The sequence below is a fragment of the Odocoileus virginianus genome, chromosome 3 (assembly GCF_023699985.2).
Source record: "Odocoileus virginianus isolate 20LAN1187 ecotype Illinois chromosome 3, Ovbor_1.2, whole genome shotgun sequence".
NCBI lineage: Eukaryota > Metazoa > Chordata > Mammalia > Artiodactyla > Cervidae > Odocoileus > Odocoileus virginianus.
Window position 1 is genome coordinate 34934452 of NC_069676.1, and position 69523 is coordinate 35003974.

General features: G+C 51.0%; 3 protein-coding genes across 3 annotated transcripts; 2 read left to right on the plus strand and 1 right to left on the minus strand.

Annotated features, from left to right (window-relative positions):
- Window positions 1-345: 345 nt before the first annotated feature.
- On the minus strand, window positions 346-9421 carry SNCB (synuclein beta). The gene is made up of 6 exons (XM_020910322.2): window positions 9129-9421; window positions 8365-8494; window positions 5548-5589; window positions 5215-5333; window positions 1326-1415; window positions 346-993 (listed from the first exon to the last, which is right to left on the minus strand). Exons 2-6 carry the CDS (start codon window positions 8483-8485, stop codon window positions 961-963), a joined length of 405 nt encoding a protein of 134 aa, XP_020765981.2. The 5' UTR covers window positions 8486-8494; window positions 9129-9421; the 3' UTR covers window positions 346-960.
- Window positions 8844-24512, plus strand: EIF4E1B (eukaryotic translation initiation factor 4E family member 1B). Its single transcript, XM_070465146.1, has 7 exons — window positions 8844-8965; window positions 21136-21272; window positions 21589-21684; window positions 22293-22356; window positions 23056-23169; window positions 23315-23454; window positions 23810-24512. The coding sequence occupies exons 2-7, from the start codon at window positions 21205-21207 to the stop codon at window positions 23922-23924; spliced, it is 597 nt and encodes a 198-aa protein (XP_070321247.1). The 5' UTR covers window positions 8844-8965; window positions 21136-21204; the 3' UTR covers window positions 23925-24512.
- Window positions 24513-25720: 1208 nt separating this feature from the next.
- Window positions 25721-34741, plus strand: TSPAN17 (tetraspanin 17). Its single transcript, XM_070465147.1, has 9 exons — window positions 25721-26001; window positions 29223-29273; window positions 29364-29510; window positions 30519-30689; window positions 32752-32877; window positions 33445-33492; window positions 33973-34089; window positions 34178-34239; window positions 34687-34741. Exons 1-9 carry the CDS (start codon window positions 25915-25917, stop codon window positions 34721-34723), a joined length of 846 nt encoding a protein of 281 aa, XP_070321248.1. The 5' UTR covers window positions 25721-25914; the 3' UTR covers window positions 34724-34741.
- The last annotated feature ends 34782 nt before the right edge of the window (window positions 34742-69523 follow it).

Here is a 69523-nt window from a genome sequence, read left to right on the forward strand (position 1 = left end):
GACTTGAGGTGTGAACCTGTGCGCCCTGCGCCTCGGCTGCACTGGGCTTCCTTCCGCCCAGCGCGCCCAGTAGGTACTTTATTGTCCAGTAGGTGGAGCCCGAGGCCGCCTCCCTGCCAGCAGCATGTCCCAGCCTGGGGGCGAGGGGTGGGGGGTACCGCGTCCATCCAGGTCGTTCATGGGGGAGGGTAGGAGCTGAGGCCCGAGGTGGTCAGTCTTACACCTGGGCAGAATGTGTCGGGCCCCAAAGAGTGGAGTGAGGCAGGCTGTAACCTGGAAGTCTGTCGGCCGCCCCCATCCAGCGCCCAGCCCAGCCCTGCCCTACCCTGCCGGTGCGGCGCCTGCTACAGACAGATTGGCTTTATTCATGGACACGCGGGGAGGGGGGCGACCGGACCCGCCCTCCCGGAACACGCTCACACGAGGGTGGGGTACCTCCATGCTACAATCACGACACACGACGCCCGCGCTCGGACCGGGTTGGCTAGGGGAGGGGTCATGGCACAGCCTGGCTCCTGGTTTTGGTTTAAAAGAAAAAAAAGGTTCTTGGGGTCGATGTGGGAGTGCGCTGGAGGGCTTTGGCGGGGGGTGCCCGGAGGCCCTTCAGAGAGCCTCTATCGGGGGGTAGAAGGGAGCCGTCGCTTTCCTGTTCGTTTAAAAACACATAGAACATGCTAAAACCGCGCAGACACCAGACGGGATGGGGCGCGGAAGGGGCAACATACGTGCTGCGAGGCTCCCAGCCTTGGCCGCAGCCCAGCCCTGTCCACGCCCCAGGGTTGGACGCGGGCGGGAAGGACAGACAGATAGACTCAAACACGGGCTCCGAGGGGGCGCCTCGGAGCGAAGGAAGATCTCGTGTTTTGAGGGGAAGGGGTAGAAGGACAGCCCTGGCTCTGGGGGGGCGGGGCAGGGGACCGGGAAGGGATTGTGCTGCTGGTGGGGGGCCGTCCTGGGCCCTTACGCCTCTGGCTCATACTCCTGATACTCCTCCTGCATCAGAGGGATGGGGGGTAGAGTGGAGAAGAGCAAAAGAGGAAGGGGTTGGAGACCAAGTGGCCAGGCCGCGCCCCGAGACCCTTCGCCCACCAGGAGGAATACTGAACGCCCCTCCCTCTGGGCAGGGGAGAGACCTAGAATTTGGGGACGGCTGGGATGTTCCTGGGCAGGAGTGCCTGAGATCCAGCGACAGGCTCCATCTGTCCTCCCTCCCTGCTGCCATCTCTGGGGTCTGGGGTCTGGGAGCTTGAAAACTCAATGGCCCAAACTTATCCTGCCAGGAACCTCCCACTCCAGCTGGGGATGCCCAAAGCCCCACCCCTCACCTGGGGCTGTTCCTCATAACTCTCCCCTTCAGGCTCCACCAGGGGCTCGATCAGCGGCTCCTCAGCAGCTTCCTGGGCCACTTCCTCTGGCTGCACGAAGAGAAGAGACAGGGCCTGTGAGGCCAGCTGGGCATGCCCCCCAGATTCCTACCCTGAGAAGTTTTTGGCTGATCGGGGAAAGGCTGGGCTTTGTTGGCAGTGCAACCAGAATTTTTAATTGTTTATTTGGAGTGCCTTGGAAATGGGATGGAGCAGTGAAATCCCTCCAATCATGGCTTGAAGCTGGGGGTGTCCAGGGGTTGTGGGTACACATACCCCTCTCCCAGCAGCTGGCAGCCTCCTGTGCTTCTCTTGATGGGACTGGGTGGGATGGGGAGATAGCACACGTAATCATCCATTTGTCCCTCTTTGTGTCAGCTCTGTAGGTCGGGGGGTTGCTTAAGAGGACCCCAAGATAACCCTGGAGGCTCCTCTGGGCTGGAGGGAGATGGAGGCTCAGGGACGGAGCTGAGCAGGGGCTCTGAGCCATTCCCCTGCCACTTTCCACCCATCCCTCCCCCAGGGCCCTGTGTGGCCTGGTTTCTTCAGCTGTTGCTATTTTAAGATAAGCTGGAAGCAACAGCTCATGGTGTTGCTTGGATGTGTGAGCTAAGACTCTCCCCTCCCCACAGCATCTGCTGCCCAGACCTGTGCAGGCCAGCATACATGCAAATAGGGGGCTGCCAGACACATGGCCAGTCCCCTGTGAGCGAGCACATATGTGTGCACAAACACGAGACTGAGCTGACTGCACATATGGGCGCACACAGTAACCTGAGGTTCATGCTCTGTAGGCAAGGGGCCCCACCATGTCCCCCACTTGCACATGTAACCACTGTCCCTCCCTACTGGGCAGAGGCAAGAATCTTGGGACCCATGAGGGCTGGCACCTCGGCGCTCTTGTTACTCCAGCTCCATCCAGGCAGCCTCAACTCCTTCACATTACCTGTCTAGGTGGGCCCTGTGACCACATGAGTTTACACTCCTGGCTGAGCTCACTTCCCCTAGTTACAGGGGAGTCCATCACTGCCCGGGAAGCGGGGAAATGTTAGCTTGCCCAAAGTCACCCAGCTATGACCAGAACCCAGGAAAGAAACAGAATGCGAAGAATCTCAGCTCTGCAAATTGTTTGGAAAAAAATATCCAACAGCAGGAGAATGGATGTGTGCACTGTGGTCCTGTCACACAGAGGGTACTGCACGTCTAGGATGGGGAAACCCAGTGTACACCAAGGCGTGGTTGACTCCCCTTCTTACTGATGAGTGGAACCCGGGTACAAAAGAACATGTGCTTTAGGATAACGTTTACATGAAGCTGAAGGACACTCAGATAATCTGTGGTGATAGAAGCAGTTAACTGTGGAGGGGGACAGGACAAAGGTGAGGAGAGTCAGGTGCTTGGGATGTAAATGAGACCCTGGAATAAGCGCCCCCTTAAATTTTGTGCCCCAGGCACTTCACTTCCCTCACCCTAGTCTTAGCCCTGGGAGTAGGGGTGGGAGGGAGTGTAAAGGGGGCTTCTAACGAGCTATGTCTTGTGTTTTGATCTGGGTGCTTGGTTACCTGGGGAGAGTTGATTTGTGAAAATTCCATGGATCCGCATGTTTTCTGCATGAATGTTTTCAGCATAATGTACTTCAGTAAGAAGTTCACTTAAAAACCACTCCAGCCTTGCTATTCACTACCTTTTGGCATCAGGTAAGTTGTTTCACCTCTGATCTCAGCTGCCTCAGATGGGAAGTGGGATGGTATCTTTGCTTTGTAGGCATATGGGGAGGCTTCCACAATACTATCTATATGTTGGCAGGCTGAGAGGTAGAGACAGAAACTCACACGCTTAGCTTGCATGAGTTCTCCACGGGCCCAGTGGCCCCAAAGGCCTGGCTTTGGATTGTAAGTCTATGATCTTGAGTTCTCTTGAGAGAAGAGGTTTGAAATGTCAACAAGTGCTGGTAAGAGGAAGGCAGCCTGAGAAAAATGGTTGTGTGCAAAGGCCCCCTCACCAAGCCTCAAGCTGACAGCTCTGCCTTCTCTGCGCCCTAGCTCTCAGTACTGGGCCTGGTCCCATGTTGGCATCAAGGGACTACAATGACATGAACCTGAGCTTAGCACCTCCCAACTACCTTCTCAGGGGGGCAGGCAGGATTTGGGATCTTGAGTAAGTCACTTCACCTCTCTGAGTCTCAGTTCTTTTACCTCTAAGATGTGCTAATTGTGATGCCTTTTTTATAGGGACATTGTGAAGATTCATTGAGTGACTCCATGTACAATCTTTAGAACAGCACCTGCCCACACAAGAGATCAATGAATAGGAGTGATCACTAGAAACAAGGATAAGAAATGGGAAGTCACACAGCTGGTAAAATGCAGAGACAGGACTTGAACCAGAACTTCTGAGCTGAGGGGAGGAACTAGCTGAGCAGAATGTCTAGAGTGGAGGGTGCTGTGTGGTCTCCTCCCCCCGTCCAGTGGATGGATCCGCTCATGCCGAGATCACATGGAAGGAGGCCCCGCCCCCATGGAGGCAGATTTGGCATTTGTACGGGGAAAACATGGGGCACCGCACTGGAGGCATGTCTGTGCAGATGGTGTATAAATCCACAGAGTGCAGCGTCCTAGCACACCTATGACACAAGCCCCTGGGGGCACACACAGTCTGATCATGTGATCATGGGGCCATCATCTCTTACTGAGCATTCACTCTATGCCAATCCAGGCTCTTTACATCAGTGGTTCTCAAGGTGTGATCCCTGGACCTGCAGCATCAACATCACCCAGATACCTTTTAGAAATGCACATTCTAGCCCTACCTCAGACCTACTGAATCAGAAATTCTAGGAATAGGACCAACAGTCTGTATTTCAACCTGGCCTCCTGGTGATCTGATGCACACTTAGGTTTTTGAACACCTCTAAGCTACATTGTCTCTAATCTACACAAAAGTCCTCTTGTGTTCATCTCCTGTCTTAGAGGCAAAGAATCAGGCTCGGAGACTTGACGGGACCTGCCCAGGGCCAGAGAGTCAAGAAGCAATGGAGCTGAGATTCAGATCCATCTCTGTGGGGCTCCAGAGCTCACAGCTCTTACCCTGAAGCATGTCCTAAGGAAGGTATCTGACTTCGTGCACACATGGGTTGCTGCCACCACTTGCCTGGGGTAACATGTCTACACAAATGTGTGAGACACAGTTCACCCCTCCCCATGGCCCACTTCTGCTCATGCCTGCCTCAGGGCCTTTGCATGTGCTGTTCCTCCTGCCTGAAATAGACTTCCCACATGGTGTGCCTCATCACTTGGGTGTCAGTTCTAATGTTACCTTTTCAAAGAAGCCCTCCCAACTGAAGTAGCCCCTCACTCCTTGACTCTCTATCCCATCGCTCTTGTTTTCTTCATAGCACATATTCCTGTCTGAAATCATCTTGTGTACTGGTTAGCTGTTTACTGTATCTTCTCCCACTACAGAGTCAGCTCCGTGAATGTAGGAACCTATTCACTGTGGTAACCCCTAGAACAATCCCTCCCTGGCATGAATACTTGCTGACTGAAAAGACATGAGCAAACAATCAGTGACATATGTGGATGAGGCCAAAAGCAGTCCAGATCACACTCACGAGCAGGATACACGTATCCAATCCAGATCTGGGTCACAGTCACGGGGAGTGCCATGCCCGCACACAGCTACATGCAGACTCATGCCGAGCTGTGTCTAGCTGGGCCCTGAAGAATGTTAGGCAAGGTGGCTTGTGCCCCAGGCTGGCTGGGGGAGCAGGGAGCCTGGCGGCAGATTTATGGGTGTACCTGGTGTGTGTGTGTGTGTGTGTGTGTGTGTGTGTGTTGGAATGATAGCTCACCTTCAGATCAGCGGGGAACTCCTCCTTCTTCACCAGACCTGTGGCTGCTGCAATGTTCCCAGCCCCAGAGAACACGGCTCCTCCCAGGTGTGATGCCTGCTCCTTGGTTTTCTCAGCCACTGCGTCAGGGAGATGGTTGGGGGCAAAGGTCAAGCAGACATAGATGCCCTCCTCCTCTGTAGTGTCCCAGGGCCTGATTTCCCACAGAGTACTACACCCCCCAGAAAGCTTTGGGAGTACCCTCTTCCACCGCCCTCTCCCCCCACTCTCTGGATGTCAGCCAGACCCCAGGCCAGGGTGAGGGAACAAGGCTGGGCAGGGTTGGGCTAGTACCTGAGGCCACTCCTTGTACCACCCCCTCTCGGGTTTTGCTTCCTGTGGAGACAAAACGGAGCACACTTAAGGGCCGAGGGAACAGCTGCCAGCAAGCACAGTGGTTAGAGAGCGGGCAGAGGGACCCAGGCAGCATGGGCATCCTGGTCTTTCCCTGCCTTCTTGGGCCCCCAGATCCCACAAGTGCCCCCTTCCATGCCTGCGTCATCTGGACATCTAGATCTCCCCATTGTCTGTCCTAGCCCCGCTGATCCCCTCCCCCAACCCCCGTGCCCTGGCCCACCCACCCTCCGCTGGATGTTGCCCACGATCCAGAAAGCACTCTGCCTGCCGGTTCATTTAATCCTCTGCCCTGGATGGGAGCAGGTGGGGGTGAGGGTGGACCTGGGGGTGGGGCGAAAAGATTCTGTCTTTGGAAAGGTGCCTCTGGTGCACAACTGCCCACATCCTGCCCCAGTACAGTCACATCCCCACATCCCCACATCCCCTGCTCCATTTCTTAAGACTTTCTTTAAAATACGGTGCAAATCTCTTCTTCTGGCCAAAGTAGGAAGTGTCTTAGATGCAGGATGGGTCTAAGGATGACGTGAACATGATGACTGACAGCCACGGCATTGGCTGGGTCTTCCCAGGAGGGTAGCAACTGGGAAAGGCAAGAGAGCCTGTCCTGATGTGGGGGTGGGAACCCTTGGGAGAGTGGGATGTCTCCAATCCTGAGGATCTTGCAACCCAGACAATAGCTAATAGAGCCAGAAACAGGAGTGTGGGCCAGCTGAGGCTGGCAGGAGGAGGATGCAGGTGGATGGGCTTCTCAGGGCTAAGGCCAGCCACATCCAGAGACCAGTGGATGGGGAAGGGGGGTTGTGCAAGCACTTCTATTTATTCCTCGCACAAACTCTTGTTGGCACCTTCTCTGATTCAAGGCCCAGGCTGATGGCTCACTGTCAGATGAGGGACAGAGAAGAGGAAAGTTGGTGCCCTGGACTTCGAAGTAGTGGGGAGAGGAAGTTTGGGCCTCCTGGGGGTGCAGGATGGGGGAGGGGGCTTTTCCCAGGTCTTGACAAATGGGGAGCAGTGGATACACAGAAACGGGACTGAGGAGGGTGTTCTAGGGACAGGGAACCATGTAGGCGAGTCCTAGAGAGGTGTGATTTTAGGGTCTGCACGGAGCACGTTGACATGGTCTGTGTGCTCAGAGTGATGGAGACTAGGATGGAACCACGAGGCAGGTTAAATGCTAGGCTATAGGGAGCTGAAGCTTTGACGAGTAGGAGCCGGGGACCATCAGGAGTTCTTGCTCAGGGGAAGGAGCAGGAGGTGCCAACCTGGGGGAAAAGGAGGTGGTTGTTGAGTCTGTTAGCAGGGAGACAGTGTCAGGGATGTCAGGGGTCCACAGGAGTGAAAGGGCTGAGGGAGGAGGAGGCCAGAGCTAGGGTCCAGAAGGTGTGGGCTCAAGCCTTCTCCCAGTCTCCATCACCTCTGCCCTGGCTCTAACCACCCTCATCTCGTGGCTGTGTTACCTCCCAGCGGGCCTCCCTGTAATTTGTTCTGTCCCCAGAGTGCTAGGGGACTTCTCTATACTGAAGCCAGATCATGTCGGTCCCTGGCTCACAGTCTGCCAGGGCAGTCATACTAATGCTTTGCCTGCAAGGGCCCCTCATGAACTGGCTGTTTCTGATCTTATTTCTTACCGTTGCTTCCTGCCCTCTGCTCTCAAACCCAGTATCTTTCACCTCATCCCAGGGCTCTTTGCACCTGTCTTTTCTGCACCTCCCTTCCTAACCCTCCTTATTCTCTGGGCTCAGCTCAAATGCTACCCTCTTTGATTACCAAAGTGGCTCCCATCCCCAGCCACTGGATGTCAAAGCCCGACACTAGAATACTTGACCTCACCATCAGCAGAGCCGGCACCTACCAGCACAGAGTAGGTGATCAATAAGTATTTTTCAAATTACCACCATTCCAAATCTGCCACAGCCCTGGGCAGGTTAGCCAACCCTCTGCAGCTTGCATAGAAGATAATTCTATCACACCAAAGTAAGCCCTGAATCGGCAGACTGAATGCAGAGTTTCTTGCCTCCCTTTATGCAAATGACCCTGAAGGCTCCCTCTCTTTTTTTTTTTTCCCACTTAGAGTGAGATATTTTAACCACTTGGCCTTTCTGATGACAGCTGGCAGTTGCAAGGACGGTAGACCCGGAGGAGAGGTGCCAATGGTGGAATCACTGGGAGGAGAGATTCAGAGGTGGAGAGCAGTGCTGGGAGTGAGCCCCAACAATACAGGAAGGAGAGTGGTAAGGGGAGGGGGGCACTTTGGAATCCATAAAACTTGGCTCAAACTTCAGCTTCAAGTCTTATCAGCTGTGACCTTGAGCAAGATAATTAAAGCTCTGGGAAGCTGGGGGTTTCCCTGGTCTGTGGATGGGCAGGGAGCATTAAATGAAGTAATAGATGTTGCAGATGTATTTCACACTGTACTTGGCAGACAGTAAGTGTTCAGCACCAGGTAACTATTAATAATGGGAAGAAGCAGCTGAAGAAGGCTATCTCCTTTGACTCCTGCCTTGCTTCTCTGGACTTTCAGCTGAACTCCACCCTCATCAGCTCTTCCTCCATTCCCCCCTACCGTCGGTGTCATCACTGACCCAGGTTTCCATCAGCTGGCTCTGTCCTCAGTGACCCCTGCTAACGAGGCCCCATCTGCTGACTCATATTCTCCGGCCCAGACCCCCCACTTCCTCGCTCCAAGGACCTCGGCTCTGTCCCCTCGGAGGACACCCAAACCTCGAAGCCCCGGGAGCCCCGCCCCTCGCCCACCGACGTAGAGAACACCCTCCTTGGTCTTCTCCGCGGCCTCGGTGACTCCCTGCTTGGTTTTCTCCGCGGCGGCCACGACGCCCTCCTTGGCCATGGACAGGCCCTTCATGAACACGTCCATCCTGGCGGCCTGGGGAGGACGAACACACGGGCACCGGTGCGCTCGCCCGCATCCTCACCCCAGCCCTTGTGCAGAGACCGCAGGTGTCCCATCCCCTCCCCCTGAGACCGAAGGCACCCTTCGGGCCAGAACCTCCTCCCACCTTACTCCCTTCCCCAGCGCCAGGCCACAGGGCCGCGGCGAGTCCTAGCGTCCTTGAAACCCGTGGACGCAGGAGGGGCCCCCGCCTCGGTTATCCGGGGCCCTGCAACCTGCAGCCCCGCGGAAGCGGAGTGCTGGGCACGGCGCGAAGCCCGGGGGGCCTGCCTGCACACACGCGACAGACACACGGCCATGCAAACAAACATATTCCTTGGACACGCTCACGTGCACACACAGGACCCTCCGACATTCTGACGCGCACGGACACGCTGACACACCACGGGGCACACGGGCGCGGGCGCACGTCCACACGGCCATCCAGGCAGTTGCAGACACCAAGTAAGAGAGATCCATATCCCGGATCGCACACGGACACGCACCCCTCGGCGTCCTGTTTACGTTCTCCAGCCCCTTCCCCATCCCACCCCGTCCTCTCTCCACTCCATTCCCAGACCTTCCCCCTTTTCCTCAGCCCGGGGCGCCTGGAGCGCGGCCGCCTCACCTAGATGCGGGGCCCGGGTTGGGGATGGAGTGGCGGCTGCGGCAGAGGCTGCGGCAGGCGGACGCACGGGCTTGGCTGGGCTGGGCCGGGGTGGGCTCGGGCGGATCGGGCCGTGGCCAGGCGTTCAGGCTGGTCTGCAGCAGACGAGGCGCGAGCCCTGAGCCAAGGTGAAGTAGAGCCCGGGCCTGGAGTGCTTCGCCAGCCGCCGCTCGCTCCTAGCGCCCTGCTGTCTCGCGCGCTCCTGCTCCGGCTGGGGCGCTGCGGCAGCTCTGAGCTCAGCGCCCCCCCTGGCGGCCGCGCCACCCCCTCGGCCTGACTGACAGGAGGCGGGGAGGGTGACATCTCCGCGGAGCCCGCTAGCCTCACGGGGCGGGCCTGGAACACGCCGCTGGGGACCCCGGAGCGTCATCGGACTTAAGTCCTGTCCCCCAGGAACCTAGTCTGGTGGGAGACACAATGCGGCGTGCTGAGAGTACGGGAGAAATACTGCAGTTGGTTTTAGTGTTCAGATGGCTTTGGAGGTCTTTTTTAGCTGTGGGACCTTGGGATACTCAGCTCTCCTTTCTGAATGTCAGTTTCCTCTTCTGTAAAATATGGATGGTTCATTCAGCGAACGTTTACTGAGCTCTTAGGTACCAGGCAGATTTGAGACTGGAGACCGCACAAAAAGAAAACTAGACCCCTCCTTCTTGGGGAGTTTGCAGTGGTGAATTTGTGCGTGTGCAGAGACGGGACACAGGACAGAAAATAAACATCAATAATTAAACCAAAGGTTATTTCAGCTTGTGATAAAAGTCATGGAGATGTTAAAATGGAGATGGACAAGGGTTATTAGAGTAGGGGTGCTTGAGATCTGGTGGTCAGGGAAGGCCTCTGTGAGGAGGTGAATGGGAGCAGAGATCCCAGAGAAGCACCAAGGCCAGGATGCTTGAGGGCAAGATCCATAGACAGGGAACTGTATGTGCAAAGGCCCGAGGCAGGACTGTGCTTCGGAACAGATAAAACACAATGTAGCGGAAGAAACAATAGGGAAGGAGAAGTAGGTGCACATGATCCTTTTTTCTGTGGTTATGGTCTGGATTGTCAAAATGGCCCTAGAGTGCCAGTCACACATAGGTCCTTAGTTGGTGTATGACAGAATTATGCCCAGGAAGCTGTGGGATACCAGAGGAAGGGATCTCTGACAGCTCAACGGAGTCAGGTAGGGCTGCACAGAGGAGGTGACATCTGAGCTGGGCCTTGTGGAATTTCATCTGGAAGACAAGGGAGGAAGGACATTTTGGGTTGTGGACATAGTGTCCACAAAGGCACTATGGTTGGAAATGTAAGGTGTGTAAGTGTCAGATGATGAGGTGAGAGGGCAGCCAGGAGCCAGACTATGCAGGGCCTGGAAAAAATTGTTCACAGATTGCTGGTAGAGCTGCAAACTGGCACATGCTTTTTGGAAGACAATTTGGCAATGTTTACCAAAGACATAAATGCATGCTCCTTTAGAGCCAACAGTTAGTTCCCCTTCCAGGAATTCATCCTTTGGATCTCTACTTTCATGAGCACACAAAGACATGTGTGCAAGGATTTTCACTGCAGCATAGTTTATTGTAGCAACAAACTGAAAATAATCTAAATGTCTATCTGTAGAGGACTGGCTAGTTAATTATGGTTCATCCACCCAGTGCAATGCTATCATTAGAAAGGATGGGTTAGACCCATGTGCATTGATATAGGAGTATAAGACATGGTGTGAGGTGAGAGAAGCCAAGGTACCAAACTCTAATGTGTGGAGCTAACTAATTTTTTAAAAAATTATTTTATTGAAATATAGTTGATTTACAATGTGTTAATTTCTACTGAAGAGCAAAGTGATCAGTTATAAATATATATATTCTTTTTTATATTCTTTTCCATTATGGTTTATCACAGGATATTGAATATAATTCCCTGTTCTATACAGTAGGACATTATTGCTTACCCATTTAATATATATAATAGTTTGCATCTGCTAATCCCAAACTCCCAATCCATCCCTCCCTCACTCCCTGCCCCCTTGGAAACCACAAATCTGTTCTCTATGACTGTGACTTTATTTATTGACTTCTCTAATAGCTCAGTTGGTAAAGAATCCACCTGCAATGCAGGAGACCCTGGTTTGATTCCTGGGTCAGGAAGATCCGCTGGAGAAAGGATAGGCTACCCATTCCAGTATTCTTGGGCTTCCCTTGTGGCTCAGCTGGTAAAGAATCCACCTGCCAATGCAGGAGATGTAAGAGATATGGGTTTGATCCCTGGGTTGGGAAGATCCCTGGAGAAGGGAAAGGCTACCCACTCCGGTATTCTGGCCTGGAGAGTTCCATGGACTGTAAAGTCCATGGGGTTGCAAAGAGTCAGACATGACTGAGCAACTTTCACTTTCACTTTCATAGATAAGTTCATTTGTGTTATATTTTAAGGATATCATATAATATTTGTCTATCTCTTTTTTACTTACTTCACTTAGTATGATAATCTCCTGGTCCATCTATATCTCTGCAAACAACATTATTTCATTGTTTTTTTTTTTTTTTTACGGCTGAGTAATATTCCATTGTATATATGTACCACAACATCTTTGTCCATTCATCTGTCACTGGACATTTAGATTGTTTCCATGCCTTGGCTATTGTAAATAATGCTTCTATGAACATTAGGGTGGATGTATCATTTTGAATTATAGTTTTCTCTCAATATATGCCTAGGAGTGGGTTTGTAGGATCATATGGCAACTCTATTTTTACTTTTTTTGTGAATCCTCCATATTGTTTTCTATATTGGCTTAATCAATTTACAGTCCCATTAACAGTATAGGAGGGTTCCCTTTTCTTATGGAGCTAGTCAATTTTGACACAAAGAAAGCATTTGCAGTCACAGAGTTATATACAGACATCTTAAATATAAATACAGACATCTGGATATACAAAGAACACACCTGTAAGAACTTCCAAAACACTGTTAACAGTAGTTGCCCCTGGTAAATGGGACTGAGAGAACTCAAGGAAAGAAGCTTGTACATTTCATCACTTTCATTCTTGTGCTGTTTGATTATTTTACCTTGAAGAGTGTTTTACTTGTGTAATTTTAAAAGCTAGCATGGGGGACAACTGTTGTTATTGCTGGCCTCTCAGCATTGAAACTGCCTCCCTCCTGTCTGTGGGATTCCCCTCCTCCCCATCTAGGAGCTGACAATGCTTTCCCAGCTTTCCTTGCTTCCAGGACATGCTTCCAGACATCCCAGCTCCAGACCTGGAACCTGAACCTAGTGCCAGGAAGAAGCAGCAAAAGAGGAGAGTCTGTTTAGTTAAAGACAAGCGGTGTTGGCAGTTCTTGCCAGGGACCAGGGGCAGCTGTGACACTGCTTCTGGGAGCACCTAGCACCAACAGGGCAAGCTGTACTGTCTGTGCTCAGCTGTAGCATCTGGGGAGTCTTCCTGGGACTGCTTGATGATGTGATTTGGGCATCATTCCAGGCTGCTTGGTCTCCAAGGGGACTCTGGCCTTCCAGGAAAGTTTCTGAGCTGCCCACTGGCTAATAAACTCCGTATCTGGTTAATAAGCCAAGAAGTGATGTTTGTGACTCTTGACTAAGATTCCCTGAATGTCAGATGAGGAAGGACCAAGCAGTAGGAAGGAGAGAGGAAGAAGAGAGAAAGAAGACCATACGAAGGGTGTCATCTTCCTATTGTAAGAATTGATAAGTCACTGAAGGATTTTAAGCCCAAGAGAAACCTAAATGAGATCTGCATTTTATGGGGGCCAAATGGAGGTGAGTTGGAGGGGGATACTGCTAGAAGCAGCAAGAGGCAGAAGGGATCTGAGGCAGAATCCATAGGAAGAATGATAAAGCCTAGAGGAGGGAAGCCTCAGTGAGTCTGGAACAGGACTGGAGGGGAGACCTGAGCATCATTTTGGATGTAACTTATTGGATGTTGGGAAGAGGAAGTGGAACGAATTCAGGAAGATCCCCAGGTTCCTGGCTTGGACAATGGGGTGAGTGATGCTGCTGCAGAAAAGGAAATAGGTATTGAGGGTTGGGGCAGCTTTGGAGGGTGAGCTTGTTTAGGGCACACCGAATGTGCCATGCCTGATAGATGAGCTGGACAAGGTGTGCAGCCAAGTGTTATCGGAGCCCGGAACTTAGGAAGCTCCTCCATGCTGGCTTCAGGTATTCATTTGGGCCATGGTGTACTGGGAAGTCTTTAATACATGGCTTTCCAAGCAGAGAAGCACCTTGTAACATTTGTCCATACCCGTGGTGTAAATTCTACCCCTATGGTTTGTTTCAAGCTGTCACTGTGATGTCTCTGAGCAGAGAGTTGGGAAGAGACATGCGGTAGCACTCCCTTATACAGCATTTCCATCATTCAGGTAAAATAGATATAAAATAATCTGCAAAGCATAGATAATAGTAAAATAATTAGGAAGCTATGTTTTAAGTGCTTATTATCTTTGTTTTAAATATATTTATATAACCATAAGTTTATTTAATTTTTAATAATGACTTTAATGTCTGGCTCACAAAATTCCTAAAACTTTGTTCTTACAAGCTGATCCAAGCCAGCCCAGGACACCATTGGATTTGGAGTTATTTGCATAGAGGTGGTGGCTGGAGTCATGGGGAGGATGCAACTGCCCAGAGGAACAGAGAGAGTGAAAAGAACGGAGGGTCGGAACAGAATGCTGAGTCACTGCAAACTTCCTGAGTGGCCAGGGGCAGAGGAGCCCAGGGAAAGGCTGAGAAGAAGCAGCACAGAGAGGAGGAGAAGCTGGAGAGTGCGGTGGCAGGGAAACCAAGGGGATTAGAGGACAAGTGGACAGATGTTAAAGAGAAGCCAAAACAACAAGTAACAAAGAATCCTCAGATGGGCAGCAAGTGGGCTGTGGGGAGTTTAACAGCAGCACCAGGAAAAGACTCATTGGAAAAGACCCTGATTCTGGGAAAGACTGAAGGCAGGAGGAGAAGGGGATGGCCAAGCATGAGATGGTTGGATGGCATCACCGACTCAGTGGACATGTGTTTGAGCAAACTCCAGGAGATAGTGAAGGACAGGGAAGCCTGGTGTGCTGCAGTCCATGGGGTCACAAAGAGTCAGACACGACTAAGTGACTGAACAACCACAGGAGGCATCGTGAGTCCAGGAGAGAGGAAGCATCCAGGGAAAACCTCCAGGAGAAAGTGACATTCAAGCTGGGTTTTGAAAAATGAGAAGGACCTTACAATGTGGTGGTGAACTTTCCCAGCAGGGGATCCAGCAGGTGGAAAAGTCCAGAGTGTAGAGGGAATAGAAAATGCATTAAATTCTGAATCAGGTAGGAAGTTGGCTGCTCATCAGAAGCTTAGCAAAGCAGCTATTTATTCTTTCACTTAAAGAAGTCATGTAGTAGGTAGTCCATAGTTGGTGTGATGACTTCACAATCATCAGAGACCCAGAATCCTAACTTCCTATTCAATTATTCTTAGTACCTGGATTCCACTTTCAAGGCCACTTCATGGCCTAAGATGGCTGCTGCAGCTCCATCCATCATGTCCATGCAGAAAGCAGAAGGAAGGGAAGTAGTGTAAAAAGAACACTGCCAGCTTTCTGTCTTTTTCTTAAGGAATTTTCCTGGAAGCCAACAGTTCCTGCCTACTTGTCATTGGCTACACCTAACTGCAGGGACATTAGAAAAGTTTGGTGATCTCTCTGGGCTTATGATTTCCTCGAATCAAGGTAAGAGAGGAAAGAATAGTTATTGAGTGAGCCACTAGCCCCTCTGCCCCACAAAGGGTTTTTGCCTCCAATTTAAAAAATTTTTTAAAAACCTCAAGCCTAGAGAAAAGTTCCAAACATAATGTGAAGTTGCTCAGTCGTGTCCAACTCTTTGTGACCCCATGGACTGTAGCCTGCCAGGCTCCTCTGTCCATGGGGTTTCCCAGGCAAGAATACTGGAATGGGTTGCCATTTCCTTCTCCAGGGGATCTTCCCGAACCAGGGATCGAACCCAGGTCTCCTGCACTGCAGGCAGATGCTTTACTGTCTGAGCCACCAGGGAACCCAAATATAATACAGTGAACAAAACCTTTAGAAAAGTCACAATATTAGCACAATGAATACCCAGATATCCTCACCTAGGTTCGCCAGCTGTTAACATTTGCTACATCTTTCCTTCTCTATCTGCATAGGAGCTGTCTCCAGAAGAAGGTGGCATGGTTACTGGGTCACTACTTTCCAGCACACTGGACTCTCTACCCCCACGTCACGTGGTTGGCCCTCCTTTAGGGCATAGGATGGCAGAGTCCAGGCCCCTGGGTCTCTTTCTGGCCAGACCCTAAACCTGTGAGTTCTCAGGACCCTTTCTTTGTTTTTGTTCTCTCTCCTGGAAAATAGGCCCCTCTATTCCTCTTTTCTCTCCCCTTCTCAAGAATGTACTAAGAAGCTTCTGGTGAGAGGGAAGCCTGGGAGAGTGTGGGGAAGGGGATGGCAGAAAAATCCCAACTGTAGCGCAGGGGTTCTCTGAAGAGAGTTCCAGGATCCTAGTTTCTGCTTGGGTTCTATAAGAATCCAGATGTGCCTTTATAACTCTGCATGTGGGGCCTAACCCTGTGACTGGACATTTACCAACATTCCTGCTGTCCAGGACTCAGGATGGGGAGGAAGGCCATAAGGCAGGGTGTGGGCCTGAGATCAGACGGGGAAGGTGGGTAATACTGATTGAACACCTGTGCCAGGCACTATATCCATTATATCACTAAGTCCTTAAGTCAATCCTTTAAAGCAGGCATTTACAGTCCCACTTTACAGATGAAAGAACCAATACCCAGAGAGGGAAAGTAAATGGTCCCTGGCATCTAGTCTTTTCAGTCGGTCTTTTCTGAGTGTCTACTGTGTGCAAGGTACTGTTCTAGGTACTAGAGACTCAGCAGAAAACAAGAAGCATGAAGTTCTTGCTCTTCTAGAGCTTACCGTTCAAGAAGGAGAAGGCAGATAACAAATGAACTAATGACCAAATAAGATCCCTTAGACTGTGTTACTTTTGTCAAAATCAGTCTAATGTTAGTTCTCCCTTGTTGCTCTGACTTCTGAGTACTTGCCATGAGCCAGGCCCTGTCCTAGGAACTGCAGAACAGAGTCGTGAGTAAAAGAGGCCCTGGGGACCTTATGTTCTAGCACCAGAAGGCAGATGATGAGTAAAATAAATAAGTAAAATATAGGGTGTGTCAGGAGGTGGAAGTGCTTGGAGAGAAAGCAAAGAAGAGAAAGAGTATGGGAGTGATGCAGTGGGGGCTGAGCGCTGACCAGTTAAATGCAGTGGGCAGGGAAGGACTGGCTTGAGGTAGGAACTGAGAAAGCAGCCAGTGTAAAGTCCTAGGGCAGGTGTGGGTCTGGCATGTTTGAAGACCTGCAAGGCAGCCAGTGTGGCTGTAGGGGTGGAGAGTCATGAGGAACGGGTGCTGAGAGCTGGTGAGGCCTTACAGATCCTTGGACTGTGAGCACAGGAGTGATGTGATCTCACTTTCCTTTTTAAGGTTCGCTGTGTAGACAGTCGCTCAGTCATGTATGACTCTTTGCAACCCCATGGACATCTCCAGGCCAGAATACTGGAGTGGGTAGCCTATCCCTTCTCCAGTGGATCTTACCAACCCAGGACTCGAACTGGGGTCTCCTGCATTGCAGGTGGATTCTTTACCAACTGAACTATCAGAGAAACTGGGAGAAATATCAATAACCCCAGATATGCAGATGACACCACCCTTAATGGCAGAAAGCAAAGAAGAACTAAAGAGCTTCTTGATGAAAGTAAAAGAGGAGAGAGAAGAAGCTGACTTAAAATTCAGCATTCAGAAAACTAAGATCATGGCATCTGGTCCCATCACTTCATGGCAAATAGACGGGAAAACAATGAAACAGTGAGAGACTTTATTTTGGGGGCTCCAAAATCACTGCAGATGGTGACTGCAGCCATGAAAGTAAAAGATGCTTGCTCCTTGGAAGAAAAGCTATGACCAACCTAGACAGTATATTAAAAAGCAGAGACGTTGCTGACAAAGGTCCGTCTAGTCAAAGCTATGGTTTTTCCAGTAGTCATGTATGGATGTGACAGTTGGACTATAAAGAAAGCTGAGTGCCAAAGAATTGATCCTTTTGAACTGTAATGTTGGAGAAGACTCTTGAGAGTCCCTTGGACAGCAAAGAGATCCAACCAGTCAATCCTAAAGGAAATCAGTCTTGAATATTCACTGAAAGGACTGATGGTGAAACTGAAACTCCAATACTTTGGCCACCTGATGCGAAGAACTGACTCATTGGAAAAGAACCTGATGCTGGGAAAGATTGAAGGCAGGAGGAGAAGGGGATGACAGAGGATGAGACGGCTGGATGGCATCACTGACTCAATGGACACGAGTTTGAGTAAACTCCCGTGATGGACAGGGAGGCCTGGCATGCTGTAGTCCATGGTGTCACAGAGTCGGACACAACTGAGTGACTGAATTGAACTGAACTGTGTAGACGGTAGATTGTTCTTGGGCCACGGTGGAAGCTGGAGCCAGTGTATGCATACCATTGCCATAGGACATGGAAGATGACAGTCCGTTTGGACTAGGGTGTGGCAATGGAGATGGAGAGAAGTGGCTGGATCCTGGATATTTTGTAGGTAGAGCTGAATATGGAATGTGCTGATGGATTAGAAAGAGAAGAGTCAGGACCAGTCCAGGATTTTGGGCTGAGCAGGTGGAAGGATGGGGAAGATTATGGGAGAAGCAGGTCAGGGGACAGGGGAAAGCCAGGAATTCAGCTTTGAATGCAATAGGTGTGAGACAGGTGCATGTAAGATATCCAGGTGGAGCTGTGAGCAGGCAGTTGGATGCGCTCTTCAGGATTTCATGCCAGGCCACAGGTGTTCTGTACATGTGACATCCAATGCTCGTGACTGAATGGGATCATGAAATGGCAAGTGTTGACAGAGCAGAGCTGAGGTCCAAGGGCTCAGTCCTGGGAACTTCCAAGGCAAAGAGAAACTTTGTTCACATCTGTGTTCCTCAGTGCCTAAAACAGTGGACATGGACCCTGGGACTCTAATAGAATACAGTGATGGTGAAGCTGTGCCAGGTTTCAGGCTGGTGCCTTAAGAAACAGGCAGCTTCTGCCTCTCATCTCTTGGGACACTCATCCTGGGAACCCAGCCATTGTGCCATGAGGAAGCCAAGTGGTCACGTGGAGAGGCCACAAAGAGCTAACCCAGTTGACACCCCAGCTGAGGTTCCATCTGAGAGCCAGCAAAGACTGCCCCACTGTGAGTGAGCAGACAGCCCCAGTCCCAGCCTGTGAGCCACTCCAATTGACAGGGCTTTGGAGTAGAGATGGGCCATCCCTATTAAGTGCTACCCAAATTGCAGATCTGTGAGCAAAATAAGTGATTATTGTAGTTTTAAGTCACTGGGTTTGAGGTGGTTTATTATATAGCAACAGGAAGCCGGGACTCCATGCCCACCTCCAGAGCCTGTGTGTTTGTGTGTGTTAGTTGCTCAGTCGTGTCTGACTGTTTGTGACACATGGACTATAGCCTGCCAGGCTCCTCTATCCATGGAGTTCTCCAGACAAGAAAATGAGTGGGTTGCCATGCCCTCCTTCAGGGGATCTTCCCTACCCAGGGATCAAACCTGGATCTCCTGCACTGCAGGCAGATTCTTTACCATCTGAGCCACCAGGGAAGGCCTTCCTGAGCCTATCCACCACCAAAGACCACTGAGTCTTCCTTCTAAATACTTCTGAAATCCATCATATTCTCTCATCTTCCCAGCTGCCCCATTCATCACCTGGACAACCATGTTTGCATCCAGATAGATCTCCTTCCATTCACTCTTAATCGAACAGGGTCTGTTTCCTACACAGCAGCCAGAGAACTTGCTAGAAAGTCCATCTGATTACCTCCCCAGCTCCTGAAGTTGGCTCTCCTCTCTCCTAACATCAAGACTCACCATCCTTTCCCCTTTAGGCATCAGCTGCGGTGGTCTTTATTCTCTTCCTCCAGTACCTCATGTTCCCTTTGCCCTAGAGCCTCTGCACATGCCGCTTCCACTTCCAGAGATACCCTCTCCACCTGGCTCATTAACTCTCGCTCAAACATCACCTCTTCTGTGAACTGCCTCTGAATTGGTAGTTCTCAAAATGAGGTTCCTGATCAGCTCATCCAGGAACTTGTTAGAAATGCCAATTCTCAAGCCCAAGCCAGGTATTCGTTTGTTTGTGCTAAGTCACTTCAGTCCTGTCTGACTCTTTGCGACCCCATGGACTGTAGCCCATCAGGCTCCTCTGTCCATGGGATTCTCCAGGCAAGAATGCTGGGGTGAGTTGCCATGCCCTCCTCCAGGAGATCTTCCTGACCCAGGGATCGAACTCACATCTCTTACATATCCTGCGTTGGCAGGCGGGTTCTTTACCACTAGCACCACCTCAGAGGCAGAATGCAGCGGTCAGTATTTAGCAAGCCTTGCAGGTGATTCTGACCCATGCTCTTGAGAAGGGCTGCTCTAGAGTCCCCAGTTCAGGTCATGGACTTGGTCTCCTCCCACCTGTGAATCCGTTTCCTTCAGAGGCTTGCGTTTGCTGTGACACAGGTCTTTGTGAGATGACCTGGTGTCTGCTCCCCTGATAGACCAGAGCACAGGGCCACTCATCTTCTGCTCCTCACTGCCTCCCAGCACCCAGCCCCCCACAGGCCTGGCAGCACCACCTGGAGCTTAGAGATGCAGGTTGAACAGATATTAACTGTCACCCATGGCTCTCCTGTGTGTGGCAGAGGGGAAGATACTAGTCTCTTACAGAGCCGGGCCAAGGGGAGTGTGAGAAACCTTAAGAAACTTGGGGAGGTTTCAACCCCTGCAGAAAAGGCTGCTATTCAGAAGGCGGGGAAAGGATATCCAGCTTTCCCTCCCTCGCTTCCCCAGTCCCTCCTCCACCCTGGGGAGGCCCTCAGCTGACTGCTGTTGACCACTGAGCAGGCCTTGTTCTGTGGACTTGTTTTGTATCACTCAATACAGCAAGCTTCTGAGCTGTGTTTCATTAATACTCCAATTTTACAGAGAGGAATACTAAGACTCAGTGAGGTTCAGGTACTTGGCTGAGGTGGGGGCAGGGAGGACGTGACTCCGGCTGTGGACAGGTGCGCCCTGGGCAGGTGGAGAATGCTCAGGTGGACAGGAGGGAAGAAGCGTGAGTGCAGTGGGACACAGGGGCCATGCACATCTTCATTTGCTCTTCCAAAAGGCAGTGCTGACTGCAACAGGTTGGGAGAAGGAGGCCCCAGCATTGCCAAACCTAAAATTTCAAAGTGTGGATTTCTAATATGCAAACTTCTTGTTTCTAAATAATCACATAGAAAAGAAAACCCACAGAGGCTTCCAGAGACTAGATACATGCCTGTGTCAAATGATATTGGTGGCAAAAATTGAGGGGGTGAATGACAGCACCACCATGCGTGTATTGTCTCTGACCTGGCCCTGCCCTGCTCCCCTCCACCTTCTGCCATGTCTGGGTCAATCCCCTTTAAATTCAGGGTCTACCCTTGGTGGGATGTGGTTTCACTAGGGGCAGACCCCTAATACTGACCCCGGCCATCCTGTCTTTGCCCCCAAATGACCAGTGTCATGTGAGCCGATGCTAGGTCTGCCTGGTCACAGCTGTGTCCCCAGGCCCCAGGCTGCATGCAGAAGGTGCTCACTAAATGCTTGCTGCTGAAACTAATAGTGTAGGCCCCTCCTCCTCGGAACACCCCACCCCCACCCACGCTGGCTCCTCCCAGTCGCCTGCCCTGGGTGAGCGGGGCGGGGCGATGGTGGGTTTAAGGCCGGGCAGCGGGAGGCCCCCTCGGATGGCTGGGTGCCCGTGGAGCTCAGGCTGCAGAATGGCTGCTGCCCGCCCTGTAAGTCCACTCACCTGCCACCTTGGGCAGTGAGGGCTGGGGCTCACCGCCCAGCTTGACTCCTCTCCTTGGTCAGGCTGAGGAGGCCGAGGATGGAATCCAAAAGGAGGAGAAAGAGGAGGAGAAGGCAGCCGCGGGGCCGTGCATGGGAGAGGAGGCTCTGAGGAAGGCCCCGGAGGAGGGCAGGCTGGACTTCCACCCGCTGCTCAGCAGGTAGGGCAGGCCCTGCCCTTGGCTTTGACCTCACTTCCTCGTCTGGACAAGGCCAGAGCTGCCCTAAGACTTGGGCCCTGCTGGCGCTTTCAGCCTCAATCTAGCTGAGATTCCAAGTTCAAGGCCCTCACTGGTCCCCCAGTTTCTCAGGATCACTGTCCCCATCACCTTGTGGGGTCGGTGTTACAAACCCTACCTCCCTCTCGGCCCAGGAAGGAGCAGGACTTCGGGCCAACCTACTGCTGTGGAGGTGGGGTGGGGTGGGGCGCGCAGGTGGGTGCACTCTGCTTCCTCCTGCCCCCTCCCCCACCCCCAGGTGGGCTCTGTGGTTCTTCAAGAACGACCGCAGCCGAGCCTGGCAGAGCAACCTGCATCGGGTCACCAAGTTCAACACCGTGGAGGACTTCTGGGCGTGAGTGTCTGTCCCTCATGGAGGGGGCTGAGGTCAGGGGGCCTTAGCTGGGGATCTTTCCCAGACCCCACGCCTCCAGGGAGCTGCTGCCTATGCTGCTTTCCTAGCCCTTCCTGGGGTCTTGCAGCATTTCCTGGGGGCTGGGGCTTGGTGGGCTCTGCAGGGAAGTGACGGGGAGTTTGGGCTGGGTCACAGGCCCTGCCCCCAAGCCTTGCTGGGACTCAGGGAGAAAGCCTGGGAAGTGGGAGAAGTGAGGAGTGGACCGTGACTCTGCTGCTCTGTGCCTTGTGACCCTAGGCGAGTTCCTTCCCCCTCTGAGCTTGTCTCAGCTACTGAGTGAGTTGCAAGCTGTTTCAGTGTCTGTGGTGATCCCGTGAGGGGGTCTGCAAGGTGCTTCACAAACCCTAGGGGTGGGTAGAAGGTGGGATTTGAGGGTCTGGGTAGATGGGGATGGAATTTTTCAGCAGGGGGCCCCAGTATGGGCTAAGGCTTGGAGGCTGCAAGGTGGGTGGAAAGCAGTGGGGTAAGAAGTTGAGGGATCTGAGGCCAGTTGAAACCAGGCCCTAAAAAGCTTGGACTTTCAGCCTGGGGTGGGGGTCTCTCTCCAGGATATATAATAATATCCAGCTGGCCAGTAAGCTCTCTTCTGGCTGTGACTACGCCCTGTTCAAGGTAAGCTCGGCTTCCCCCACTCCCTGGGACACAGTGGGGCTGATTTCTTCCAAGCTTCCTCCCTCACAGGAGGTTTGACAGTGGGGTTAGTACCAAGGACAGCCTTCCTTGGAGCCAAGTATAACTTCCGGTTGGAGGCCTGCTGTACAAAAGCTGGGGCAGAGTGTCAGACCTGAGCCCCATCCTGAAGAACAGGGGAGGGGGGAGCAAGGGGGAGCAACGAAGGGGTCTAGGTTTCTGGCCTGGCTCTTTAACTTGGGAACACATCAGGAGTGCCTGAGGACTTAGTCAATGTCCAGGCTTGTCCTTGGAGGGGCTGGGTAGTGGGGCCCTGACGTCCATGTTTGCAGATTTCCCTAAGTGACTTGTACCCAGCGAGCCTGGGATGTCTGTCCCTGGCCACACTGGGGTTGCCCCAGATGCTTCCTTTAATCACCCCCATCTGATCTCTCATCTCAATGATCTTGGCTCAGCAAAGGAGACACACATCTATGCAGGGCTACGTGAGGCGACCTATATTGAGGCTTAGGGCCCATGGGAGCTCACAGGAGGGTCTGCAGGGCTGACCCTGCTTGTACTGAAGGGTGAAGACAGAAGATCTAGTCTGTGGAGGGGCTGGAGCAGGACCTGGGGAGGTGGCCAGGCACTCACTTCCCTTCGAACAAAGGGAGGTGGCTGATTCGCATACCTGCCTTCCAGGATGGCATTAAGCCCATGTGGGAAGACAGCAGGAATAAGCGGGGTGGCCGCTGGCTCGTCAGCCTCACCAGGCAGCGGCGTCACCCTGAGCTGGACCACCTGTGGCTGGAGACAGTGAGTGGGGGGCTGGGAGGGAGGCTGGGTGGGCAGGGTTCCCAAGGGAAGAGGCTGGGCTGGTGTGGTGGCAGTGGTCTCAAGGATGGTGGGGGCAGCTTCTGTGCCCACCAGGAGGCCTCATCCTTCTCCTTTTTGGGTCCAGCTGCTGTGTCTCATCGGGGAGAGCTTTGGGGAGCACAGCCGGGAAGTGTGTGGGGCCGTCATCAACATCCGTGCCAAGGGGGACAAGATTGCTGTGTGGACACGGGAGGCAGAGAACCAGGAGGGCGTGCTGCACATTGGGTGAGGGGTATCTCTGGCACAGCGTGGGGGCTGGGCCTCTTCTAGCGGAGAAGGTGGACGGGGAAGGGCTTGGCCTGCAAGGGAGACCTCCAGAATACTCCATGCTGTCTCTCCCTTCTTTCTTCCGCAACTTGTGCAAAGGGCGTGGAGTCTAAATTTCCAACTGTTTCTTGCAGACCTCTTTTCTTTTGCATTAGTCACATTTCGGGTTTCCACATGGGTAAGATGCACACAACAGGAGTTACTGTGGCTGGAACCAGGGTAGGGGCTCTGGGCATAGGACCCATGGTCCCAGGTTAACTGCAGGACCCGCTACTGACTGCCTGTCTCCTTTCCTCTCCCACTTACCTCCCAGGCGTGTCTACAAAGAGCGCCTGGGCCTCTCCACAAAGACCATCATTGGGTACCAGGCCCACGCAGACACAGCCACCAAGAGCAACTCCTTAGCCAAGAACAAATTTGTGGTCTGAGCCTCCCATTGCTGTGTGTATTTATTTCTCAGGAGGGCTGGGCTGGGCTGAGGGTAGATGCCATGTTTCTCCCCTATCCTGGGGCTCAGGCCTCTGGGTGAGAAGCCAACTTAAGGGCCTATGGCAGTGGAAAGGTGGAGAAAACCCTGGGCTTTTTTAACCCTGGGGGGCTGGGTTGTGTAGTGTGGTGAGGTGAGTCATTGGTAGAGGAGGTGGGACAGCAAGCAGGAAGAGAACAGGAGAGAATCCTAGGATTCAGGACTAACTCCATGCCCCCCACCTTGGGGAAAAAAGTTAGGTGTTCTGAAGGCCAGTCTCTTCCATTTGGGGGAGGGGGGTTCAAGGCCACTGACAGAGCTGGAGCTCAGGGACCGGGGTGGGGGCTCTGAGTGATCACTCTGCTTTAAAAACTTTTATGGGTTGCCTCTCATCAGATTTGTTAGCCTTGGAGTCTATGCTTTATCCCATACCTTCTCTCAGCCAGCTGTGTGTGGGTCCCTAGAGTAGGGGCTGGGGTTGATGAGGGCCTGGCCCAGGAGAGGTGATTAGGCCTTACTGTGGCTCTGCCAGAGGTGAATTAACCGGAAGGTGAAGTTTAAGCCCCTTTCTGTTCCTCTTATAAATAAATACTTTAAACAAGACTGGAATTTTTGAAAAATCTTTTTTTAAAGTAATTTCATTTATTTTGGCTGTGCTGGATCCTTGTTGCTGCGTGGGTTTTTCTCTAGTTGTAGAGAGCGGGGGCTACGCTCTGGTTGCGGGGCACAGGCTTCTCACTGTGGTGGCTTCCTTGTGGAGTATGGGCTCCAGGGCGCGCCAGCCTCAGGGTTGCAGCTCTGGGGCTCTAGAGCACAGGCTCAATAGTTGTGGTGCATGAACTTAGTTGCTCCGTGGTATGTAGGATCTTCCCAGATCAGGGCTCGAACCTGGGTCTCCTGCATTGGCAGGAGGATTCTTTATCACTGAGCCAGCAGGGAAGCCCAAAATTGTAATTATTTTTAAAGAGGACTCTAAAGTTCTCCCCCCTAAACTTTGGTTTGCTCCAGTCCTGCCTTGAGAGGGCTCATGTGAGACCCCTTAGGTAGCAAGGAGCCCGATCAAGGTAGACGCTGGTATGGGGAAGAGGGGTTAGACGGTGCGGGGCGGTGCTTCAACCACCAAAGGGGTTTGAACTGGGGGCTGCGATATATGCCCCCCGGCAAAACTGACGGGGCAGGGAGCAGCAGGCGCAGCCCTCACAAGACCAGGTGTCATCCCGTCTGAGTTTGAACCACTAGCGACAGAACTGAATTTCCGAGTGAGAAGCACTTCTGATTCGACTCCGCTGTAATAAAACGTCCTGCACGTGTGCTTAAAAAAAAACACCATCCATATAACTATTTTCTTTTCGCTCACCAACGCGGTCGTTACTACTCTTCAGGGATGGGCACTGACCTCAAGGCCGGGGATTGGGGTGGCGCTGATACTGATCCTTGTGGTGTCGGGGAAACTCGGGGTCTTTCGTGCCTGCGACTTGCGGAGCTTTCAGCAAGCATCTGAGGTGGGCCTGAAGGACGCCGCAGCAGTCAGCGTAAGCGGCGGAGTCAGGCCTAGAGGCGGGGCTCCGAAGGGGCTAAGTCGAGCTGTGGGGAGGGGCCTGAACTTGGGGTGGCGTGTCTGTGTGGGGGCGGGGCCCGGAGGGGAACGGGGGGGCGGGGCCAGACCCAGAGGCAGGGCTCCAAAGGGGACTGAGGGGGGCTAGGGGCGGAGCCTAGGGCGGGGCGGAATCAGGCATAGAGGAGGGGCTCTGAGTGGACCGAGCCGGGGCTGTTCTGGCGCCGGGGGCGGTCCCTGCGGGGGCGGGCGGGGCCCGACGGGCTCTCTGTGTGGCCGCGGCCATGAAGCCGCAGCCGCCGGGCTAGGCCCCGGGCGGCTCTAGCCCAGGGCGGCCCGCGGAGGGCTGGGCCCAGCCTCCGGGCCCGGTTGCCGGGCCGGCGTGCGGCCACTCACCATGCCCGGCAAGCACCAGCACTTCCAGGAACCCGAGGTCGGCTGCTGCGGGAAATACTTCCTGTTTGGCTTCAACATCGTCTTCTGGGTGAGAGCGGGGTGGGTTCTGGGCCCTGTGCTGGGGGTGGCGGAAGGAGGAGGCTCAGTCCCCTACTTGGGGGAGACACTCTTTGCCACAAGGCCTTGGGACCGTCCCCCAACTTCTTCCTCCCCTTCCCACCTCCCCGTCCACCCTCTGGAGCACCTGAGGGAATTAGAGGCCTGGATTGCAGGGGGAGGGTCCCAGCCACTGCGGTAGTAGGATGGGGAGGGGTAGTCTTCCGGGGTCTTTTCAGGGCTTAGCGGAGAAGTGGCAGGTGTTTTGGTGAAGACCCCGCGGCCCTGCTTGGTGCGGGTCGCCCCCCTCCCTCGCTTACCCTGAGGTGTAAGGGCTCCGCGGAGCCCCACCTCTGGTTTTGCCGGTAGGGAGGAAAGCCTCCGCGAAGGGCTGGATTCCCTCTCCAACCCTTTTACCGCTCCAGTACCTGGGCCTACCGCTTCGCATTAAGCTCCTACAAAGAGGCGGGGGGGGGGAGGGGCGGGAATAGGTCAAACTCCCATCCCCAAACTAAGAGGCTTGCAGGCAAGGAGGGCTAGTCGCCCTAGTTCTCGGCCGAGGACAGGGGGATATTCCCTAATGAAAGGCCGGGAGAGCTTTGGGGAACAGAATTCAACATTCCACAGCTGAGGAAATCGAGGTGTCAGGGCCAGGCTGTCTGGAGAAGGGAACTGCTGGTGCCCCTCCCAGGGCGGAATCCGTACCCCTGGGGCTGCCAAGTCATCTTTCCCTTCTCCCTCCCCCCATCCCATCTCTCCAGGGCTACTTGCTGACTCTTCAGTCTCTACTCCTGACGCCTTGGGTCAGAATGTCAGGCCTACTCAGTTTTGTTTAGCAGGAATCAGTGGCACTGCCCTCTGCCCACAAGCTGCTCAGGCAGTGTGGGTGTCCTTTGGCCCCTGCAGTGCCACAGCCTCGAGAGTGTGGGCCATGTGCTGGGGGCTCGTCTGGTGGGAAAGTCTGGGGCTCTGGTTGTCTCAGGCCTAGCTGTGAGACAGTGGGCAAGTCACTTCTCTCTAGGCCTCAGCTTCCCTGAGAGGGAGTGGGGGATGATGAAGCCTGCTTCTCAGGGCTGTTAGGCAGATGACATGGATTATAACCTACTGTATTCTCACAGTTACTTTAATTATAATCTACATTTTATAGGTGAAGGAACAGGCACAGAGAGGTTAAGTCACTTAACCCAGAGTCACACAGCCAGTAAGTGCAGGGCCAAGGGGACAGCTCAGTGGGCAGTAGGTGGAGGTGAGGCAGAGCACTGAGCAGAGGGGGCTGCCAAATGTCAGGGTGGGAGAGGCTTGAGAGACCCAGGCTTGTTCCAGGCTTCCCCAGGATGGGACTCCAAGTGTGAAAGGCCCCAGGGCTGGGGCAGAGTTTGAGTTTCACGTTGAGGGCAGTGGGGATGGATTTGTTTTAGCTTCTGTATTAGAGGCAGATCTGCCTGACTGCCACAGGCAAGGAGACCAGGGAGGCGGCCTAGGGCAAAGGAAGGGTGATGGCAGGTGGACAAGCTGAGGAAGGTTTCAGGGGAAGTTATCAGGCTGAATTGACAGGATTGGCCCAGAGCACCCTGTGGTGTCTGGCTTGATGTCTTCAGTTTGTCCCTTGCACCACCATCCATGATCTTACCTCAGGGCCTTTGTCAGTACTTCGGCCTGAAATTCAGTTCTTCTGCCTGGAATTCAGTACTTTCACCTAGAATTCAGTATTCCTGGAATTCTTTTCTCTTCAATGCCACTTTTCATCATTTAGGCCTCAGCTAAAATGTCACCGTGCTCCCTAACTGAAACATGCTCCCTCCCCACCCCCCACCACCCTATCACTTTCCATCACATCACCCTTTTTTTATTTTGTTTAAAGGCTCTGTTGGTATCTGAAACTACCTTGTTTGCTCACTGTGGGTTTCCCCCACTGGAGTGTAAACTCCATGAAGGCTGAGAGCTCATGTGCCCTTTTCACTGATGTGTTTTCAGTGCATGAAATGGAGCCTGGGACGCGGAGGCTTTTGCAACAGGCAGGTTGACTAAAGGCTCTAGAGCCAGCGAGAGGTTTGGGTGGAGATTGGGAGATTGCCAGTGTCATGATGAGGTGAAAGATGAGTTTGAGAAGAAGAAGGTAGGTGGGAGGTTGAGGTTGGAACCTGGTGGAGGAGGGGGTGGCCTTGTGCATGGCACCAGTGAAGCAGAGCCTTGTAGAAGAGAGGCTGAGAAGGGGCTGGAGGAGGAATGGCATTGCGTTAACCATGGGGAGGTTCGAAAAAGAGAAAGTACTAATCATTCACCTGTCTAAAGGCCATGGGCGGGTCAGATGGGATGAGGCAGGAGAAGTGAGGTTTGATTTCACATCCCAGATCTAGTGTGGGGGAGGGAAAGAAAAATATTTCTACAAAAAGAGTACAGCAGTGAGTGGAGCCTGGGGTCAGAAAGGGGTGGGTGCTAAAGGTGGCTGGCCAGGGGCGGAGTTGACTGAGGCTATGCGCTGAGGCAGGGAGGGAGCCTGTAGAGAAAGCAGGTGGGAGATGGAGGTCTGAAGAGGTAGGGTCATGGCCTCGGGCTTGGGCAGGAGGGGCGCTCTCCCTCTGAGACTAGATGTCCTGCTCGGGTTCAGGCAGCTGCCCTGAATATCCAGGGCTCGCCCTAGCACAGAGATGAGGTGGGATGGTGGGTGGTGTTTAGAAGGCCTAGCCCAGGGCCCCTCTGCTGATCTAGCTCTTCACTGGGATTCCTGGTCGTTCAGGGGTCTTTGGCTGTGAGCTGCTAAGATGTACTCTGGCAGATGGAGGTTGGAGGGGTGGGATGGGAGTAGGGTGGCAGTCACTGAATTGCAGGGAAGCAGGAGGACCAGACTTGGGAGGATACTGGAGAGGATGCCAGGAGCTGGGAACCCTACCATAGGCCTGAGGTGAAGGAAGAGGCTCAGGAACCAATCACTGCTGCTTGGTGGGACTGTTTGGCCCTCCTCTGCTCCAATTCTGAAGTTCCAAGAAGGGATCCCTTCTTAGGGCTGGGGAGGGTTCAGTGTTCCAAGCTGTGCCCTGTGGGAAGAAACACCGAGATGCAGTCTTAGAAAGATGGAAAAGACCCTGGATCCCATTTACAGCCCTTCCCCGTGGCTTCCTGAAGAGCCTGAGCACCAGTGGGGAGGGGGCTCTGCGAGGGATGAGAAAGAATGCTGGTGCCGCAGCCCTCAGCTCTTTGCTGCCATTCTTGCAGGTGCTGGGGGCCCTGTTCCTGGCCATCGGTCTCTGGGCCTGGAGTGAGAAGGTAAGGCAGTGGGATATGGTGCAGGGCTGCTATGGGCTGAGATGGTGGGAGGGCCAGTCCCCCCCACCTGCCTCTGCTCCCCCTGCACAGGGCGTTCTCTCCAACATCTCGGCACTGACAGATCTGGGAGGCCTTGACCCCGTGTGGCTGTTTGTGGTGGTTGGAGGCATCATGTCCGTGCTGGGCTTTGCCGGCTGCATTGGGGCCCTCCGGGAGAACACCTTCCTGCTCAAGTTTGTGAGTGCCCTCCCACCTAGATTCACTGGGGACTCCAACCTCTTCCCACCCACTTCTTACATATAGTTCATGCTTAATAATGGTAGTTTTATTATTGTGTAATTTTAACAGTGGTCACCAGATTTGTATTATTAATACATTTATAGGATCCTCTGTTGTAAGTGGGGCTTCCCTGGTCGTTCAGCTGTAAAGAAGCCCCGGGTTCAATCCCTGGGTTGGGAAGATCCCCTGGAGAAGGGCATGGCAACCCACTCCAGTATTTTTGCCTGGAGAATCCCATGGACAGAGGAGCCTGGCAGGCTGCAGTCCACGGGGTCGCAGAGTCGAACACGACTGAAGCGACTAAGCAGCAGCAGCAGCTGTTTTAAGTGACCAAAACCTAGTGGCCTGGGCCCTAAGCGAAAATGGCCGTTAAAGAACCCCAGGGATGTGTTAGCAGCCAGCGCCGTTGGATCCAGGGGCCACCACAGTGTCACTTGGCCTAGCCTCTCTGTTTCTCAGCTCTGTGCCTCTGGGTTGGCTCCAGACCCCTTGGGGTGGAAAGATGTCCAGGAATCGGGGCGGGGTGGGGGGGGGGTACTGCCTTCAGGCCGCCCTCCCAGGAACTCCGCTGGAGGCTGAGCGAGTCTCTCCTTTCCCAGAACTTTCTGCCGAAGTTCTTTAATTGCATCTCCTTAATCCTGATTGGCCACCTCTGGACCAATCCCTGTGGCCCCAGGGGAGGTAGTGCTTTGATTGGTGGGCTCTTGATGCGTGCCTAGTCCTCTATATGGAAGTGGCTCCTCCGGAACCAAAGAAACTGGAGTTGTGCGTGGCGGGTGGCTTCTCAAAGACATTAGAGTAGATAAGAACAGCGCTATCTTTCCATCATAAATCAATACTAATATGGTAGAAGGTGGAGACTCTGGGCTGCCTTGAGTCAGGATGAGGGAGGTTGAAACCCCACTCAGTAGCAACCCCAGGCCCTGTATCTCTGATATCCACTGTCGGTCTGCTCCCCCACGCCAGTTCTCCGTGTTCCTTGGCCTCATCTTCTTCCTGGAGCTGGCAACAGGGATCCTGGCCTTCGTCTTCAAGGACTGGATTCGAGACCAGCTCAACCTCTTCATCAACAACAATGTCAAGGCCTATCGGGACGACATTGACCTCCAGAACCTCATTGACTTTGCTCAGGAATATGTAAGTCTGGCATCCAGCCCCAGCTACATACAGGAGGCATCTACCAGGCAGATGAATGAAGGAGCAAGTTCCCTGTGTGCTGGGACCGTTCCCTTGCCTACCAGACCAGGCAAGCCCCAAGGAAGAGAGCCAGGTGTCCCCCTGTCTGAAAGGAAGCCAGCCCTTGGTGATCTCCATGTGCCTAACCCTGCATGGACATGGAGCAGAGGCCAGAGGCTGCAAACTAGCAGCTCCTAGGACAGGCTTAGTACACACTTAAAGGAGGAATTGTGGCATGAAAATACCAATTTCTTCTTCTACTAAGCTGGGCCCACAGTATCGGCCAGGGCTACATTGCCACTGCCCCTTTGCTGGTAGAGAGGCTCTCTGCCACCATCCCTGTCACTCTATTTTAGTATACCTGTTGGCCCTCTTCTCTCATTTATATTATTTGTTTGGCCTCGTAGTCAGGTTTGAGACCTGCCCCACCTCCCAGAAGCTCTGCCCTTAAGCTTGCAAACCCAATCCCTGAGAAGAAGCAGTCAGTGAACAGTTCAAGAACTCTGAGACACCTTCCGCCTGCATGTTCTCACCCACTCACACACTTAGTCACACACACTCATAGTCGCACCCACGTAAACAGCCATGCTCTTTTGATGCCATCCACCCCAAGAACTGCTCTGGGATCCAGAGGTAAACCAGAGCTGGTGCCTGTTTTGAGGAGCTCTCAACCCAGGGCAGAAGTAAATGAAGAGCCAGGTGGTTAGGATGTGATTTATTTGTTCATTTAACGCAGAATTGTGATGGACCAACTATGTGCTGGGTCCTGAGCTAGGTGCTGGGGATTCAGGGGTGAAAAAGAGCTGCTGCTGCTGCTGCTAAGTCGCTTCAGTCGTGTCTGACTCTCTGCGACCCCATAGACGGCAGCCCACCAGGGTCCGCTGTCCCTGGGATTCTCCAGGCAAGAACACTGGAATGGGTTGCCATTTCCTTCTCCAATGCATGAAAGTGAAAAGTGAAAGTGAAGTCACTCAGTTGTGTCTGACTCTTCCCGACCCCATGGACTACAGCTTACCAGGCTCCTCTGTCCATAGGATTATCCAGGCAAGAGTATTGGAGTGGGTTGCCATTGCCTTCTCCGGAAAAAGAGCTAGGACCTGTCTGTGCAGATGGTGATTTGGGGGAAGAGACAGATGATAAACAAGCAAAAGAAACAAACGTGTGTGTAGCATTATAAATTGTGGTAAAGGCTGAAATGGGGAAGTACGGAGAAGGAGAAGGCCTCTAGGGGCTAGCCTTGGGGGAGGAGAGCAGGGATGTGATGAGAGGAGCCAGTGTTCTCCAGCGGGAGCAGGGGTGCTGAGCAGAGAGGAGGCAGGCAGAGCTGCATGGCTGTGCCTCCTTATTCAGTCCACAGGGCCTACCTGTGTCTGCCACTGAGTTGGTCCCTCGAGGGCCAGCTGTTTGGCAGCCTGTGCTGTGTCAGTGAGTTAAGGCTGCCTGTCTCCCCACTAGATTGTGAGCTGCTTGCTTCATTGCAGCCCCACTTAAGGAAGCAGCCCATTGTCTTGGATAGGGGTCATGGGGATACAGATGCCCACAGCAGCATCTATGAAGTGGGATGGGGGATGGTCATGAGGGTGGCAGGATTGCTCTCCTGTCCCTGGAGAGAGGAAAAGATAAGGTCTTTTGTAAAAATTGTGGGACAAGTGTAGGAAGACCAGGCCCAGATAGGGGCCTTCAGCCTCTCTGCAGGGTTTATTGAAACTCCCAACCCTCAAGGTGGCCTCAAGGAAGCCACAGTCCTTGGGCCACCGTCCTCGCCCACTCCCTTTTCTCAGCCTCTCTTGGGCTAGGGGGACAAGCTCAGGAGCCCCTTCCCACTACCCCCAGCCCCCATTAACCTGGTCAGGAGCCTCGAGCTGCTCTGATGGCCCTGGGCCCAGGCTCGACCTGTCGGTGGGGAGGTTCCCACCTGACTGGCTGTCTCCAGGCCACTGCCAGCCAGCCTGGGCCTGTCCCCAAACAGGATGGGGCTCCTGGGGCGGGCCTGGCTCACCCTGGCTCCCCTCCCACCCCCTAGTGGTCTTGCTGCGGAGCCCGAGGGCCCAACGACTGGAACCTCAATATCTACTTCAACTGCACTGACTTGAACCCCAGCCGGGAGCGCTGCGGAGTGCCCTTCTCCTGCTGCGTCCGGGACCCAGCGGTGAGTGCGCCTTGGCGAGGGGCGGGGCCCCGTGAGGAGGGGCGGGGCCTCAGCGCGCAGGCGCAGTCTGGAACGAGCCCACCACCCACCTCGCCTCAACCCTGCTCTGGGGGCTACCGATGTCGGGGAAGCCCTCTTATGTGTAGTAGTAGCCCTGCTGGGCTGGGGAGTTTGTGTTGGTGGGTGGCATTGAGGTCTGCTGAATGCGGGCTGCTTCTCTTGCCCCGCCATGCTGGGGTGGCAGCGGTGAAAAGTTCTGAAACTTTCATGGTTTTCTTTAAGAGCAGAAGCTTCTTACAGTGACATCCCTCCAGTCCCAGGGCACAGGGACACTGAGGGCCAGGTTTCTTCCCATTCTTACAACACACGGGCAGGCAGGGCTCCTAAAAAGGAAGCCGTTCAAGCTGGCGTTGCGGCCGTGCGCCTTGGCGATGGGGAGAGGCGCTCGGGTCCTAGCCAGCTTCCCTTAAGGAGCGGCGGCCGCGGCGGAATTCATGGTTCCATCCGCTTCCCCTGAGGCCTCATGGGTGCCCCTACCGAGTCGCTCCCTGGCGTGTTTCTCCTCAGGAAGATGTCCTCAACACTCAGTGTGGCTACGACGTCCGGCTCAAACTGGTGAGAGGGGTGGGGACAGGGCTGGGGGCAACCGGGGAAACTAGGATAAGGAAGGGGGCCCTCATATGTGCCAAAAGGCCTTAAGGATTCCGGGGGCGGGGGGAGGGAGTGCCGAGTCCCAGGAGGCACAGAGGTCTTGATACTGTGGAACAAGGCAGTGGGCTCCTGTAGAGGAGGAATACAGGAAGTCAGGGATAAGGAAATATGAACAGCAGTGTGACAACTTCACCTAAGTACTAGGAAGAAGCGAAAAGGAGGGAGGTAATGGGGTTGGGGCAGGGCAGTCAGGGAAGGCCTCTTAGAGGAGAAGCTGTCTGTGCTGAGACCCCCAAGGAGGAGAAGGCCCTTCGGTGGGGCTCCAGGTGGCAGGCGCTAAGGTATAAGGCCCTGGGTCAGGCTGAGCTTGGCACATTGGACTGAGGCAGGGCCCCTGGTGGCTGTGGGTGGGCCGAGCTGAGCCTGGTGCCCGTTTGTCCCCAGGAGCTGGAGCAGCAGGGCTTCATTCACACCAAAGGCTGCGTGGGCCAGTTTGAAAAGTGGCTACAGGACAACCTGATTGTTGTGGCAGGGGTCTTCGTGGGCATCGCCCTTCTCCAGGTACCACCATGGCCCTGCACAGCCTCGCTCTGTCCCGGGCAGTCTGCCCTCCCAGTGGCCCCTCCCTCACCTGCCCTCTGTCTTCCAGATCTTTGGCATCTGCCTGGCCCAGAACCTCGTCAGCGACATCAAAGCAGTGAAGGCCAACTGGTGAGGCTGCCACGCTGGCCATGGCCACTCGCCTGGCCGACCCAGGGACCCTCCACTCTGCCCATAATGGGCAAGGCTGCAGGAGGTGTTTCTGCTTGAAGCTGAACCCCACATGGGGCTCGCGGGCCACTGCACTGTGCACGCATGGAGAGCCGCACGGCTCTGCCCGGCTGCCTGTCCTGGAGCTGTGTATACGGAGGGTGGGTGCACAAGGAGCCACCGTCTGGGCTGCTGTTGGGTGGTTGGCTCTCCAGGGGACTAGGAAGGGCTCAGCTAGGAGGGGGCAGGCCAGGTGGGGTGGGCTTGGGGACTGCTGTTGCCTGTGACTCAGCCTCACATATCTCAGAGTTCTCTTCACTAGTGACCCTTCCAGGAGCCCACTTCAGCCTCAATGTCTCAGACTCTGAAATGGGTCCAAGAATCTTCTCTCCCTTGCTTGCCTCTCAGGATCAAATATGATGACGGCTACAAACTACTCAAATAAACAAATCCTTGAAAACCAGTGGCTTCCGCCCAGCGTCCTGAAGGTTCTGTCAGCTGCAGGGCCTCGGCAGAGCTCTCCACTTTGGGTCCTGGCCCAGACCCACTCCGCCAGTGCATTTTCTTGGTCTGGATAGTATATACATTTGAGCCAACCTTTAAAATGTGGTATACTTCATGTAAAAGTCCAGATCCCAAGCTTCTCTTGAAGATTGGCCATCCGGCCCCCGCGGCTCTTGGGACATCATCATCCCACGCGTGCTTCCTGTTCTCTGAGAGACCCACCTGGCCGGTGCTGCTCACCCTGTAGGCTGGGGTTGACCTCCCCTCTGCTGTAGGGTTTTCCCCTGAAAACACCTCGAGGCTGCCATGGGCCAAGCCTGGAGCCAGGCACAGGGATGTGAAAAATGGAGGCCACAGAACTTGGGTGGGGTCCAACCCCCCTGGAGACTGAGATGGGTGCCAAGGAGAATGGCTGAGGTGTGGAATGGAGATCAGGAAGGTTTGGGGAAGGAAATAATTGGAAGTCAAAAACTTGGCACCCATAGGGTTGCTGGGGAGCCTGCTTTGGGGCCCATGGTGGTTGATGCTGGGTCTCACTTGGAATCCAGTGGTGGCCTGCAGAGCTGCCTCATGACCACCAGAGGGCGCTCCAGCACAGCTTTGCTTGGGTCTGGCGACTTCTACTGCAACCTCTGGTACAGCCAAGTGGCTGGTGTGTCCACCCTGCTTACCAGTGCTTCCGATTCAGGGAACTTGAGGTCTTTGAGAAGAGTTCAGACTTGGGAAGTCTGACTGTTGCTCTCAGCTCTGCCTCTTAGCTGCATGAAGGGGTGTGTGAAGAGTAAGTGCTGCACCCATCCATCCAGGGGGTGCTTTGTGGATCAAAGGGATTTGGGGTAGTTCATAGATCTCCGGCTCAGATGCTCTTAAGGTCACATAGGTCATATAAATGAATGAAGTAGGCCTTTGACTTGTGAGGCCTTTGTAGTGCAACTGACTTTCCTGCTGTCCCTGAAGACCACACCGAGAGACATTGCTTTGTGACCAGAGAAATATTTGGGCCATTGAGTTGATGATGTACCTTGAGATACAACAGAGTATGGTGGGGACTGACAGCATAGATCCCCACCTGAACTTGGTGACTGTCATTTAGTTGTGGCTAATTGCTATAAAGTGGGAATGCAGCTCTAATGTCAGAAATCCAGAGAAGCCAGGAATCAGGATTTTATGTGAAATAGACCTATTTTTAAGTTGTTAACTAATGAAGAAAATTTAAATGCTGCAAGCCCAATGAAAGGTGTACAGCTTTGGCCCCTGTGACACTGCAGATCCGTCTGGGACAGTCATCCGCTGGAGTCCTGGCTGCTCTGCCATCCAGGGATGCTGAGAGCTGCTGCTGGGAGGGCAGGGTGTCAGGTATGCACCCAGCATCATAGCTCCCAGATGCCAGCTAGACAGTGTCCAGGGTCCCTGACAGGTGCCAGTGTACCACAATAAATGCAACTCACAGTATTGTGCGTGTCTTGCTTTTTTTTTTTTTTTAATTTCAAAAGCTTTCAGTTTTCATTTTCCCTTTAAACCTCAACAGCGCCCCTTGTGAGGTGGAGATTCTTTTCCTGATGAAGGAACTGGGGCTGGGTGGGGGGAGTTGCCCAGCACACAGCTGGAGGAGGCACCCAGCTCTGAGCCTTCTCACTGGAGGTCTGCATCAGACCTGTCCTGCCTTTCTGATGCACACGAGTGGCACCTGCACTCATAGGAGCAGCAAGGTATCATTTCCCAAGCTTGAGTTGAGCTTCCATGCAGGTGCTGGGGATGCAGAGGAGAAAGAAGGGCAAAGTCCTAGTCCTTGGGCTCCATTCTTGTGGGGGAGACACAAATAAGTATGCATTTTTGTTAGTAATGCAAGCTGTGAAGAAAATAGAGTGATGGTCAGACAGGAGAAGCTAGAGTGCCTGGGAGAAGGGACCTTCTGATGAGGTGGTGGAAGGGGTCCCATCTCTGGGAAGCTCCAGGGGAACAGTTGCCCTAGGGGCCCTGAAGCTGGTGGGTTTGGCATAAGGGAGCTTGGTGTGCTGGAGAGGTGAGTGTGGGTGAAGGTCAGGGGAAAGTGGTAGAACCAGGGTATATTTGGAAATAGGACCAATGAGATGCATAGGAATGACTAGAAGGGGTGGGCGTGACCTTGGCTGGGGACCCAGAGTTCCCTGAAGCTCAGTTCTGCCACAGGAGATCCATCCACTCAGGTTGGAGGCCGGGGTCACTGGAGCATCTTGCCCTTGCCCTCCTGGAGCCCATGGTCTCTTGGCACGGACATGGAACAGTTGCTAGTGGTGTAACATGTATGTGGTAAAGAGCACGTGAGGATCACTCCACGTGGCATTTCAGGCTGGCGAGACACAAATTTCCTGTCCCCAAAGTAGAACTTGGAACAGTTCTTTTCCTTGTACTAAGGAGCCGTTACCCAGATGGGACATCTCTTGGTGTGTAGAAAACACAAGGAAGCTTTATAATCACCCCACTTTCCATCACTCTGGATGGGTCCCTGGGGACATGACCCAGGTCACCCTCTCAGCGTCTATCAGGACACATGTGGTGACAGGGTTGGGCGTTGACTGGCGACCTAGGATTCCCCCGGGGGCCCTTGCCTGGTCTAACCAGAGGAGAGGCTGCCAGCAGCTCACCCAGCAACTCAGCAGGAGGATGTCCTGTGACATCAGCTACCTCGTCTGTGGAGGAAGGGGGAGTACTGGAAGGGACAGATCGAGCCCGGAACAATGAGACCTTGAATCTGGACAAGGAGGTCAGATGGGAACAGTCAGGGAACAGGCCTTCCAGAGGGCGGCCGGCGCTTGCTTTGGACGGATACACTCCCGGCTGCCACCAGAGGGCGCCAAAGTGCAACCCACGCAGGCAGCCGTGTCTGCTGCGGGTCACTGGAGGGAGGTCCGCGTGGCTAAGCAAAGCCAAGCCCCGTTCCAGACACCCGGCAGCCCACCCTGTAGGTGCCAAATCCGGACTTTGCCACCCTCTGTCCTTTCTTCTCCGAGGACTTAGGGCCAGCGACACCTCCTTCTCCACAGATGCCTCTCGCAGTGCAGTGGTCACTTAGGGAGACCTTAGCCCACCTTCCGGTCTCCACAGGCGGTGATGTCCGCTAGGCAGGTCTGGGAAGAGGGTCACTTTCTCCAGGACGTCGAAGTGACATGCTCCAATACATACACCTCAATTATTCATTCAGCCAGATTTACTGAGCACCTACTGTGTGCCAGACGCTGTGGTGGGTGCACCTTGGGATCAACAACATTTGTCTGCAAAGGGCCACATGGTAAATATTTTAGGTTTTCAGGTCATACAACCACTCTACTCTGTCTTTAGAGCAGAAAGCAGCTCTTGCCAAGACAAACAAATGAGCGTGGCCAAGTTCGAATAACATTTTTTGGACACTGAAATTTGAATTTCGTATAATTTTCATATGTCACAAAATACTATCCCTTTTTATTTTCAACAATTAAAAAACATAAAACCATTCTTTTATATATAGCTCTGGAGCTATGTAAAAACAGGCAGTGGACTGGATTGGCCACACACACAGGTTGGTGTGTCCCCGCCCCCAAGAAGAGCCTGCCCCGGAAGGGAGACCCCACCCAGGAAGAGAGAAGACCACGGAGCATGAGCCTGGTGGTGAGTCCCTCACCCAGGAGAGGGTGTGAGTGTTGTTGGAAATATGAGTGAGCAAGGGGCGCTGAAAGTGTGGGGAGAGTCAGGACTCGGCAATAAATGGGATGGTCAGAGGGAGCCTCAATGAGACAGGAAGTTGGAGCAATGACTTTTTATATTACTTTTAAATCATTTTGATAGGACAGGTAAATTAGGAATCCATTCTACTTAAAACTCATTAGAACAGGTAAATTAGGAGCCCATTCTACTTAAAACTCATTAGAGAAGACCCTGATGCTGGGAAAGATTGAAGGCAGGAGGAGAAGGGGACAACAGAGAATGAGATGGTTGGATGGCATCACTGACTCAACGGACATGAGTTTGAGCAAACTCCGGGAGATGGTGAAGCAAAGGGAAGCCTGGCGTGCTGCAGTCCATGGGGTCGCAAAGAGTCGGACATGACTGAGTGACTGGACAACTACTTAAAATGTGGATAACACTAAGGTCTTCTTAGTGCCCTATTCTGTTCCTCCCTCCTTTTCCAGTGACACTGAAGCTGTGAGCTCTAGATCTCTCTCTGGATCACCTGCATTTTAAAAATTTCGTCCTCATGTTATGTATTTGTAGAAAATGTTCAGCATGGTTGTGAGTGTGTGTAAGTGGCAGGATACTGTCCCCATCTTGCTGGGCTACCCCCACCCCACCCCCACCCCCACCCCCGCCGTTATGTGTTTTGAACACAGAGTCACGTTTTATGCATGTAAAGCTGCAACCTTTCTCAACTGCAGGGACGTCCCCTGCAGGAATAAGTCATGTTTTACCTCTCCCTCCCTTTCCTTGACTGTCCACGGATAGTGGATAGTGGACAGTCAAGCTGTTCCTGCTCTGGGGCGCTTTGCACCTCGAGGCTCTGGCAGCCAGGCCCTCTCTCCTGAGTTTCCAGCTGGAGCAGCTGCCATTCGCTAAACAGGAGGATGAGGGCAGCAGCAGAGGGTGGCCCTAGGTCAGGTCTGATTGCAGAAGTGGCCCCAGCAGGTCCCTTCCTGTGCCCAGGGGCCTCATTTCTGCGCCTTGGCCCAGGCACTGACCAGGCAGGCTGCATTACCACAGATCTGGGGCCTGGAACTCGGCCCATCAGAGGTGTGAAAGCCACACAGCTAGCCCCTTGGTGCTGTGAAGACTGTTGCCACGGTAATGCCTTCCTGGTCCCCTGTGCAGCCACGTAGACAGATGGGAATATCAGCCTCCTGCAAGCAAAGGGGCCTGCTCTGTGGCCCAAGAGAGAGCCCAGTCCTTGATGGAGGCTGCTACTTTAGGCTCCTGGAGGCCTGGCCACTTGGATCCTGCTTCCAGAAATGATCTGGGAATTAGCTCTTCAGCCCTGCCTCCTGCTGAGGCCGGACCCTCCCCAGGCTGCTCCATCATGCCCCATCCCCAATCTGTTGGTGTCTCCTGGGAATCAGGCCTTGTGGTGGTGGTGGGGGAGTGGTTCCCAGCAGATGGGCTATGTGGAACTGCAGCCAGCTCACCCACCAGCCAGCATTGGCCAGGCTCACCCGTCAGCCAACGTTGGCCAGGCCAGGAATTCTGCAGTGGCTCCAACACAGTTTCTGCCCTCAGGGGGCTCATGGTCTGGTGGGAGACACAGACAGGTGAATCACCAGGTGATTCTTTATGGGTGGTTTATTTGTTTGAATAGGTGGTGCAGGCATGTGGTTAGAAACTGCAAACTGTGTGGAAGGCTCTGTGCAAATCTCCCTCTTGTTCCTGTCTCCTGCTCTCCTGCCCCTCCCCAGAGAGCAGCGCTGTCAGCCAGGACCACTCCTCCGGAGATGGTCTATGCATTCAAAAGCAGATTTCCTCTAGAAACAAAGCAGAACTTAAGCTGCATCCTGCACCGCCAGCAGCCTCTGTCTGCATTTTTCACTGACCAGCATTTCTGGGAGATAATTACATAGCAGTATGTACAGATCCACCCAATGCTTTTCAACAACAGCAAACCCATAATAATAGCAAGAACTTATACTTACTCTGTGCTGGACGCTCCTCTAAGCACTTTATTTATATTAACTGATTGACTCCCCTGAATATTGGAGATGGACACTCTGCTTATCTCCCTCCGCAGGCAGGAGACCAGGGGTGCCCATTGTGTGGTGTGGCCTGAGTGACTCTCATGACCCCTCCTGATGGACACGAAGGACATTTCCAGGCAGTGAGCACTTTTATCTTTGGGCACATGTGTGTCAGAGGATGAATGCTTGGAAGTGAAAGGCTAGGTCAAAGGGCAGGTACATTTGGAATTTGCATAGCTCTTGTCCAATTACCCTCTGAAGAGGTCACACTCCCTCGGTTACTAAGGTGGGACCTCCCCCTCCCGCTGCCTTTATCTGCCTTTTCTACCTTCGCCAACCTGATAGTAGAAAACCATCTCCTCTCATGGTTTCCCTTCGAGTTACTCTTGTGACAGAGGTTGAGTGTCTTTTCACACAGATCAGTACAATCTGGTGTGCTGTGTACTCAACTGTTTCAGTCGTGTCTGACTCTTCGAGACTCCATGGACTGCAGCCTTCCAGGCTCCTCTGTCCGTGGGATTCTCCAGGCAAGGACACTGGAGGGGGGGTTGCCAAGTCCTTCTCCAGGGGCTCTTCCCCACCCAGGGATCAAACCTGCGTCTCTTATGTCTCCTGCATTGGCGAGTTCTTTCCCACTAATGCCATCTGGGAAGCCCAGATTCTGGTAGAGTCAGAATTACACAGAGCGAGGTCCAGAGGGGCTGGGGGCCAAGAGGCTGGAATGGTTTTGCAGTCAGCAGTGAGGGTAGAGGTGGTCCCGGAGCATTGCCAGGGTCATGCGAGCTGGCCTGGGCGGTGGGACAGACAGAGGGAGGGCATTCCTGGTAGAGGGGAGGGTCCAAGCAAAGGCTCAAAAGAATGGAAAGCCAAGCCCGAGGAGCCCCTCTTCTCATCAATGTCACCTCTATTCCCCGAGGCCCGAATCTCCAGCCAGGCTGTTTCCTCTGCTCCCACACACAGCTTGAGCTAAGCCTTGGTTCCTGGGGTCTCTGCCCAAGCCTCTTCAAGGGTCCTTAGAGGGGAACCCCTGCCCAAGATCTTAGTAGGTAGCCTCCCTTGCCCCTCTCTGCCCCTGCCTCCTCTGTCCCTCCCACCCATCCCCGCCACCAGCCGAGTGAGCGTACATCCTCATTAACACGGTTCAGTGGCCAGCGCGGGTAATTGATCTCCCACCAGCCCAGTATGGACAGCGGCTAATGGGGATGAATGGCGCAGGAGGTGCCTCTGAGGGACGCTCACCGGGAGGCCCCGGCGGGGTGGGGAGGTGGGCAGGAGATGGAGATGCACGGAGGAGGCCTTCGAGTCAGCTGGGCAATCTGCAGCTGCCTCTGCCCACACCGCCGGGCGACCATCCAGCCCTCAATCTGACCCTGGGCCTGGATGGGCACACCGCGGGCAGAGGGGCTCTGAAATTCAGCTGCCTGCTGGTGTGGAGGTGGAGGCCAGTCTCAGAGGAGGGACTGGAGTTCTGGGATGGTATCCCAGCAAGGATATGAGTGCTAGGGCCCAAGTAAGGCAGGTCCCCAATTAGTCTTGTGTGGAGGAGGGACCAAGACACTCCAAAGCCAAATCGGCCAGCCACGGGTTCCAACGTCCAGTCAGTCAACAAGTATTTATTACGTGGTAACCATGTGCCAGGCACTGGGTAGTTGCTAGGTGACTCAAATAGTCAAGATCTTCTTTATGGTCAGGGGGATGGACAGTAACTAGGAAAATACATACTTAATATGGTAATAAATGGTGATAAATGCTCAGATGAAAATAAATGGGGTTACGTGATCGGAATGCCCGAATGGAGTGCTGCTTTAGGAAGAGACAACATGTGAGTTGAAACCTGAATAGTGACAAGGAAAAAGCACTCTTGGAAAGGGAATGGGCAGAACAAAGGTCCTGAGGCTGAAATGAGCTTTGGGTGTTGGAGAAAGAAGGGACCAGTGTGGCTGGAGCATGGCCTGTGAGGAGGAGATGAGCCGAGAAATCGGCGGCAATAAGGTAAGGATGATCACGGTCAAGGCCAGAAGCCCAGTTGCCAGGCTTCTGGGGTCATGGTGGATGGGTCCCTGTTCCAGGTGGTGTTTGCCACATGCAAAGTCAGAGAGAAAGGTCTGACCTGGGTCAGCAGGGCCAGAGTCAGACTTGGAAAGATCCCTGTCACTCTCTGGTCACATGCCTACAGATTAGGGAGGGGCAGACTTTCAGGGGTGTCAGGCTGACCTCAACCTGACTGAGAGGGGACACAGAGACCTTGCTGGTCTTTCTGGGGGACGGTATCCAGTCTCTGCTCTGTGTCCTACATCATCTAGCTTCTGGTTGACCTAAGATGCCTCTCAAGTACCCTCCCAGCAACTAACAAATATATTGGGGCTTCCCCAGTGGTCCAGTGGCTAAGACTCTTTTCTCCCAATGTGGGGGAACTAGGTTTGGTCCCTGGCCAGGGAACTAGATCCCACATGCTGCAGCTGAGTGTTTGCATGCCACAACTAAAGGATCCCGCATGGTGCAACAAAAATCAAAGATCTTCAATGCCACAACTAAGACTCAACACAGACAAATAAATAAATATTAAAAAAAGAACCAAATATATTAATAAGCATAAACATTGAAGGGTAAAACTTAATAAAGCTCCCGGAAGGAAGTTGGAGTGAGCCTGGCAGGAAAGCAGGAGCGCTCTAGAATTCTTACAGAGTTTTAGACATGAAACCCATATATGTTTTTTATGGGCAGTTTAAGTAATTTTCTTGGATAATCTCAACTGTTCTTTTGATTTTTGCCATATGTGCAGACTTCACTGTAGAATGCCCATGTTACTGTTACTGTGAGGCTGAGGCATGTCCTGATCCCACAGTGGGCAGATATTTGTAAACCAGAGTTTGAAAGAACCACTCAGACTAGAAGCCATTCTCTGAAGGTGTGTTCACACTCATATAACCTTGCCGAGACTGTCCCCCCAGTGCACAGTGTCATTCCCCTCATTGAGGCTGGTGGGTTTGTCACATCGTTGAAGGACCTACTCAAATGTTTCTTTATCCCCTGCCTCCCCTCTACTAGACCTCAGTGTAGTATACGTTTTAAATTACAGATTTCAGAACATATGATATAGAAAAAGCATCTGATAAATTTAAACACTGATTTATCATTGTTTTTAAAATCACAACTTCTTAGCAACTAGAAATAAGAGGGAATTTCTTTAACTTGTTAAAGAGCATCTACCAGTTATACTTAATGTTGAAACAATAGTAGCAGGAATCTGACAAGGATACCAAGTATTGACATTGTAGTGGAGTCCTATCCAATGCAATAACACAAGAAAATCAATAAGTGTAAAGATTAAAAAAGAAGAAACAAGGGCAGAGACCATCTCATTCATCTTGCTTCTAATTAAACGGATACTTAATACATGTTTGTTAAACTGAAGAAAACTCAGTGTGTCCTCAAAGAAATTTCTTGAAGGAGGTGGAGGCAAAACTGACCTGCTAATAGCAAGAGTCTGAGAAAATTCACTGATGCTCAAGAAGTTCCATCATTATGTGTGTGTCAGTCACTCAGCCATGTCTGACTCTTTGCGACCCCATGGACTGTAGCCTATCAGGCTCATCTGTCCTTGGGATTCTCCAGGCAAGAATACTGGAGTGGGTTGCCATTCTCTTCTATAGGAGCCATCATCATGGTCCTGCCAAAAAGATAGAAGTATGTTATTTCCCTGAGATCAGAACTGAGTGAGCGAGCTCTTCGTGTGCCAGGAAGAGAGATTTCAAAAATGATTCATGTTGACCCCAAAACAGGGGCAAGATACTTGAGTCAGTGGAATCTCTGTAGCAAGAGGAGTAAACGGCACCTGGATTCTGCATTTAAGGCAAACAGCTGGGAAGCAAAGTCAGACTGTATCTTCTAGCCTGTGAGAACTGTGGAGATTAGAGTCATAGGCCCCAGGAAATCTTTCTACCCTTTCTTGAGACACGTGACAGAGAATACTCCACTGTTTTCTGTGGGGTTCTAGAATACTGATTTTAATTCCCACATCCCATTCATTCCCTGCCAGGTTCAGTTCTTGATGTATCTATATGTCCAGGAAAGGTAGCTCTGGCTCAAGGCATATTGGTTGTTGGGTACCTACTGTCTCTGCCTGGTCACCATCTCTTCCCCCATATTCTGGGAACAGCACCTGAGTTATCTTTTAGAGAGAAATCTCCCCCACCTTTGGTCCATGCTCTTTAAGGGAAGTAGGAACAAGACCCAGGCCTACCCAGTCAACATGTTCCACCCCCTTGGCTGTGGAGGGTTGGGCAAAGGACACCTGCTCCCGGGTGTTTGATAACAGAGAAGCTCCCTCTGTTTGGCATTCTGGGGCTACTGGTGACCACCTTCCTGCCAGTGGTCCCAGAATGAAGCTAACACAGAGGAATAAAGTCATGAGAGCCTGGTGACCAGACTTGAGCCCTAGATCTAGTCATGTCTGATGGCAGAGCTTTCCTGCTCTTCCCAATGACATGAGCAAATAACATCTTTTTTTTTTTCAGTCTTTAAAACAGTTTTATTGTGGTAATATTGACATACAATTAAATACATATTTAAAGTGTACCATGTGACCAATTTTAACAAGTATACACTCATGAAATCATCATCATCATCAATAAATAAACACCCCAAACTCATCATCCCTAAAGTTTTTTAGAGATTATTTGGAATTCTTTTCTTCTGTATCTCTATTTACCCCCATTGATCTACTTTCCTCGTTATTGATTTTATATATTCTAAAACATCATATAAATAAAATCACTATGTACTTTTTTGGTCTGGTTTCTTTCATCTAGAATAATTATTTTAAAATCTATCTATGCTGTTACATGTATCAAAAATTTATTCACTTTATTGCTAAATAATATTTCATAGTATGGATATACTATAATTTGCTTGTTCATTCACCAGTTGTCTCCAGTTTGGGGCTACCTCAAATAAAGCTGCTATGAAAATTTGTATATAAGTCTTTTTTTATTGAGGTATAGTTGATTTATAATGTTTTAGGTATACAGCAAAGTGATTCAGTTATATATATGTATGTACATATGTATATTAATATCTTCTTTTTTAGATTCTTTGCCTTATAGGTTGTTACAAGATATTGAACATAGCTCCCTGTGCTGTCCTTGTTGCTCATCTACTTTATATATTATGTGTGTATCTGTTAAACCCAAATTCATAATCCAACTCCCTCCTCCTTTTCCTCTTTGGTAACCAAAGTGTGTTTCCTATGTCCCACTCAACACCCCCTTTTTTTGGTCTAAGCTGATTTGAGTTGAGTTTCTGTCTAGCTGCAACCAAAAAAGTTCTGATGGACCCAGAGGAAATGAGAGTGTCTGAGTTGGAGAAGCTGAAGGTCTGAGTCCTACATGCTCTCTCCCATACAGGGGCAGGGCTGGGAGGGCAGGGCAAACAGCTTCCAAATGGAGCCTGAGTCAGCACTCCCTGCCTTTTTCTTTATTCTGTGCTGACTCTTTCAAGGGTCTGGCCCCTGAGATCCCAAGAGGAATGGAAAAACAATCCAATATCCCTTTTCTAAGTCATTTTTGTAAACTCAACTTCCTAGAGGTATAATTTACAAACAATAGCATGTGCCCACTTTTAGTGTATATTTCAATGAGCTTTACAAATGTATCTCCCTGTGTAACCTCCACCATGATCAAGATAAAGAACATTGCCATCACCTACAAAAAAACACATGAAAAGATGCTCAACATCACTCATTATCAAAGAAATGCAAATCAAAACCACAATGAGGTACCATTACACACCAGTCAGGATGGCTGCTATCCAAAAGTCTACAAGCAATAAATGCTGGAGAGGGTGTGGAGAAAAGGGAACCCTCTTACACTGTTGGTGGGAATGCAAATTAGTACAGCCACTATGGAAAACAGTGTGGAGATTTCTTAAAAAGCTGGAAATAGAACTGCCATATGACCCAGCAATCCCACTTCTGGGCATACACACCGAGGAAACCATGTGAAAGAGACACATGCACCCCAATGTTCATTGCAGCATTATTTATAATAGCCAGGACATGGAAGCAACCTAGATGCCCATCAGCAGATGAATGGATGAGGAAGCTGTGGTACATATACACCATGGAATATTACTCAGCCATTAAAAAGAATTCATTTGAATCAGTTCTAATGAGATGGATGATACTGGAGCCCATTATACAGAGTGAAGTAAGCCAGAAAGATAAAGACCATTACAGTATACTAACACATATATATGGAATTTAGAAAGATGGTAATGATAACCCTATATGCAAAACAGAAAAAGAGACTCAGATGTATAGAACAGACTTGTGGACTCTGTGAGAGAAGGCAAGGGTGGGATGTTTCAAGAGAACAGCATCAAAACATGTATATTATCTAGGGTGAAACAGATCACCAGCCCAGGATGGATGCATGAGACAAGTGCTCAGGCCTGGTGCACTGGGAAGACCCAGAGGGATCGGGTGGAGAGGGAGGTGGGAGGGGGGACCGGGATGGGGAATACATGTAAATCCATGGCTAATTCATTTCAATGTATGACAAAAACCACTGCAATGTTGTAAAGTAATTAGCCTCCAACTAATAAAAATAAATGGAAAATAAATAAATAAATAAAATAATAAAATTAAATTAAAAAAAAAAAAGAACATTGCCATCACCTAGAAGGTGCCCCATCGTCACTCCTGGCTAGTCTCTGCTCACACCCTCCCCCACCTCCAGCCCAATCATTGCCTTGCAGCTTAGATTTTTTCTTATACAGTCAGTCCTCAGTATTTGCAGATCCCATGTTTGAAAACTCACCTATTAGCTAAAATTTATTTGTAACCTTGAAATCAACTCTCACAGTGCTTTTGTGGTCATTTTGTGGACACATTAAGAGCAGTAAAAAATTTAACTCATCTGATTTACGTCCCCAGCCGAGACTGAACAAGGCAAGGCTCTGCTTTTTGCTTCAGTTCCTATTGTAAACAAGGTTTCTCTTTGCAGTCTTTTTAGCGCTGCATTTTGTGTGTTTGATTTTTTTTTTTTTGGTTGGTGGTGGTTTTGCTGTTTAAAATGGACCCAAAGTGCAGGGCTTCCCTGGTGGTTCATGTGGTAAAGAAGCTACCTGCAATGTAGGAGACCTGGGTTCGATCCCTGGGTCAGGAAGATTCCCCTGGAGAAGAACTGGCAACCCACTCCAATATTTTTGCCTGGAGAATCCCGTGGACAGAGGAGACTGGCAGGCTGCAGTCCATGGGGTCACAAAGAGTCAGACACAACTGAGTGATTAACACAAAGTGTAGTGCTGAAGTGCTGTGTAACATTCCTCAGCGCGAGAAGGCTGTGATGTGCCCAGCGCAGAGAACACGCGAGTTAGAAAAGCATTGCTCAGATAGGAGTTAGCGCCGCTGGCTGTGAGCTCAATGTTGATGACTCAACTATATATATATATATTAAAGTGTCTTTCTTTAAACAGAAACACACATGCAACAAAGTTCTGTATTGATTGTCTGACACAGATGTGACCAAAGGCTTGCTGGAACCTAACCCTGTGCATATTCCCCCAGGAGCGATGGTTCAGACTCACAAATTCAGTGTCTGCAGTGACTTTATAGGAGGATGATCCTCTGTGTATGAGATCACACGGTGGCCACCTGCCTTCAGAGTCAGGCTCTGCCTCTTAACATAATACTCCTGAGATGCATCAATGTTGCCATGCCTATACAAGGCTGGCCCCGTTCACCGCTGAGTTAGTATTCCATCCTGCAGACACTTTCAGTTGATGGAGCATATGAATCATATCCAGTTTTTGGCAATTATGAATAAGTCTGCTATGAACTTTCATGTACGAGTGTTTGTGTGGACTTGTGTTTTTACTTCCATTCCAAGTATTTTCATAGGAGCACATAAGCTTCATATTTGTCTAATCCTGACAATAATCCTGAGAAGCCGCCTCCTTTTATACACGAGGAGATAGGAGCTCAGATCTCAGTGTCCTGTCGTGGGTCACACAGTTCACCTCTCCTGCCCTCATCCATGCTGCCTCATCCCTGGTGGAGCCTGGAGGGTCCTTAGTCAGGGTTGGCCCCATGCTGGGGTGGGAAGGATCTGGGCTCCATCACTGTCTCTCCACAGACCTTGGGTTCCTTGGTACAGATGTACGGTGACAGTCCCCTCCAAGGAACCCTCGATCTCCAAGTCTGTGACCTTTAACCCTGTGGGGATTCTGAATAACTGGGTGGGTCCCAAAACAGCCCTTGGGAGGCCAAGCCAGGCAGGAACTGGAAATTCAGTCTGGGCGGCCTGGCTTCTGGGCTATGGGACTTAGGTTACCTGAGGTCACGCCTCTCGTTGGGGAGTAACAGCTCTCTTTTCCTCTTGGGGCTTCTCCTTCAACACAAGCAGCCCAGTGGGGACTGTCCATCAGAGCCTTACCTTGGCCATAGGATGATCATCTGCCTGTCTCCGTCAGGGCTTTGAAACCCGAGCAGAGAGAGGCCTGACACAGGGACTGAGAGGTGGCCTGAGCAGGCTCCGCGAGGCTGTGGCTTCAGGAAGCTGTCCTGCAACCTCCTAGGGCAACCCCAGGGCTTCCTGATGCTTGCAGTCAGTTAGCCCTGCACACCACGCTTGCTCTTCCCCTCCATTGTGGGCCCATGGCCTCGGTGTGGGCTTGGATTCCCCTCGGCTTGAAGAAACTCAGGAGAGGGAGTATCCTGTATTTGGGAGCAACCAGAAGAGGGAGGGGTCCCAGGCTTGGGGAGAGAATATACAAACTTGGGTCCTGACTTGTTGCTCTCTCTCTGGAAGAGCCCTTATCTCTGCAAAGGGCATCCCTACCATCGGGTTATTCTTGGTCATTGATATGGGCAGGCGCTGTCCATGGTTCTGGGGAGACAAGGTGAGGAAATGACTCAGACAGAACCCTGCCCTAAGAGAGAACAGACAATGAGATGTCACATTTGGGAGAAGTGATGGACTAAGTCCCAGTGCCCTGGAAGTCACCTTGGGGCATTGTCCAGACCTCTGTGAATCTGTGGACCAGAAACTGACTTTGGCAAGGGGATTTGGAAGGAAAGGACAGGAGTCAGAGCAGCACCCAGGATCTCAGGACTGAGACCTTCAAGTATAGGCTCAGGGGGAGACTGTCAGAATGAAAAGTTCTGCTGAAGAGTCAGCATCACAGTGAGGGGTCTGCCGAACCTCATGGGCTTGTACCCACCAGGGTCCAAGTTCTCATTACTGACAGCCATCAGGACTGCCTGTGGTGGAGAAGGGTCCTCATGTGCTGCTCCCAAGAAGGGAGGGAAACAAGGAAGGCAAAAGCCCCCAGTGTCCCTGGTTGTCAGGCAAGGACTCACAGGAGGCCCCACAAGTGTCTGGGGAAACTCAGCCATCAGCACATAAGGCTTTGGTGTGTCTGGGCTCAGAAAGGGAGGTAGTCTCTGGGGCAGGACTTCCCATCTGAACCCGGGAGGGCGTCATGAGTGTTTGGTAAATGCAGGTGGAATGAATGAAACTCTGCGCACGTGCCTAGGTCAAGAGGGCACTGCAAAGCCAGTCCCATGTGGCCCTGCCATCGGGATTGAGTCCAGCAGTGGTGACAGATGTCCCCCAGACTAGAGACAGAACAAGACATCGTCACTGAGGCATGTGGCAAGTGCCACGGGACTGCTCGGGACCAGATCTCAGACTAGACAGGAGGTCAGGACCTCTCCCAGGAGGTCTGGGTGGGAAGGCTGAGAGGGTGGTGAAAGGCTGTGGCAGCAAGGGAGTGCATGCCCTGGGGGACCCTACTGTTTTATTCTGGGGCTAGTTCTGCCCTCTGGCCCTGAAGGGAGCTGGGGGCTGGGCGGGTGAGCTGCTGGGGGAGTGGTTGGGGGCAGGGCAGGGGAAGTAGGATGGGCTGGGAGTAGGGGAAGCCCCGGGTTAGGGGCGAGGGGAGGGGATGGGGGCTGCAGTCCCCAGCTGGTTGCAGAGGACACCCCAAGGTTACCTTGGCCTGTGGCTCCGTGGCTCGAGCTGCTGCCAGCGATGACAACAGCGAACCAGCAGCCTCTCCGAGTTTTATTATCATTCAAATGAGGACGTGGAGAGGTATTTCATTTGATTGGTAGAATAATAGGAGCCATTTATCTACCTTCTCTCAACCTTTCATATCTGTTTCACTATTTTATGGGATCGCATACATCATGGTAAAGGCAAAAATGTATTTTTTTTCCCTCTGACTTGGGGCTGAGTGAGGGGGGGCGGCCACAGTGGGGATGGGAAGGCGGCTCTTGAGTGGCTGGCAGGAGCTGAAGGAAATGAAATCGAAAAAGACTATTATTGGTGACAGACAGTTACATCTGAAAGGGAATAAGAAACTCCCCAGTGCAGGCGGTGTGGATGAGGAGTTTTAAATGGAAGATCTAACAGCCTTCAGCTCTGGGTCCCGCGAGAAGGGTGGGGATACAGGAAAGCCCAAGGCGCAGGGGTGGGTGGGGAGCCAGGAGCGAGGCTGGCCCAGGGGGGCATGTGGCCCAGCTGCTGGAATTCTTTGTCTCTCTTCAGATATGATAAATTACATGTGTCATACAAGGATCTATTCTTCTTTTGAAAAAAATTAGAACATTCCTGGTAAAATCCCCAGTGGCCACCAGTCCCACCCCCGCCCCTTTCTCCCCTTCCCCAGAGGCAACTACGAAGAATTTTTCTCCTCTTGATTTTACAAATATACCAAGATGCCTTAAAAGAGATAATAGTCCTCTGTGGGTTTTTTTTTTCCCTTTCTTAAGTGGTATCATACTGCATAAGCAGCTTCTTGTGTTTTGCACTCAATGTGTTTTCAAGCTCCGTGTGAGTAGACCCACGTGGGTCTGGATCCTTCCTGGACTGGCAGGTGGTTCTCCTTTCCATGACTAGCCTGCCTTTGAGCCCTGCAGCATCCCCTTGACGAGCACTTGGGCGGTTTCCAGCTTTCCACAATTATGAAACCACGCTGCAAGGCTCCTGGCACCTGGGCCAGTTTGCTGAGGCAGGTGAGCAGTGAACTCACTGGTAGGGGAGGCCCGTGCAGGTGGAGGAGACACTGATGGATTCTGCTCAAAGGGTCCCCACTGCAGGCTCCAGCCAACTGCCCCCAGCAGCCCCCACTGCTGGCAGTCACCTCTCCTGTGACCATGAGTGATAGTGCACAAAGGCTCAGGTCCTGGGCTGGAGGTGGGTGGCAGAGAGGGGAGCAGCAAAGAGCTGGATGGACAGGGCATCAGGCTGGAAGTGGGGAGGCTGACCCCAGAGCTCCAGGCGTGGCCCCGCAAGATGGGAGGGGGAGTCCAGGAAGGCAAGCAAAGGGCCATCAGGCATGATCCTGGACAAGATGGTGGGGCCACAGGCGAGGGCTGGAGGGTGCATAACGGTAGGAATCAGAAAGTACTGTTTGGCTGGCAGGGCCAAAGAAGACAGCTAAAGCAAAGCTGGAGTCTATGGATGGTACCAACACAGGGTGGGTGGGGGCAGCACAGACATAGAGGGGGTCCTCCAGAGGCCCTAGCTCCCCTGCATGAGCGTGAAGGTCCAGGGGAGTGTAGGAGACTTAACTTGGGTCCCATGCATGGGACAGCATTTGGGGCCCCACACTCAGGGATGTGGGAGGGGCAGTTAGAGTAATGGAGGTGATGGCCCCATGAAGACTAGGTTTATCCTGGAAGAAAGACACAGATTCCAGATTGCAAAGATCACAAGAAAGAGTTTCTTAAAAAACAAAAAATACCTTTATTGAACATATAATTCACATATTATATACTTTACCCATTTAAAATATACCATTCCATGGTTTTTAGTATATTCACAGATACATGCAACTATCATCACAATCAATTTTCATCTCCGAAAGCTATTAGCTGTTGTTCAGTCACTCAGTCATGTCTGACTCTGCGACCCCATGGACTGCACGCCAGGCTTTCCTGTCCTTCACCATCTCCCAGAGCTTGCTCAAACTCATGTCCATTGAATCAGTGATGCCATCCAACCATCTTGTTCTCTGTCTCCCCTTTCTCCTCCTTCCTTCAATCTTGCCCAGCATCAGGGTCTTTTACAATGAGTCGGCTCTTCTTATCAGGTGGCCAAAGTATTGGAGCTTCAGCTTCAGCATCTGTCCTTTCAATGAATATTCAGGACTGATGTCCTTTAGGATGGACTGGTTTGATCTCCTTGCAGTCCAAGGGACTCTTAAGAGTCTTCTCCAACACCACAGTTCAAAACCATCTTTTCTTTGGTGCTCAGCCTTCTTTATGGTCCAACTCTCACAGCCATACATGATCACTGAAAAAACCATAGCTTTGTTTGTACGGACCTTTGTCAGCAAAATAATGTCTCTGCTTTTTAATATGCTGTCTAGGTATTAGCTATTAGCTTTTAGCTATTATCCCCCATCCCCCCAACCCTGCTGCTGCTGCTAAGTCACTTCAGTTGTGTCTGACTCTGTGCAACCCCATAGATGGCAGCCCACCAGGCTCCCCCGTACCTGGGATTCTCCAGGCAAAACACTGGAGTGGGTTGCCATTTCCTTCTCCAATGCATGAAAGTGAAAAGTGAAAGTGAAGTCACTCAGTCGTGTCCGACTCTTAGCAACCCCATGAACTGCAGCCTACCAGGCTCCTCTGTCCATGGGATTTTCCAGGCAAGAGTACTGGAGTGGGGTGCCATTGCCTTCTCCCCCCCCACCCCCAACCCTAGGCAACATCTAATCTACTATCCATCTCTATAGATCTTCCTATTCTGGACATTTCACATGAACGGAATCATACACTATGTGGCCTTTTGTGTCTGACTTAATTCACTTAGCATAATGGCTCATCCATGGGATAACATGTGTCAGAACTTCATTCTTTTTATGGCTGATTAATATTTAATCGTATAGATAGAGCATATTTGGTTTATTCATTTATCAGTTGATGGACACTGGACATTCAGAGTAATGTTTGATTGCCCAGTCAAGTCGGTGTAAAATTAACTTTCACAGAGGCTTCCAGCGGCCAGCTCACCATCTCTTAACTTTTAATTATGAGTCAGTGTGTTTCCTCTTGCGACTGACAATCACAGTAGGGCTTTAGCCCCTTGGAACTGAAATAGCCTTTTGTTGTTGTTGTTTTTTTTTAAACATCTTTAACTGAGGTCATCAGAACTTTCAAAAGGTTCAGGGTCCAGGAACCTGCCAGGATCAGGGATGTTCCCAGATGTGCCCAAACAAATGGGCCCAGTATCTGGAGTCTGCCATCCTTCCACTGAAGTTGGAGGTCCTGCAAACAGCTCCTGCTCCCATGACTTAAACCTACACCACTGCATCTTCAATTTCCCTCTCTCCCTGGGGGTCTCTCCCTCTGATTCCTGCCACTCACTCCTCAGGGGTCCATGGCAAATGCTGCCCCTTTTATGTCCTGGCTCCTGTGTGAATAACCTTTTTCTTTGCATCCCCTGCGCACAGCTTTGTTACAGCGGGACTTAACAAAGGTATAAATGCAGAGAAGTCAAGAGCTGTGGGCCAGGCCCAGCCCGATGGGTTCCTCCAGCTCCCATATCAGCCCCTGGGCCTTGGTCACCAACTGTGGCTGGTACTCTCACGTTCCTGGTCCACTTGCCTCTAGGCGGCAGGCAGGGCAGCTTTCCTGGCCCCTGCCAGGCACTCCTCACCATGTGCCTGGCTGCCTTGATGGGCCTGCCCCACGAGGAAGGCCCCACCTCTGCAGCTGCCCTCACCTTTGCAGAGTGTCACTCCAGAGACGGCCTTGTCTCCCCCAGAGTTGTGGCTTCACCCCTGCCAGCCTGGGTGGGTGGCATTGGGCTGTTTTCCCCCGCGTGGGCCGGTGATGCCAGCAATTCCCTTCTCACACTCCCCACCACCCACAGCAGCCAGACCCCGCCTGCAGACTACAGGCTCAGCAGAGAGAGAAACAGAGGAGTTAAATCTTAGCTTTTGAGCTCCCAAAAGCCCAGGTACCATCATAAACAGTAAATTCAGAATACTGTCTCTGCCCAGTGCATTTTTGGCCTTCGCCACAGATAGATGAGGTTAAAAATTCTGTCTGGCTGGGAAAGAAAGAGGGTGTATGGAATGAAATGAGTGAGCTGGGCTCTGCTGAAAGGGGAGGGGAGGGAAGCCCCGGGTGGGGGCAGCTGGGGAGGATCAGCCTCTCAGTGGAGTTGACTGCAGGGGCACCTAAACCTTGTTTCCTGGCTGGGTAAGACCCCCAGGTCCCCTGTGCCCTGACAAGGTGTGGTGACCATACACAGGAGGTGAGCGGTGGCCCACAGTGAGGGCCCCGAGACAGCCCAGTGAGCTTCCCAGCCCTGGAGAAACTCGGGCCGCAGCCAAGTCCCCCAGGAGGGCTTGGAGGGGCTTCCCAGTCATGACAAGGAAAGGGCGCTGCCAAAACTGTCTTGGCCTTTACAAGCAGGGACCAGATGGGGACACAGACACCTCACTGGCTGCCAACACCGACGGGAGATGACAGCCAAGAGCCAGCTGTCCCCGTGTATGTCTTGGGGGCCTCAGCAGGGCAGACACCAACCTATGACCCATCTGCCACCTCCCACCTAGGTTGGGAAACCACCCACATTTGCTGGAATCTAGGGACTGGGAGATGGGGGAGGGGGAGCCCCAGAACAACTGAGTATAAATGCTAACTGCTTAACTGACCCAGACTTTTTTCTGCTGCTGGGCAAGAAATGGGGGTTTGAAACAAAGAAGAATATAGATAATAGGAACATCAGGTTTCGGCTTTGGCACCCTTGGGTTAGTGGCCTGAATAGTCATACCAACAACAAATGGCTTAACTCAGGACTGGGGTCACGATAGGAGCCCATGATGAGTGAGGAGGAAGGAAGGAGGCAGACAGGGAAGCTGGGTGAGCTGCTGGTCTGAGAGGAGAGGCCTGGAGTCGGCTGCTGGACAGAGGGAGGCACCCTTGTGGGGAAGAGGGGCAGGGGAAGGCAGTGGACCATCTCCAGGGTCCTCGGCAAGTCTCTAAGCTCTCTGAGCCCCCAGTGTGTATGTGTTTTAGTCACTCACTCATGTCTCACTCTTTGTGACCCCGTGGACTGGAGCCCACCAAGTTCACCTGTCCTTGGGATTCTCTAGGCAAGAAGGCTGGAGTGGGTAGCCTTTCCCTTCTCCAGGGGCTTTTTCCAACCCAAGGATCGAACCCATGTCTTTTACACCTCCTGCATTGGCAGGCCGATTCTCTACCACCAGTGTCACCTGGGAAGCCCCCGAGGCCCCAAAACAGGGTGAACTCTGTGGATCTTGCCTGATACACATCTTTCCCCTGTGTGATTCCCATCTGGGAAAACCTCATCTCCCTGGTATGGTAAGGAATCTGCCTGTGATGCAGGAGACCTGAGTTGGACCCCTGGGTTGGGAAGATCCCTGGAGAAGGAAATGGCAGTCCACTCCAGAATTCTTGCCTGGGAAATCCCATGGACAGAGGACCCTGGCAGGCTACAGTCCATGGGGTCGCAAAGAGTCAGACACGACCGAGCGACTGAAACATACACGCACACACCTCCCAGTAGTTCAGGCAGGGCTGACCCTGGCCTCTAACTTCAGGCATGGGTATGTATGTGATCTGGGCCTGGTTGACAATACTATATTCTTATCAGCCAGAATATAGTCTCGGCTATATTCTGTTGGAGCTATTTGCTTTGTTGGAACTTTATTGGCAAAGAGAAGCTGGCTCTCCCCAGGTGGTGAGCAGAGAGTTTGCAGCTTGCAGCTGCTGGGGCACCTCCGTGAAGAGGTAGGCTTGTCTGAGAATGATTCCAACTCAGAGGAAAGCAGAGCTGAAAGATGAGAGGAATGGAGTCTGTCTCAGTCAGCTCAGCTGTATAACAAAATACCAGAGACTGTGGCTTGAACAACAGACATTTATTTCTCACAGCCCCGGAGGCTGAGAATCCACCATCAAGGTGTTGACAAAGTAGAGACAGAGAGAGAGAGAGAGAGAGAGACAGCCAGCACTCTGGTGCTTCTTCTTACAAGGATTCTAAGCCTATGGGATCATCTTTATGGCCTCACTTAACCATAGTTACTTACATTAAGTCCCTATCTTTAAATACAGTGACATTAGGGTTTGGGGTTTCAAAACATAAATTATGGGGGACACAAATATCCAGTCCCTAACAAAGTTCTAAAAACATGGTTTGTACCCCTGGATCTAGCTAAGTCTTCCCACTGACTTTTCAGCTACATACGTCATTCCATTCTAGACCGGTGTAGTTTGGGTTTCTGTAACTTGCAAATGAGAGTTCTGTGACAACTGTCCTATTTATTAGACATGTCTGTGGACATATGTCTACATGTAGACACATGACATATGTGGAAGAAGTATTCATTTGGTCCTGGAGAAAAGGTGAAAATGTTTAACATGGGGAGGGGGAAGCAGTTAGGAGAGAAAGGGGAGTAGATGAGGAAAGGCATGGCATGGGAGGGAAGGAAGGATTCAGAATGGCAAAGGGACAAAAGAAATGTTATTTGGGGGGAAATCGAGAAGAGAGAAAACAAACCAAGACTTATTGTTGGAAATGTGTGGTTCCCAGCCAACTGAGTTCTTGTTTGCTGTGTGGTATTAAGGGATGGAGACTTTGTGGATGCGAACCCCTGGAGTGGGCTAGGGGCTGTGGGCAGGCTAGTGAGGAACGAGGCTGGCAGGCATGCTGAGCTGGAATGAGAGCTTCCCATGGACTGCTTCCCCCTCCCCATGTAAACATTTTCACCTTCTCTCTGGGGACCAAATGAACACTTCTTCCACATATGTCATGTGCTAAGCACAGACATGTCTAATAAATATGACAGTTGTCACAGAACTCATTTGCAACCTTCAGAAACCCAAACTATGTTGGTCTAGAATGGAATGGCTTATATAGCTAGAAAGTCCATGGGAAGATGGACTTTCCATCCAAGAGGGTCAGGGTGGGATGGCAGTGTGGTGGGCACTGCAGATTGCCCCAGTTTCTGAGACATCCTTAATATATATTTTAAATACTTTTATTTACTTATTTGTGACCGTGCTGAGTCCCCATTGGGGTGTGTGGGCTAATTATGACACATGGGTTTAGTTGCCCTACTTAGCATGTGGGTCTTCCTGGATGAGGGATTGAACCTGGTGCAGGTGGATTCTTAACCACTGGACCACCAGCGAAGCCCCAAGACATCCTTTAAAAGAAGCAAATCAGATTGGTTCTCTTCCCTGCTTCACCTCCTCTCACCCCTCACTTCCCATCACACAGAATGAAGGGCAGGCACCCCCATTCTCCATGCCTTCCCGAGCCCACTGCCCCTGCACACCCCACACTGCGGCCCCACTGGGCCCCTTCACCGTGTTCTCGTGAGTCATCCCACCTCCAGCCCCTTCACCTGAAAAGCCTTCTCCACTGACTTCAACTCCTTCTCCTCATTTGAGACTCAGTCCCATGCCTCCTCCTCCGAGAAGTCTTCCTGGACTGCTTCCCCAGCAGCCCTGAGGCTCCACACAGGGTTCAGTGCAATAGTTCTTACAAGCACTCACTGTCATCGCATTACTGCTCCATTTGTAGTGTCCGAGCCTGTGGGCTGGGGCCTCGCCTCCGCTGAGCTCACTGCTGCACCCTGTCCCAGGACAGAGCCCAGCACAGACAGACTCTCAGTAGAGGCCGTGCCCAGACACCACTACCTTAGAGAACTCTGTGCCGAGCACCGGGTATAATCTCCAGGTTACAAACCCAGATATGTAAAAATGGTCTCAGGTTTTTAAAAACTTAACTATCTTAAAAAAAAACATTTTTTTCTTTTGTATTGGAGAATAGATGATTAACAATGTTGTGTTGGTTTCAGGGGTTCAGCAAAGTAATTCAGTTATACATATACATGTATATATTCTTTTTCAGATTCTTTTCCCATTTAGGTTATTACACAGTATTGAACAGAGTTCCCTGTGCTATATAGTTAGTCCTTGTTGGTTATCTATTATTTTTTTAAATTAATTAATCTATTTTTGGCTGTGCTGGGTCTTTGTTGCTGCGTGTGGGCTGCTTCTAGCTGCAGTGCATGGGCTTTTCATTGGGGTGACTTCTCTTATTGGAGAGCACGGGCTCTGGGACATGTGGCTCAGAAGTTGCAGGGCCTGGGCTTAGCTGCCCCTTAGCATGTGACATCTTAGCTCCTGGATCAGGGATGGAACCTGGGTCCCCTGCACTGGTAGGCAGATTCTTAACCCCTGGACCACTAGGGAAGTCCCTCTATTTTAAATATAGTAGCGTATACATGGAAAACTGAACTTAATCTTGTCTTAGTCTCCGCTATAGTAAACTCAGGATAAATGTATCATTTTGAGGTGCCCTTGGTCAGTCCTGGGTCTCCTACGTCACTCGTCAGCCCTTCCTTCTCAGTAGCGCGCTCACTCAGTCGTGTCTGACTCTTTGTGACCCCATGGACTGTAGCCCACCAGGCTCCTCTGCCCTTGGGCTTCTCCTGGCAAGAATATCGGAGCAGATTGCCATTTCCTACTCCAGGAGGTTTTCCTGACCCAGGGATCAAACCTGCATGCATTCTCTTCATTGCAGGCAGATTCTTTACTGATGAGCCACGGGGAAGCCCCTTTTCAAACCTACGGTGGGTTTGAGTCAAACCGGTGGTGGAGGAGGGGCCCACAAAGGGTGGAGGCCTTGACTGGGGCTGAGCTCACCCCATCCAGGCTGTGTCCACCTTTCTGAGCTCTCCACCTCCGCACTGGCCCTCACTGAGGTCTGCCATCCTGCTAGGCCCTGGGTCCATCCCCTGCCATAGGCCCCTTCCTGGCTACTGAGGTCCCCCCATCATGGTCAGGATCACTCTGGTGACCATCTCACACCAAGACAAGCATTCTGCCTCCAGGGGCACATGGGGACCCTCTGCCCTGCTCTAAACCTGACTGTACCAACTCCTGCAAAAGGAGTTTCTTATGTCTTGCTGACTGGGGGCCGAGTAGGTGGGAAGGGGTCTCTGTGGGCCTTGATGTTCCCCAGGTCTCGTCTCAGAAGTGAGGTTCAGCCCCACTGCCCTGGGATCCCCGAATGCCACACCAGGCCAGGTTTGCCTTCCCCGCTCCTCCCTTTTCACTCCGGGGCTCTCCCCAACCTGGGGTCTTTCTCTGGCTTGTTGCTTGCGGCATACATGTTAGTCTTGGGTCCTGCAGAACTCCCTGGGGTCCTCAGAGTAGGGAAATGCAGAGAGGAAGGGAGGGCAGGGAAGAACGCCACCCTCCCTGTCCCACCCCCGTGGAGAACCATCACTCTTACTGGTCAGGATGGGCTCCTGGAGGAGCAATCTGAGGGGTCTTGGGTGCCAACCCGGAGGGAGCCAGGCTCCTACTGTCAGGGATGTGTTGAGGGGTGAGAAGCCCAACAGTGGGCTTCATCTTGCTTTAAGTAGCTGCAGGACCAAATGGGGTTCTGCGTTTCGATGAGATGGAGGCTGCAATGCAGCTCTGCTCCAGGTCTAAGCTCCCGGGATGAGGTGGCAAAGAGAACAACCCTAGGCACCTGTGCAGCTGTGGATGGTGTGTCAGCGCCCACCCAGCCATCCTGTTTCACTTCATTGACTCGTCATCAGATTTTCCATCTCAGCCTCCAGCCTCCACAGTGCATTGCTCAATTCCCCTCTCTCTTCTGCAATTTATTATTTAAGTCTGCAGAATGACTGGGGTGAAGCGGCACTTCCTGGGAGACGCTGCAGTGGAGAAAAGAGACCTGCTTTGGTGGGAGGGGACTGGCTCCTGGCCTGGAACCAGAGTGTCTCAGGGAGACAGCTGAGCCCAGATGCAGGCCCAGGGATGTGAACTGAGTCCCAGCGCAGGTTCTCTGATCAGGCAGCACCCATCCAGGGTGGCCTTTGAAAGGGGGACATTCTACCATTGCCTACCCAGTCCACCCTCCAGCACCTGCCAGTCAGACTCCAAGAGTGATAGGGACAAAGTAATGATTTGATTAAAGGTGATTAAATAGTTAATCCCACTAGGGGACTGTAAGTAGAAAAAAATATGGGAGACCCCTGTAAATTACTCAAGAAAGCAGGTTTGCTTAACCACAAAACCAAGCAGGATTGCTTAGCAACAAAACCATGTAACAGAATCATGAGACTTGCCCCAGACAATAAAACAATGGTGGCAGGAGACCCACATCCTGTCCAGTGAGCTCAGTGAGTTAACGACCCTAGAACATGCTCTCTGCACACATAAAAAACAAGAATTTGTGGACCTAGCTTGACTGTGTAGGGACAAGAGAACTCCCCTGCCATACCTGGAGGAGGAGCTCATGATGGAAGCATGACATCCACTTGAGAAAGATATAGAAGGTCTTCTCCCTCTCCCCACTTTTCATTTGATTATAAAACTGTAGCCCAGTAAGTTCTCAGGGTGTGGCATTTCTCGCCTGCCCACTTGTAAACCACACGAGCATCCTATTTTAATAAATCACATCTTATCTATCCCTTTGTCTCTCGCTGAATTCTTTTCTGTGTCAAGACATAAAGAACTGTGTACCGGAGCTCTTCGAAGCTCCCCTGAAATGATGCCAAATGGTTTCAAGATGATTTGAGATGCAGAGGCCCAGCCGCCAGGCAGTTGTGTGGTTCCTAGGGATGAAGGATTTAAAGAAAACCAACTGGGCTTCCCTGGTGGCTCAGCTGGTAAAGAATCCGCCTGCAATGCAGGAGAACTGGGTTCAATCCCTGGGTTGGGAAGATTCCCTGGAGAAGGGAAAGGCTACCCACTCCAATATTCTAGCTTGGAGAATTCCGTGGACTGCATAGTCCATGGGGTCGCAAAGAGTCAGACATGACTGAGCAACTTTCACTTTCCTCAAGCTGCTTTTAGAAACCAGGAGATTTAATATACACACCTGGATTTAGCTTCTCCTGCAAAACTGGTCAACACCGAGCTGCTCTGCACAAGTGGGGTTGCAGCGAGGTTTGGAAAGTGCCTGCGTGGGCCTTCGCCACAGTCTGGCCTCTGCCCTCCTGGGGCCTGTCCCACCCCTGGGGAAGTCTGGCTTTGAGAACCCTGCTCAGTGCCAGCTCCCTCCCTCCTTCTCAGCTGTATTGTGTGTTTCTAGAGGACAAGAACTCTCTCTTTTCCCAGTTTCTCTGTACATTACTCATTGTAATGCCCGGCCCAATGCCTGGCATATAGAGGGACTGAATAAATACATTTTCAATGAGCAGTTGAATAAATGAGTGAACAAGTGACCCCTGCCCAGCGTTAGGAGGTTGAATGCCATTTGAAAAGGTGAGTCTGAACTGCAGGCTAAGGAAGCAGAGGGACAGAGGTGGGGGCACCCAGAGGACTCTGGGGCACCTGGGGTGGGGTGGGGATGAGGCAAGGCAGTCTCCCTGGGGTGGCTGGAAGGCTGAGATTTATTGTCCAATCACCTGAGCTTAAAAAACTACCATCCAGGGACCACTGCAGACCCAGTGAATTGGACTCTTGAAGGCAAGAAGCAACCTCTGTTTTTAAAAATGTTTTCCTACACTGGGGAGGTCACGGAGCCTCAACAGGCCTGGGACCTAGGCCATGTGACCGGGGGGTGGTGATCTGTGTCATAGTCTGCTGCTATGTCCAACTCCTTTCCCACTCACAGCCCGCCCTCACCCCCACCCCCACTCCCCATCCCCCAGCCCCAGGGCTAGGGGAATCTCTAAACCTGCCCGTCACCCTTCCAAGTGGTGATCTGGCCCTGTGTCCATCATAGCCACTCACCACATTTTTGGTAAGTTTTAGAAGGAGGTATGAAATGACTGTGTTTATTTTGCCCAAGCAAAATCCAAAGTGCAGCACTTGTTTAAGAAAAAAAACAACAGCTATTGACAAAATATAAAAAAAAATAAATTAAAGCAGCAGCTCCTTAAAAGGACCCTGTCCGATAATTTGATTTTTTCCCCCTTCTTCCCTCAAAGGCCAGAATGACACAATCAATCTTGCCACTCCATAGGCTGCCTAGTTACAGCTTTTGCTTAAGTGGAGGAAAATAACACGGAAAGAAAAAGAGGCACCATCTGCACCCACATCACCTCCCACCCCACGATGGGTCCCACTGGTTTTCCACCCTGGCCTTCTTGTCTAGCTGTCAGTCCAGCGCTGGCCTGCCCACCCACTCCAGCTGTGCCTTCCAGATGAGATCAGTGTGCCCGCTCAACTTAGGGCTTATCCTGCCAGTCCCCACACCCCTCAGGCCCTGTGGGGACCCTGTTTTTTTCCCCCAGCCCACGAGTAGGTTCTCAGATTTCTCATCATGATGCCTCATCCAAGTCACTGATGTTTTTCGTGAGAAAAGCATAGAGCATGACACATGTGTGCTGAGAGGAGATACAGTTTGCACATACAAGTGAACCCACACAGCAGGTCGTCCCTGGCCTCCAAGGTACACAGATGAAGGGGGCTCCTCGACCCCCAGTTCAAGACCCCCTTCCCTGAATGGTGCTCTCTTTTTGGCTGCCACCCACTCCCTGGGGGCCTGTCCCACCTTTGGTGGCCCACCCACCTTCACAACAGGTATGATTCAAACCAGTTTAGAAGTCCACCTGCATCCTAGGTCAAACCACTGCACATCTCTCAGTTTCTCCACCTGGAGAGTCAGGTCAGTAACACACAGAGGTTGTGAGGATTGAAGGAGCAGCCCCAAGTAGTAGTAATAATAATATTTTATAACTGAGCACTAACACAGTGCCTAATCCTGTCTTAATCTTTTCTGACATTATTGAATGAAATCTTCAGTGTGTATGATTTCTAGCCTTATTTCACAGCTGGGAAAATAGGTTTAGTGAGGTTAGGTTGATTGCCTGTGGTCTCATTCCTAGAAAAAGGGAAGAGGTTTGGAGGGGAGGGGTTAAGGAGAGCTTTCCAGAATCCACCCTTCTTGCTTGGTAGTTCCTGTTTCCCTCTGGAAGGGTCCTCAGCGAGCGCCGTCTTCATGGGGAGGGCAGTGATGGCACCTGCCTCCCGCAGTGGGAGCCCAAGGGCTGTGTGTCCCATGCTGTGGGGCCAGGAGTGAACTCAACTGTGAACCTCAACCCAGCCTGCAGCTGCTGGTGCTCCTACACCTGATGCCCATCACCTCCTGTGGATTCTGGGAGCCCCAAATATACCTTCCTTTTTGCTTAATATAGGCAGTCCCTCTCTGTAACTTGCAGTCCCAGGTGGTAATAACACCAGGAGTTGCCATTAGTGTCTTGAGCACTTACTATGTGCTGAATCCCGAAATAAAGAGCTTTATAGACATTATTGCATCATTCCTGCACACCCCTATGACTGTCTCTATTTTACAGGTGAGGAACCTGAGGATCATGTACATTTAGATTCTTGCCCAGCATTACACAGCTAGAAAGACGGACAGCTGGGTTCAAACCCTGAGTTGCATGAACATAAAGCTCTGTCATGTGCTTACTAAATGCTGGCTTTAGCACCACACCATCTCTGTATACTTGCATGCTTTATGTCCTTTAAAAAATTGGGAGTTTCCAGTTCCAGGTAAGATGAGGCAAACACACTCATCCTGTCTCTCCCACTGAATACAACATAAAACTTGGACAGAATGCCTGGATTTGAAGTCTCTTCTGCCTGAAACCAAGTATGTGGTAATAATAAAATCAACAATAGCTGTCATTTTTGAGCACTTACTAAGTGCTGGGTCTCACGATAAAGGGCTTACAAGCATTATGGTGCCTCAGAGAAGACCAGATATCAAAGCAGCACAAATCAGTAGTAAATTTACTATTTTTACCCCCTCCAATATCTCCTGGGCTGAGTCCAATGCAGCGCAAAATCTTGAAGTGGGTATTGGCATCTACAAAGAGAGTTCCAGGAAAAGCCCTCTGATTCTGCCTTGAGGACCAAGAAAGGGGTGAGAGACAAAAGAGAAGGCTTCTGTTTTTCTTTCTCTTTTCTTTCTCTGCCTTTTTTTTTTTCATTCTCTTGCACCCCAGCCTCCAATAAACCATGTGATGGTAGCAGCAGCAATAGCAGTGTGGGCTGGTGGCAACCCAGAGCTCCAGTGGGAGGAGCCAGGTCCATCAGGGTGGGCAAGCCCCTTGGGCTCCTCTCTAGCAGTTACAGGAAGGACATGCTATGGAAAGTAAGCAGAGCCCCAGCCTCTGGCCTGGGGACTGGCAAAGACAAACCTCAGTAAACTGGAAAGCCCAGGGGAGATCACAGAAAGGGAAAAGCTGGGGAAAAGAGTCCCTTAAAGTTGTTTATGAAATTGAACTGCATGGCCTGACCTTAAACAGCATGAAGAGACTAGCGAACTGAACACCTGAGGACAGACCACTGTCCCAATCCCAGATTGGCTATGGGGAGGTGCACATGTGGGACAGATCCAAACAGCACTGTAAAAGCTTTGAAAATTGCACTGACATTGGAACCACAACCCACAGGAAGCTGGTGGGAACTTGTGACCTGAACCCAATTGGGTCAACTGTCTGCTAAAGGAATAGAAAGCTACTCTGCATGGGAAGAACCAAGGAAATCTCAACTTACTTGTGAAAATACAATCAACAGCCAATGCTGAGATGACTTTACTGAGATTGCAGCTATTATAAAAATAGTCCAATATATAAGGGCAAACACTCTTGAACTTAATGGAAAGACAAAAAAGCATCAGCCTAAAAATAAAAGATATCTAGAAGGATCAAATGGAAGTTTAGAAGTAGAAAATACAATAGCCAAAACTTTAAAAACTCACCGCATGGGCTCAATAGCAAAATGGAGATGATGGAGAAAACAGTGAACTTGAAGATAGACTAATAGAAGTTATCTAATATGAATAACACAGAGAAAGAAGATTGGAAAAAAGTGAAGAGAGCCTCAGAGACCTGTGGGACAATACCAAAATGTCTAACATTCATGTCATTGGAGTCTTGGAAGAAGAGACAGGTAGATCCAGGGGGAAATTTTGAAGAAATAGTGATGCAAATCTTCCAAATGTGATGAAACATATAGACACGCAAATTTAAGAAGCTCAGTGAATCCAAAATAGAATAAATACAAAGAAATTTATCCCCAGACACATCATAATTAAACTTTAGAAAACTTAAGACAAAGAAAAAACACCGTGAAAACAACCAGAGAAAACCTATTGGGGAACAATGATTCACATGACTGTGGATTTCTCAGTGGAAACCACAAAGGCCAGAAGGAAGTGGAACAACATTTTTAAAATTCTTCAAGAAAAGAACTCTCAGCTCAGAATTCCTCACAGGAAATGTGCTTTAAGAATGTAGGTAAAACAAAGATGTTTTCAGATGAAGGAAAGCTAGGATAATTTGTTGCCAGGAGACCTAGACTAAAAAATTGCTAAAGAACTCTTCAACAGAAGAGGGATAACAACAGAAAGAAACTTGGAACAGGAGTAAGGAGGAGTAGCAGAAATGGCAAGAATTTGGATATGTATTATAGACAATTTTTCTTCTGTTGACTTTCCTGTTGAACTCTTTAAAATATGTCTGATGGTTAAAAGCAAAAATATAATATTGCCTGATGGGATTTCAATGAATGTACATGTCATACAGAAGACAAATACAACATATAAGGAAGAGGGTAAAATGGCATATACAGTGTTAAGGGTTCTTCATTCTACATGAACTGGTAAAATATTAATTCTAAGTGGACTGGAAAAGTTAAGTATGTCTATTACTTAAGCTACTTTTAAAAAAAATCTCAAGTCTTATACTTTATCCAAAATTTAATTCTAAATAGATTATAGATAAAACTTTGGGAAGATAACATAAGAGAAAGTCTTCATGACCTGGGAGTAGGCAGAGTTATCACATTAAAAGCACAATCCATAAAAGAATAAATTGAGCATCATCAAAATCAACCTTTCTGCTCTTGTGAAGGACACTGTTAAGCGAATGAAAAAGCGAGCTACAAACCTGGAGAGAATGTTTGCAAACCACATGTCCAGCAAAAGATTTCTATTCAAAGTATATGAAGAACTCTCAAAATTTAACAAAAAGACAACAAGCAACGCAATTAAAAGCTGGACAAAAGATTTCAACAGAAATTTTGTTCAAAAGGACGTAAAGATGGCCAATAAGCATACGTGAAGCTGTTCCACATTATCAGCCATTAGGGCAATGTTATAATTAAACTTGTACAAATGGACAAAACAAAACAAACTGACAAAACCAAGTGCTGGTGAGGATGCAGAGCAATTGCAACTCTCATGGACTGCTGGTGGGAATGCGAAACGGTAGAGTTTGGCAGTTTCTTATAAAGTTAAACATATAATTACCATATGACCCAGCAATCCCACTCCAGAGTGTTTACCCTAGAGAAATGAAAGCTTATGTTCACATGAAAACGGGAACACAAATGCTCATAGCAGTTGGCAATTGCCCAAACTGGAAGCAATCCAAATGTGCCCCAGTAGGTGAATGGAGAAACTTCAGTACATCCATTCAATGGAATAATACTCTGCAATAAAAAGGAATTAATTATTGATTCCTGCAATGACTTAAAGGAATCTTAGAGGCATTATGCTGAGTGAAAGAAGCCAGTCTCAAAGGTTACATACTGTGTCATTCTTTTTATGTAAACTGCTCAAAAAAAACAAAGTGATAGTGTTGGAGAATAGGTCAGTGATTGTTGTGGGGTAGGGGTGTGGAAGGTGTGTGATGATAAAGGGAGAGTGTGCAGGAGTTTCATGGGGGTGATGGACCTCAATCCTGATTGAGGTAATTGCATGAATCTATAAATGTGTTAAAATCCATAGATCATACACACACATACACACAAAGACAATTTTACTGAACTGTTAAACAGAACAAAATGAAAATGCTGTGAAAGAAAAAATTCCTGAGGAATTTGGCCCTGCTGGGCCTCCTGCAAGTGGTGGATATACAAAGCAGAATCAGGTAAAGTTCACATTTTTGAGGTTCTTAGAAACAAAGCCAGTAACAATGTGACAAAAGATTTCAACTTAATTGTTTCCTTCTCAGAGAGGCCTTCCCTGACTACCCTCAACCCTCAATACATACAAAGTAATACCCATGTATTAGTTCACCACTGCTGCTGAAACAAATGACCACTAAGGGAGAGACTTAAAACAACATTGTTTTGTTATTCTACTGTCCCAGAGATCAGAAGTCCAAACTAGGTCTTAATGAGCTAAAATCAAGGTGTTAGCAGGACTGCCTACCTTCTGCAGGTGGTAGGAGTTAATCTGTTTTCTTGTCTTTTCCACCTTCTAGAGGCTTCCCTCTTTACTCCAACCTCTCAGGCCCTTCCTCCATCCACAAAGCCAGCAATGTTGGGTTGAGTCACTCTTATGATGCTATCTCTAGTTCTCTCTCTTCTGCCTCCCTCTTCCTTCTAAGGGCCCTTCTTATCAGGCCCTCTGGATAATTCAGGATATGAACATACCAAGTTTTATTTGGCTTCTCAAATATTGTGTGTTTTGCAAATCAAAGATTTGTTGCAATCCTGGATCGAGCAAATCTATAGGCGCCATCGTTCCAACCGCATTTGCTCACTTCATATCTTTGCATCATGTTTCGGTAATTCTCAAAATATTTCAAACTCTTTCATTATTATATTTATTATGGTGATTTGTGATTAGTGATCTTTGATGTTACTATTGTAATAGTTTTGGAGCATCATGGACCATGCCATATAAGATGGCAAATTTAATTGTTGAAATGACAAAAGAGCATTGAGAATATTACATAAATTTAATAGATAAAGCAGTGGCAGGATTCAGGAGGTTTGAGAGGATTGACTCCAATTTTGAAGGAATTCCACCATGGGTAAAAGGACATCAGAAAGCATTGTATGCTATAAATTATTCGTGAAAGAAGTCAATAGATGCTGCAGACTTCAGTGGTGTCTTATTTTAAGCTACTGACACAACCACCCCAATCTTTAGCAATCACTGCCTCAACCAGTGAGCAACCATCAACATCAAGGCAAGACCCTCCACCAGCAGAGAGATTATGACTCACTGAAGGCTCAGATGATGGTTAGCAATTTTCAGCAATATAGCATTTTTGAATTATGGTATGTACATTTCTGGGGCTTCCCTGGTTGCTCAGATAGTAAAGATTCTGCCTACAATGCAGGTGACCCAGGTTCAATCCCTGGATTGGGAATATTCCCTGGAGAAGGGAATGGCTACCCACTCCAGTATTCTTGCCTGGGAAAACCTATGGACAGAGGAACCTAGTGGGGTCGCAAAGAGTCAGAAATGACCCCACAACTAACACTTATACTTCTCATGTACATTTTCAAAGACATAATGCGACTGCACACTTAACAGACTACAGCATAGTGTAAATGCAACTTTCATGTATCCTGGGAATCCAAAACATTCATGGGACTCACTTTATTGCCATGTTGGCTTTATGTGGTAGTTTGGAATGGAAACTGCAATATCTCTAAGGTACACCTGTCATCTCCCAACTCAGAGTCAGCTGATGAGCAACCTCCAGCGACACCAGTCACCTGGAATTAGGCCAGCTTCACAAGTTAGGGCTGCATATCTCCACAGACACCAGACGCAAGCGCAGGGACCCCCAGGTTGCCGTCACATCTAACCAAGTCTGGGATTCTCACTACCTCCTTCGTTGCCACAATTTGCTGGAATGGCTCAGGGAACTCAGGAAAGTACCATATTTCTGATTACAAAAGGATATAATTCAGAACAAATCAAGGGGGGAGATGCAGAGGATGAGGTCTAGGGGCCCCAGACATTAAACTTCTGTGTTCTAGCCCCGCGTTGTCAGGAATGCTTTACCCTCCCGGCACAACAACACGCAACAGCACAGAGTATCGCCAACCAGGAAGCTCCCTGGAGTTTCGGTGTGCAGAGTTTTTGTTGAGGTTTCACTGCATAGGCATGGCTGACCGACTTGACTGAATCATTGGTCATGTGGCTAAACTCCGTGTCCAGCTCCCTTCTCCTTGTGGGGCTCAAAGTTCCAACTCTTCTAATCACATGGCTGCTCTTTCTGGCACCATCAGCCTCCGTTCTGAGTCACCTCATAAACTATCAGGCGTGGTCTAAGGAGCCACCATGAATAACAAATAC

Coding starts and splice junctions, on each gene's coding strand:
- SNCB (XM_020910322.2), bottom strand. CDS start 8,485: ATGGACGTGTTCATGAAGGGCCTGTCCATGGCCAAGGAGGGCGTCGTG. Junction 1,416..5,214: donor AGTTCCCCGCTGATCTGAAG/GTGAGCTATCAT, acceptor CTCTTCGTGCAG/CCAGAGGAAGTGGCCCAGGA. Junction 994..1,325: donor GTTATGAGGAACAGCCCCAG/GTGAGGGGTGGG, acceptor CCTCTGATGCAG/GAGGAGTATCAGGAGTATGA.
- EIF4E1B (XM_070465146.1), top strand. CDS start 21,205: ATGGGAGAGGAGGCTCTGAGGAAGGCCCCGGAGGAGGGCAGGCTGGAC. Junction 21,273..21,588: donor TTCCACCCGCTGCTCAGCAG/GTAGGGCAGGCC, acceptor CCCCACCCCCAG/GTGGGCTCTGTGGTTCTTCA. Junction 23,170..23,314: donor ACCACCTGTGGCTGGAGACA/GTGAGTGGGGGG, acceptor TTTTGGGTCCAG/CTGCTGTGTCTCATCGGGGA.
- TSPAN17 (XM_070465147.1), top strand. CDS start 25,915: ATGCCCGGCAAGCACCAGCACTTCCAGGAACCCGAGGTCGGCTGCTGC. Junction 29,274..29,363: donor TCTGGGCCTGGAGTGAGAAG/GTAAGGCAGTGG, acceptor CCCCCTGCACAG/GGCGTTCTCTCCAACATCTC. Junction 33,493..33,972: donor ACGACGTCCGGCTCAAACTG/GTGAGAGGGGTG, acceptor GTTTGTCCCCAG/GAGCTGGAGCAGCAGGGCTT.